The 72089-nt window shown below is 36.9% G+C and overlaps 2 protein-coding genes across 11 annotated transcripts; both read right to left on the bottom strand.

Moving 5' to 3' along the window:
* Positions 1 to 4977: 4977 nt before the first annotated feature.
* Positions 4978 to 7480, bottom strand: LOC149833928 (protein CASPARIAN STRIP INTEGRITY FACTOR 1-like). The gene is made up of 3 exons (XM_090009901.1): positions 7313 to 7480; positions 6257 to 6312; positions 4978 to 5444 (listed from the first exon to the last, which is right to left on the bottom strand). Exons 1-3 carry the CDS (start codon positions 7392 to 7394, stop codon positions 5316 to 5318), a joined length of 267 nt encoding a protein of 88 aa, XP_089866027.1. The 5' UTR covers positions 7395 to 7480; the 3' UTR covers positions 4978 to 5315.
* A 15123-nt stretch (positions 7481 to 22603) lies between these two features.
* On the bottom strand, positions 22604 to 58408 carry LOC149833927 (chaperone protein dnaJ 10-like). Of its 10 annotated transcripts, none has more exons than XM_090011108.1 (11): positions 58295 to 58408; positions 58012 to 58135; positions 56402 to 56461; positions 54961 to 55059; positions 54628 to 54793; positions 52565 to 52694; positions 48501 to 48659; positions 48233 to 48405; positions 42500 to 42580; positions 24996 to 25131; positions 22604 to 22832 (listed from the first exon to the last, which is right to left on the bottom strand). In XM_090011108.1, the coding sequence occupies exons 2-10, from the start codon at positions 58050 to 58052 to the stop codon at positions 25045 to 25047; spliced, it is 996 nt and encodes a 331-aa protein (XP_089867234.1). In that variant the 5' UTR covers positions 58053 to 58135; positions 58295 to 58408; the 3' UTR covers positions 22604 to 22832; positions 24996 to 25044. The 10 variants fall into 10 exon arrangements, with proteins under 10 accessions (XP_089867234.1, XP_089867232.1, XP_089867231.1 ...); XM_090011106.1 differs by having other exon boundaries at positions 58012 to 58156; positions 58295 to 58396; XM_090011105.1 differs by having other exon boundaries at positions 54961 to 55043; positions 58012 to 58156; positions 58295 to 58396.
* Between the last annotated feature and the right edge of the window lie 13681 nt (positions 58409 to 72089).

Here is a 72089-nt window from a genome sequence, read left to right as displayed (position 1 = left end):
TTGAGAACTTTATTTAAATTCAATAAGCTTGATGATTATCATTTCATTGATCATTGCTCTATTTGTCATATTGCCAAACAAACTAAATTATCATTTTTCACAAGTTTCATATCTTTTAATGTCATATTTCAATTAATTCATATTGACATATGGGGAGGATACCAAACTCCGTCATTATTTGGTGCTCATTGTTTTTTAACCATCATAAAAATTTTTAGTAGTACATGAGTTTATTTGAAGCGATACAAATTGAAAATTATAGTCTTTTTTGAAACTTTGTATCCATGGTTGAAAATCAATTCAATAAAAGAATTAAAGGCATACATACCGATAATGAGACTGAATTCTTTTTCAATGATATGCAAGCATATTTAAAAGAAAAAGGAATTGATCACCAACATAGTTATGTCTCGATACCCCAACAAAATGAAGTGGTTGAGCGCAAACATCGAGATCTTCTTAACATAGCATGAGCACTTTGATTTCAAGCCCACTTACCTTTGAAATTTTAAGGAGAATGTATCTCGATTGTCACCTACTTGATCAACAGGCTTCCCTCACATCCATTACTTTATATCTTGGAGATGCATAGTGGTGATCTTGCTTTGAGTGCTTTTTTATATTCTTCTAAACTTTGGCTTAATTGTTTTGGACATTTGTCTAATGACAGATTGAGAACTTTATTTAAATTCAATAAGCTTGATGATTATCATTCCATTGATCATTGCTCTATTTGTCATATTGCCAAACAAACTAAATTATCATTTTTCACAAGTTTCATATCTTTTAATGTCATATTTCAATTAATTCATATTGATATATGGGGAGGATACCAAACTCCGTAATTATTTGGTGCTCATTATTTTTTAACCATCGCCAATAATTTTAGTAATACATGGGTTTATTTGATGTGATACAAATCGAAAACTTATAGTCTTTTTTGAAACTTTGTATCTATGGATGAAAATCAATTCAATAGAAGAATCAAAGGCATACATACTGATAATGGGACCAAATTCTTTTCCAATGATATGTAAGCATATTTAAAAGAAAAAGGAATTGATCACCAACATCGTTATGTCTCGACACCCCCCAACAAAATGGAGTGGTTGAGCACAAACATCGAGATCTTCTTAACATAGCATAAGCACTTTGATTTCAAGCCCACTTACCTTTGAAATTTTAAGGAGAATGTATCCCGACTGTCACCTACTTGATCAACAGGCTTCCCTCACATCCATTACTTGATAAAACCCATATGAAATTCTCTTTTAATAAAAAACCTCACTATGATCATTTGGGAATTTTTGGTTGTTTATGCTATGCCTACACTATACATCATAGTGATAAATTTGACTCCAGAGCTAAAGGGCATGTGTTTATTAGGTATCCTCATGAACAAATTTGATACAAAGTTTATGACCTTGAGAGTCAAAATGTTTTCACCACTCAAGATGTAAAATTTTATGAAAACGAGTTTTCATTTCAAAACTTTTGCAAGTCAGACAAAGACTCTAATATGGTATTGCCTTTGCTTATTCCTGATGTTGGTGAGCCCCATTATCATGACCAAACTACAAACCCAAACCCACATTCTCAGCCAAAATAACGAACAACATCCAGCTCCAACTAATACCCAAAACTTCAATCCCATGACCCACGGCCAAACCAATGTTCCAATCACATGCTCTACAAGGCATCGATCTCCACCTAGACATCTTAAAGATTATAAATGTTATATTGTTGCTCTCGTTCTTCAATCAGTCTCTACATGTGAGATTCACGCATGTACCAAATATTCTCTTTCTTAATATCTTAATTTTAACCATTTTTCTACTTCTCACAAGGTCTTCCTTGCAGCAATATAACACAACACCAAGACCCCATAACCTTTGCCCAAGCTATAAACCACCAGCGTTGGCCCACCAGCGTTGGCAGGATTCTATGGTTGTCGAAGTGATGACCCTTGAAGCAAACAACACCTAGATGTTGACTAGCCTACCTCCAGGAAAGCACCCTATCGATTGCAAGTAGATCTACAAAACAAAATTTAGATATGAGGAAACCATCAAAAGAAATAAGGCATGTTTGGTCGCCCATGGATTTACCCAAGGCATGGACTATAATGAAACAATTGTCTCATTCCCAAGCTAGTTATCGTTCGTTGCTTGCTTACCATTACAGCTATCAATAATTGGCATTTGCTTCAAATCGATGTCAATAATGCATTCCCACATGGGGATATGAAAGAAGAGGTTTATATGTGACTGCCTACTGAATTCACTCGATAAGAGGGAAATTGTGTATGTTGAAAGTTTATCTATGGACTTGAACAATCATCACGAAATTGGTTTGTGACTAAGTTTGTGACTACCTCACTGCAACAGGCAAACATCTTGACAAAGGCGTTGGAACATGAGCAATTTACCAGATTGAAAAGCAAGTTGGGTGTGATAGATGTCCATGCTCCAACTTGAGGGGGAGTGTTGGAGTTATTGCGGTAACAATTGGGTAAATTGGTTTTAAAGTCATGTAAGTGGTAAAATGGTTGTGGTAATGTAGTTTAACCTCACCCAAATGAAAAAGTTGGTATGCCAACTCAAGGTTGTTCCACAATAGGTGGATAGACAAGGTTGCTATATGTATCATCATTATAAGGTTCTATAGTTTTCAAGGTGAATGGATCAACTAATCATGCACTTTTCAGTGTCATCTTTCGCATTTGACATTAACAAGGTGGAAGCAATAAGTAATGTTCCACTCTCGATCAGTTTGTGAGACTATCCTTGGAACTATGGGCGATAGACTTCTTCATGAGAGTATAGCATCATTCTTGAAAGATAAACTCATTGCTGCAGATCCTTATACACTCGTACATGTGGAAGTACTAACCTCTTTTTGTTCTAGTGAAAGAGATAGAGATTGAAATTGAACAAGAAGAATCCTTTATCTGAGCCATTGAACACGAGTCACTGACTGTTTTGTTCTCATCGTGGTTCCCCACTTATCACCATGATGGTAAATTTCTAAGGTACTGTAATGAAACCCCACAAGGAGCTAGAGTCAAAAGATCAAAATGGGTTTCGATCAAATCTAAGAAGTGTGAAAAAAAAGTCTTGGAATGGAATTAACAACTACAGCGTAATGGACAAGATTGTGTAAAGTTAGAATCCAGTCCCCCTGAGAGTTGTAGATTGGAAGTCTCTATTATGACAAATTGGTGCATGGGGTTCACGATCAGTTAATGATCAAGGAATGTCTGTTTATATGGCGTTGTTTATCAGAACATTTAGACAACTAGAAGAGAATGGCGCGGTTGGAAGTCTTACTAAAAATCCCAACACACCATCAGCTAATTGTAAAATGTTCTCATAGAGGTGAACACAATTCTCAGCCAAGCTTTAGAAAGGAAGAGGATTACTTGCAGATGAGGAGCTCCTCGATATGATTTTCAGGTTAGAAGACGCACGCGTTGTTAGATAAATAAAGAATGTAACTAAGTACCTCATAATTTGTCAAGGCTTAGTATGATCAGTGTGGATAGGATATGCAAGGATAAACCATTTGAATGGCTTCTAAATTTATACCCGTATATAATGATCAATCATACTACTTTGTATTTTTGGTAGGTGTCTGCCTAAACCCAGCTTAATTATCAATTAAAAATAAATAAAATTAAGTGGGCACTTTGTGGTTGAAGTCACATCCATGGATGAATTTTCAAGAAAAAAATGTGCCTTTATCCACAAAAGATAAATGCCCTGAATGTGAGATCATTGCCTATGAAACGACTCACAGTATTCGCAAAGATAAGTTGATTCAAAGTGGACCTCAAGCGAGAGCATTTGGCATCGTTGGGCAAAATTTATTCTCGGCATACTTGGAGAATATGGGTTTTGCAGTAAAATTGAAAGGAACGATTAGAAAGCGTATCTTTATGGCCTCTGTTGCAGTGTGTGTTGACAATAAGTAGGCAAATCTCTTTCATCTTCATAGGGGTCTAAGACAAGCATATCCTTTTTCTTCGTATGGACATGCATTGGTTGTGTTGATGGCACTCCATTCTAGGTTTTACTTAGCTTAACCAGTTTCTGTTTGCAAATGATGTGTTGGTCTTTTGTGTGGCATCCATCAAGAATATATAAGGGCTTTGCCTGGTATCATGAACGTTAATTATTGCGTTATCAGGACTTGAATTAATGAGAAAAAACGTAGTCAACTGGGTACACTCCATTATGATCTATTTGGGCATTTCCCCTTAGGAATCCCTTTCAAGCCTATTGGGAAAGAATTATCAATATGTAGCTTAAGATCGGGTTCCTAGATTGTTGATCGATCAAAAACCAAAGAAGAAAAGCCTTCCACTGGTCCGATGCTCAAGTCTTTGTGAGGAATGCATTTGCAAGCCTAATTCCTAACGATCTTTTAACTAATTTTCTTATAACAATATAGATAAGAAATGCCATATCAAATTATTTCACAATTTACTATGAAGCAAAGGGAGGGATGGCAACACATACAAATAAATGACGTGTGTGTGTGCATGCGTGCGTGCACCATTCTGAACATACGTTGCACTATGGTTCATGTGCCTCAATGTCCTCGATCCAAACTCGCCAGCTGTCTAATGAAGTGAGTTCCATCCGATCATTTTTGTGCGCTCTAACCATCAGGCCGAGGCCCCATTTATCTCAACAGGAAGAGGCATCGGATTGGTGTTGGTTGGTTTGGTGCATGCTTGCTCGAACTGTTGTAGATGACACCTTTATGCACCTATTGCTTGCCATTGCACACAGCTTGCTTGCAAACATGCACCCACATCCACACGCATATATATATATATATATATATATATATATATATATATATATATATATAGAGAGAGAGAGAGAGAGAGAGAGAGAGAGAGAGAGAGAGAGCAAGAGAGAGAGAGAGAGAGAGAGAGATCTAACATGTGGGACATTACATAAATTCTTCGCATGCCTGCCTTTTGCTTTCTTTTGTGCATTAACACAGGTGTAAGTATATCAAAGCACATGCACATGTCATGCTCTCTCTCTCTCTCTCTGCAATACATGCGTGCACCCATGTATGAGGCATGTCTTTTACCTGTTTCACATGTGCCATGAAACCACACATGTGAATCTGGTCATGGGAAGGAAAATTTATTTATTCAACACGAGCCTATTTTACATCTACTGAGAACTCCACAAAACCTAATCTGTATATATCAACATATGTGTATACGTGCTTAAGCACCGAGTTGACCTTTTTTATAACAGTATTGTGGACTGCCAAAGTTAAGTGCTTGGTCACTAGTTGGGAATAAGCTTGAAGGGAGGCTTCACCATGGCTGGTGCAGGATCATAAGTGGCATAGTCCTGCGTATTTACTATCATCATTCTTGGGTGGACGCCATTGCCTCTTTCATGGTGGTATACCTCCTAGCATGTCAAAAACTGGTTGTTAGTTTAACCTTAAGGAAAATTAATAACGTGATGAGATGAGAAAAGAACTGGAAATTAATCAAAAGAAAATGTAGCAGTTAATGTAAATTGATTTGTCATTGTATCCATATATTTTTTTCTTTAAGAAAAAAAATTATTAATTTGTATATCCATAAAGTCAAAGGATATATTTGCTACAATCTATTGTACCTGCAATCGAGCTGGAATCTCATGATATGAATTTCTTTTACTCAATCGATTAGTAAGAATCTACTCTTGGATAATGTTTTTTCAAATAAACACACATTTTTATGAGTAAAAAAAAATTGATACATTCATAGCCATTGATTTTTAGATCGCAAGAAAACCTGTATACAGGTCGGATTCTGGTGATCCAAAAGCCTGTTCCTACTAAATAAAACATGTAGATTACATCTATGATGTTAGACAGGACAAAAAAAGCAGCATTTTTGTTAAGTCGATTGTAGCAAACATTAATCCAAAGTCAAAATAGTCAAGTAACCACATACCATTATTTCAATTCGTTCCTGTATAATACATACTTGTTTCTGTTAAGTTGTTATCATGTATGTGCAATATTCTCACATGAACTCTCTGTCTCTCATATTTACAGCTTACATCATATTTAATATTAATATCGACCAATAATGATTCTCAATAATCAAGTAGTGAGGAGAGAGACTCAATTTTCATTAAATAAGGTAAATTTCTGAAAAGAAAACGGATTTTTTTGTTTAGGTTATAGGTGAAAGCACATATGCCTAATAGTTATGCTTCATCGTGTGTACCTCTGCCACTTCTCTATGCGCTGTGGCCAACTCATTCATGAACCTCACTCGTCCACCTACAAAAGTAGATCTGGATTAAGATAATCATGTAAAATGAAATTCGCAACCAAGAATCTTAATTATATCAGATGAAAATATAAATATAAATATTCAATCATGAGATCTATTCAATCAGATCAAAAGATTCAGGATTGTTTTTGTCCTAATGATGGGATAACACCAGAAGGAATTGCTAAGAAAACCAATTCGTCTTCTTCAACCAATTCAGAAGCAACTATGTAGAACACTTTCAAGATCATAAATTAGCAAACTCAGATGATAAGAACAACAATCAGCATTATTTTCAAAATCAAATAAAGAACTTCAACAGCAAACAATAGCATTAAGTTTTGCTGAGAATTCTCTGTCTCATCCTTTCAAAAGTAAAACACAAAAACAAAATTCAAGAGAATCTAAGAAAATATTCACAAGCATGTATTGGTAAAAGTAGAAAACAGAACTGGCCATGCTAGTTTCCACGACGAATGCTGACTATATCATCACACTAGTTTTTCTTGGAAAACAAAGAAACGCAGTGCAATTCTCTTTTTCACTTGCAAGAAAAATGAAACAATACCGTCACTAATAAGAAACTTCAATTGGAATAATCACCTAAAACTTGACCAGTTCACCAATTTAGAATTGATTCTACTAAGAGAAATGATGGAATTTATATGAATTAACCCAAAAATGTTAAAAAGCGTCATGAACTCTTCAGTCACGTCTTGCATGATGTTTGTCACCTGAATTTGTGAATTGCATGCAGTAGCCGAATATGTGGGATGCATGTTACCTACAGAGATAGAGAGAAGATCCAATGATCGGGCCGAGTACTTAACAAAGTACTCAACATGAAAAAACGCTGCGCGTAACGCGCATTGTTAGCACAGCGATTTTCTCTGTTTCATGCAGCGATTTTCTGTGTTTTTTGTGACCCGAGTACTTTGTTAAGTACCCGGTCCGATCATTGGACTTACTGTAACAAAGCTATGAAATGACAGGACTCAGACAGCGCACCTGCATAGGAAGAAGCAAAGAGGGATGCTGAGATGAGAATGAAGAGAGCTACGGTGGCTCTTTTGAGAACCATGCTGCCCATTAATTCTCACAACTCGACTTGAAAGAAGAAATCTTAAAGAGTCTTCCTGTGGAATTCATGGACAAGAAAGCTCCTGCTTTCTTCTACCAAACTCTCCAATATTTGATATGATTTCCAAAGTTTGAAATCTCTCTGCAAATTAGTGTTACCACCTTTTGTTTTTAACTATTATTTATGATAACGACCTCATTTAAGTTGAAAAATTCAAAGGTGGCCTTCTCATTTCTATGTGCCTTAGTTTTATATTAAAAGGTAAGACTGAGCGTGCTTGCTTTTGATGACTAGACCTACACGTTATCTGTATTCAAACTGCACTGCAACTATATATATAAGGTAAGGACGGCATCATTTCAAGTGCTTAAGTGTTTTCCATGTATGCCCTTAAGTTTGTTTGGTAGCTAGCATACTAGATACCCTTGACTTTGAATGGATGTGTTAATCATTCGCTGTGGCCTGTGGCTTTTCTTTTGCTTCAGTCCCATGGATCTACCAACCATCATAAGGCAATGGTTTTCTTGCACTCCACTTCCTTGAGATTTCGTCATGACAAGAATTAATGAGCCAAACGTCACTAAGATAGATGGCAAATGACAATAAAAAATATTTAACAATGATAAATAATATACCACAAGAAGTGTGTTGGTGGGAAATATATTTGCCGATTATATGTGCAATCGATCTGGCAAACTTTAATTTTGTTATTATTATTATTTTTTTGCAGACCTCATAGATATGATCTATATGCTCCTTTAGTGGCGATAATCAGCATTTTAAAACTCTGGAATATGATGAGTGCATAGGTTTTAAAAATTGGTGATTGTAAATGCACAAAACTCAGTTGTGAAATGATATATTTTTTCGTCAAGTATGATCCGAGGGTCAATCTTCAACAAATTACCCCTTTTGAGCACATCTATGACTCAAATTGAGTTAAAACAACTTGCAACTATGAGATCTTAGGTCGATTATATGTGTGTGTAGGGATAACGTTTGGTAATAGTGTTGTGCACCATGTGACCTCTGTAAATCATAGTTGCAGGTTGTTTTGCCTCAATAGAACCCATTATAGATATGTTCAGCATGTTCCAAATGCTAGAGACCTGCTCTTGAATTGCCTCAATAGAACCTTTTGCAAATCCAACCATGTGGATGTGCTTAGCATGGTGAATTTGATAGGAATCAACCATTGGATCGTATATTTTCATAAAAAAAAATGTGATTTTTGAATACTTGAATATTTATAAAGACTGTGAGTCATTGATTTTAAAGCCTTAAAAAAATCCTGCTTATGCAATAAAATCAGATGGTTTAAAAGCGTGTTCTTATAAAACCAACCGTATGGTTAGATTCAAGAGAAAATAACAAAAAAAAAAAACCATGAAAATCGCGGTTCACACATTAGTTCTCGTGTTTCCAGTTCTCATAATGTAGTGACTATATATATATAATGCTAACTTTATCTGTCAAACAGATTCGAGTGTGCTAGTTAAGAAAATTGAACATGACTTAGACAAGATATTTTTCTAATTATCTTTCTAAAAGAACTCTTTCCAGACTCCACTCTTCGTCCAGTTCGTTCAAATTGAAACTCACCAATTGACCGTTTACTTTCTTTATTTGGGCTAAATAGATCCATGCGTCATCTTACCTAAAAATTGGTTTCGTGCACTCTTTTGTTTTCCCAGCATTGCAACCATAGCTTTCAATTTTAGGCATTTCAGTCCTTTTTGGAGGTTGGGGAGTCCTTTTCATCACAAGTTGTTAAAGGCAAGAGCACATAACATGGCTTTTGATGAAAAGAATACTGCTATTCCTTGAAATATGCATTGCTAGAGTGTACTAGACAATAGGGAGACAAGAAATATAAGAATGAGTCAGAGCATTTTGGGCCCCAAGACTGTATTGGTTAATTGAAGCAAAATTGATTTATGAATTGCTAGTGCTTAGAATTATCATTGAGGACAAGGAAATGTCAACACATACCCATTATAGGACAAAAGTGGGGAATAAAGGGATCCACTTTGGTTTTTGAATAATGATGATTGCTAGTGACTTTGCCAGGTGGGGTGCTTTATGGTTAATACTACCAATTAGTAGACGATGAATGATATACCCTGAAAAAACATCCCCATAAACCCAAAGTTGGAATTGCTTCTTGGGCCTACAATCTTGAAAATCAACGGCCCTGATTGATGTTTGGACATGAGCTCATCATGAAAAAGAGCTAAAATCACAGGCTCATGCACAAGCGAGTTGCGCAATGCTCATGCTATAACAGATCGATCATTAAGAACAGATTTCTATTTATTTTCCCCACTGTTAGGCACTATCACTACCAATACAGCTAATGCCCCAGATTCTGAGTTATGTGGCCCTCATTATAACAGGCTTTGCTAGCATTTTGACGAATTTATTACTTTAGCATTATAATATTATGCTGTTACCTAAGGTTGGTCTGTCATGAATCATGATGAACCCTAGTGCGCTAGATCAAGCAAGGACTAGAAAGTCAACAAAACGCATTAGTGACTTTGAACACTCTTTTTTTCTTCTTATTAATAACGAGAAGAAACCATCTTTATAGTTCAGACGTTCTTTTCCAGGGCAACAGGTTCTAGGGGTGGCAATCGGGTCGGGTTGGCGGGTTGGCGTGTCAGCATACCTCAACCCGAACCCGACCCGTTTATTAAACGGGTCAGCTGTGGCAAACACGAACCCGACCCGTTTAATAAACGGGTAACCAGACACGACCCGCCAACCCATTTAATAAATGGGTTGGGTCGGGTAAACGGGTTTTCAGGTTCGCGGGTCAGGTTGGCGGGTTGACGGATCGGGTTGGCAGGTAGGCAGGTTGGCGGGTCGGGTTGACGGGTCGGGTTGGCGGGTTGGTGGGTTGACCCACCCGCCTAACCCGTTTATTAAACGGGTCAGCCGGGTTGGCATACCCCCAACCCGAACCCGACCTGTTTAATAAACGGGTTACGCGGGTCAACCCGTTTATTAAACGGGTTGGCTTAAGCCCAACCCGAACCCGCCTAAGAGGCGGGTTGGCGGGTCGTGTCAGAAATTGCCACCCCTAACATGTTCTACGTTAACCATGACCTTGTTTAAATTTTTGCAGTGTAAAACTCTAATCCCACCTGTCCACTTATGATAGTTTCCTATCTTCCCCTGATCTTTTTTTTTTTACCTTCCCCACGCGATGAACTCGTTGGGTGGTTTTACAATTCTACCCCCCTTAAAAAGATTCATCTCGAATCTTACCTAAAAATAATTATAAAAATTGCATACAGATGCCTATGCCTAATTCACGCTCTCATGTTGCCTCTTTTTGTTGTGATGACACCATATGACCAATAATACGTCTTTGTTTCGCAATTTCTTCATTTTCGCATCTAAGATTTCTATGAGTTTTTCACTCATTCTCAAGTCATTTTTGATTTTCAATACTAACTCGACTGCATTCATTATGTGGTAGGCATCAGGCACATACTTTCGCAACATAGAGACATAAAATACGTTATGAATTCTAGACAAGGAAGGTAGCAAAACCAATCAGTACGTTGTCTGACCAACTCTCATGAATATCTTAAAAGGTCCAATATATCTTAGATTCATTTTTTCTCGCTTACTAAAGTGCATTACTCTCTTAAAGGGCGATATCTTTAAAAACACATGGTCACCTTGCTCAAATTTTAATTACTCGTGACGTCTTTGGTTTGCATAACTTTTATGTAGACTTTGTTGCCAGAAGACACTTTCGAATGAATTTGACTTGGTCTGTCATACACTGCACCAATTTAGGCCCTAAGAATCTTCTTTCTTCAACCTCATCCCAATACAAGGGTGTTCGATACCGTCGACTATACAGTGCCTGAAATAAAGTCATGCCTATGCTTGCCTGAAAACTATTATTGTAGACAAGTTATTGTTGTAGGCAAACTCTATCATAGAGAGGATGTCATTTTATGAGTTACTATATTCTAAATTACATACTCGCAACATGTCTTCGAGGGTCTGAATGGTTTACTCTGATTATTCATCTATTTGAGGGTAAAATATTGTGCTCATTTTTAACTATGTCCCCATTGCCTCTTACAAACTCCGCCAGAATCGTAAAGTAAACTTGGAGTTTCGATTTAAAAAAATTGAATCAGATATTCCATGAAGTCTAACTATCTCTCTGATAAAGAGTTGGGCCAACTGGTCATAAATGTGAGTTATCTTCTAAGTTAAGAAATGAGTTGACTTAGTTAGTCTATTTACAATTACCCATAATGAATTCATCGTATTCTTGATCTTTAAAAGTCCTGAGACAAAGTCTATAGTAACATTTGCACGTTTTTACTCAAGTATGAAAAGTAGTTATAGTAGTCCTTCGGGTCGTTAGTGCTCTATCTTTACTTGCTGGCATGTGAGACACTTGCTTATAAACATATTAATGTCTCTCTTAATTCTGCTTTACCAAAACGTATCCTTCAGATCTCAATACATTTTGGTATTGCTAAGGTGGATGACATATCTAGAGTGGTGTACCTCATCAAATAACTGACTTTTGAGTTGATCATCTTTAGGAATGCATACTCTATGATGAAATTTGAGAAGACTCTGATCATCAACCTTGAAATCTAATTCTCTATCTTCAAAATTTCTCTTTTTAACTTTAGCCAACTCCTGATCTAACAATTGCTTTTCCTTAATCTGCTCCCATAATTATGACTTCAATGTGGTTTGTACAAACAATAATCGACTTGGTAAGCATCAAACTTCTGCTTTCTGATACGCGACTAAAGAAAACAAATCTCAATCTGCGAGTCTAGCCAATGCTCCTAACTTTTTGCTAAGAGTGTCAACAATTACATTCACTTTTTTTTTTAATGATATTTTAACTCAAAGTCATAATCTTTTAAAAATTCAAGTCATCTTCTCTGTCGCAAGTTCAAGTCTCTCTGTGAAAACAGGTACTTGAGGCTTTGATGGTCAGTAAAAACTTTAAATTGTTTGGTGTATAAGTAGTGTCTCCATATCTTAAGAGCAAATACAATCACTACTTGCTCCAAGTCATGTATTAGATAATTAACCTCATGCATTTTTAGTTGACGAGATGAATAGTTTATCATCTTACCATACTGCATCATAACACAACTCAATCCTTTATGAGAAGTATCACTGTAAATAGTGAAGCCCCCAGATCTAGAAGGTAAAACCAAAACTAAAGCAGTGGTCAAACAATTCTTTCTCCTGAAAACTCTGATCAACTTGTCATTTTACTTGAACTTTATGTCTTTCTTAGTGAGTTTGGTCAGTAGAGTTGTCAGCATAGAAAATTCTTCTACGAATCATCGGTAGTATCGAGCTAATCTCAAGAAACTATGAATCTTTATAGGATTCTTGGGTCTAACCCATTTGGTAACTGCTTTAATCTTTGCAGAGTCTACTATAATTTCCTCTTTGGATATGATATAACAAAGGAAGGGCACCTGCTCTAACCAATATACATATTTTAAAAATTTGGCGTATAACCCATGTTCTCTGAGTGTTTGCAGAACTATCCTCGGATATTCTTTGTTTTGCTCCCTCATGGTTAAATAAATAAGAATGTCATCGACAAATATCATCACGAACTTATCCAACTATGGTTACTTATTCAATTTTTGATAATCTATACACATTCGCAGTGATTCATCTTTCTTTTTTATGAACAAAATTGAAACACCCCAAGGAGATACCGATGGTAGTATAAAACATTTCTCCAATAATTCTTACAGTTGCTCTTTAAGTTCCTTAAGTTCTACAAGTCTTATCCGATAAGGGAGCCTTTAAAATAGTTGTTGTTCCCAAGATTAGATCGATGTGAAACTCAATCTTTCGATCATGAGGGAGACCTGATAGTTCCTCCAAAAAATATCTGCATATTCTCGTATTATGTCCACATCTGATATAGTGAGGTCATCTCTCTCGTCAGTCTTTATGTAAGCCAAAAATCAAATGCATTCATCTTGAATGTATTTATTGGCTTTCATACATGATATGATCGTCGACCTAGGTAGTTTTCTAATACTTTGATATGTGAAAGTTAGTATATGGGGGTTCTAAAAACTAACACTTTCTTCTGTAATCAATAGTGGCATGGTGGTCCAGAGTTTTGAAAACTAACACACTTTTTTCTGCAATCAATAGTAGCATAGTGGTCTGACAACCAGACTATACCTAGGACTCCTTGAAATCGAGTTGCAACAAATTCATAAGTAACTCATGGTTCTTTATTTTTACTACACAGTTATTGCACATAGTGTCCACTATGGTAAACTTTTCTATGACTATTTCTATTAAGTAAGAAACAATTAACCGTGAAGGTGCAACTGATAATCATTTTTCAAAGATTGAGGTGGTAAAACTATGTGTAACTTCAGAATCAAATAATACATATGCTAAAATACCAAAAATAGAGTGTACCTTTAACTACCTCAGGGCTTGCAAGAGCCGCTTGAAGAGTGACCACATATGCGCGACTTGGTAATGCAAACTTCTACTTCAGGGTTACATTGTTTCTCCAGTCAACCTATGAGCAGTCATTGGCATAGTGACCCATTTGCTCTCACTCTCAATCTCAGAATGACATTAGGGTTAATACTTTGTATCATAAATGAGGTAAAATCTCTACGTCGTTAAATCACCGATGGCTCATTCTCCATGATAGCTGCACTTTGACCGCGAACCAGGTAGCATTTTTCACAGGTTGTCACTTTTAGAATTTAAGGGATTAAGCATGCTAATCTTAATATAAAATTCACATGACATGATTAGATTCAAGAGACTCAAAGCTAATCACAATCTCATCACACTATATGTTATTTGCAAATTATAACATACATATTTTATCATAAAATCAATCTCATTTTAATATGCATGACATATCATGATTAACATGTGCATATAATCATCTTATTACAATAATCTCATTCATGATCATTTTATGCATATCACGTTCACACTCAAAAGCTATATTTCTAAATATGCTAATATACAACATAATATAGTTTGTTCACAACTAAGATTACTTATAATATCTCTTACCTAAAATACGAATGTTGTACTCTAGTCGCAATCGAGTATCAAGTGGCTCTAACAATAGGATTTGATAATCATACAAGCATGTTCATATTAATACACAAACTTTTTTTATATTTTGATAAAATTATCAAAATATTCATAGAAAGTTCTCCTCTACAATACAAGTCGAACACACCAAACTTCACTTAATTATAAGTTCAGAGTGCAAAGTTGTGCTTATTTTACATAATCGGATATTGGGTACACAAAGGGATAATTTTGTCATTTTAACTCTTATGATTCGCCTGAGTTTAGAGTACTAGTTTACTGAACCTAGTCTTGACTCATCTGACTTTGGTTTAAAAAAACTCAATTGGATTATTAAAATTCATAATTAATCATAAACTGGATCCAGATCCAATTCTAATTTGAATCCAAAACTGTCAGACTGGATCAAGACACAGTTCTAATCTGGATCAAAAAATGATTCATTCAGTTATGAGTTGGATCTAGATTCAGCTCTGATCTAGATCCATAACTGTTAGACTGGATCAAGACCCAGTTCTAATCTGGATCTAGAACTGATCCATCTAGTTGGATCCAGATTCAACACTGATCTAAACCAGATCCAATTTTGATCTGAATCCAGATTTGTTAGACAAGATCTAGACCCAATTTTTGTTTGGATCCAGTTCAATATGGATCGATGCAGACCGACTGGATCAAACTGGACCCAGATTTGGTTTGGTCCAGATCAAACCAGATCCAAGCAGGGAACCGAGACACTGTCAGACCCGACTCAGTCCAATTCGGTTAGAACTGGTTCAGTCAATCGAGTCGAGTACAAAATAGTTGATCAGACTCAGTCTAGACTGAACCAGATTGAGTTGGTCGTGGTCAAAACCTGACCTAGTCTGGTTCACACTCAGATCGGTTCGGTCCAACTGAGTTGGTCCGAGTCAGACAGATACAATCAATTTTTTTTCACTTGGTTCAGTTTGGGCCGCACCCAAACCAACCCAAGTCGGTATCTGATATAAGGCGGAAGGGGTTGTGCCCCTTCTGACTCTTCTCCCTCTGCTGCAAAAGGGCCTTTAACCAAAGTTGACCCTCTCTCTCTCTCTCTCTCTCTCTCTATATATATATATATATATATATATATATATATATATATATATATATTTCGGCAATAAGGCCAGTAGCCATGACTCTCGACTTTGTTGTCTGATTTTTTTTCCTTCTGCAACTCGTCAGTAGCCATGGTTGTTGTTCCTCTAAACAAATGAAAAGAAAGAAAAGAAGGGAGATGATGTCGTACATGTTGCCAACAGTGGGTTTCGGTAAGCTTCTCTTTGAAACTCTCTTTCTCATTGTTTTTTTTTCACACACTTTCTTGCTCTTTGTGTATCAAGGTGTGGAAGGCTCACCTAAGGGCTCTCACGTTGGGTGAGGATAAACCTCACCTTACCCATCGATCATGATAGACGAGGTTTATCCTCAGCCCCCTGCGATGATAATGAGGAAGGCAATTCCGCAAATGGAAAAATCGTCTTACCTTGATCTCTTTTTTTTTACCTTCTCCACTCGACGAACTCTTCAGGTGGTTTTACATAATCATAATCCTAAATATTATAAAAGCAGAAGCAAAGGTATCACCCCTTGCCCCAAAGAGGTTTGGCATAGTGGGATGAAACCTGCGCCGCTAGGCAAATGGTCACATGGGTGTCACCCTTTGTGCAAGCCGAAGCTTGGAGACTCCCACGGTACAAGATAGAGAGTGATGCTTTACAAATGGTCTAGGTTCAAACACTACAAGAAAAATGTTAATTAGCGACGGAAATTTGCGACGGATTTTTGCCGTCGCAAATTAGCGACGGATTAGCTAGAGAAAACTTTCTTCATGAATCCGTCGCTAAGTAGCGACGGATTAGCGATGAAAGTTTTCTCTAGCTAATCCGTCGCTAATTAGCGACGGATTAACGACAACAATTGTTTCGTCGCTAATTCTCAATACCAAAAAAACAATTTAGCGAGGGATTTAGCGACAGAATTTTTCCGTCGCTAATCCGTCGCTAATTAGCGACGGATTAGCGACGGAAAAATTCCGTCGCTAAAGCCCTCGCTAATTTTCGATTTAAACCGAGCGCGAAATTTTCCCTCTCTCCCTTTCGAAATTTAAATCGGGCCCACTCTCCCCCTCTCCTCTTGCTTTTTTATCCTACCGGGTTGCTTCATTCCATCCCGTTCCATTCCCTTCTTATTCCCACGGAGGCCGGGCTGAACCTTTCAACTGGTCCCAATACTCTCAGCGCCTGGGCAGCGTACTTGACGCCCACGAGCTTCTCCATGAGCTCAACACCACGCAAAATCGCCTCGTCACGACCGAGGCCCATCTCTCCGAGGTGCAGAACCAGCTTCACTCCTCCAACACCCTCCTCGAGAACCTGCTCACGGAGCTGGCTCGGCTGAAGGAGTCGCTGCCGGAACGGGGGAGCAATAGCGGCCAGAACGACCCCGTGGTCCTTGAACAATATGATGGTGCCAAGACAGATCACCTGGCTGGTTGGGGCCCCGATGTCCCCGACGAGGTGAGGAACGTGGTGGGTCCGCACAAGCTGCCGCTGGGTTTCTCGCCCACCTTCGGCTCCGAGGAGATCTACCCGCCGGTGGGTCACGCCTGCCGACGGTTCCAGGAGGAGCTGAAGCAGTACATGTCGTACGACATCGGGGGGACGTGCCCGGCGGACGACATCTTTGTGCAGCGGCTGATGATCAAGGGGTGCGAGCCCTTGCCCCCGAAGGTGGTGCCACGCAAGGTCTGCCTTTGGCGTCGTCGTCCTCCGGTTCACGGAGGACGACGACGCCGGTTCACGGAGGACGACGATGCCTGTCGGGTGCGGTATAAGTCCGGCTTATTGCTGCCGGAATACCGCCCGACAGGGATCATTTTTTTTTATTTTTTTTTTTAAATTTAGCGACGGATTAGCGACGGATAATGTTCGTCGCTAATCTGTCGCAAATTAGCGACGGAATTAACGACAAATAAGTTTTTTCGCTAATTAGCGAGCAAAAATTCGCGATGGCCTCTATCCATCGCTAATCCGTCGCTAATCCGTCGCTAAACTGTTTAGCGACGGCTTAGCGACGGATTAACGATGGATATAAGCCGTCGCTAATCCATGATTTTCTTGTAGTGAAATTACCTAAAAGTTTAAAACAACAATTTCTTGGGAGATTTTCAAGTTGTGACAAATATCATGATATTTATATTTTTAAAAGATATTTATCATGAAAACCCCCAAGTTTTTTAATTTTAAATGTATTTTATTTATATTTTCTTATAAAAATTATTGTTTATATTTTAAAAAAAAATTTATTCCCAAGATTTTGCCAAAAGGCAAGATTTATGAAAATTTTCAAAATCTCTCGAGCTTTTTTTATGTCTAGATTTTGCAGTTTTTAACTTTTGTCACTATGCATGCCCTATGGATTTTCCATTCCAATGGCATCCCCGCCTTCTCTTGTGGATCATATAATTCTCAATTCTTATATGCAGTACCCTGGGCGGTACGCATTTTTTTAACACTTTTTGCCAAATATTTTTAAATTAATTACTCCTGTTCCTTTTCAGCTTTTTTTATTTAATTATAAATGGTGAAACAAAGAGGTTGTTTGCTTTAATATTTTTTATGCACATGTTTTTAAGAAAAATCAATTTATTTTACATGTAGACTTCTTTTTATACATTTGTTAATTTAATTTATTCTCGTAATAAAATTTTGACATACGCTTTACTTATAGACCCCCAACATATGGGCCCGCTTATCATTCTAGATGTATAGTAATGATAATATTTGTTATGATTTTTAGAGAAGAAATTTCATGGCTCAACTTGATTTTAAAGTAGGCGTATCACCAAAGCTCTCTTATCTATTAGCTCTCTAACTGGCTCGCCTACTTAGTGTTGTAGGCGACCAAATTGGATCCAACGCGTTGGGCATTGCCGCAACACTCAATAGAATGGGGTTGGATCTAGCGGTTTCAATGAAAAAAAATAAAACTGGTTATTTTTTTTTTTCTTAAAGAAAGAGGAGGCCAAGATAAAGGTGCTATAACTCCATTAATACCATGACATGGAGTGATAAAATAAGTTGGGAAAGGAAAGATGGGCTGGTAAAAGTTGCGGGGCTCGCTTGTCTGGTAGAAGCAGCTAGTGTATGTCACCTTGTATTGGGACGTTGCAGGTTCAAAATCCAATGGTATAATTGTATAACTGATAAGGGTCTGCCTAACTCCAGCTTGGCCGTTCAACCCCCCCAAAAAAAAAGTTTGCACGATTTTAGCTTCATACCTCTAGAACTTTTTTCTTTTCTGGGACAGTCAAGGATGGCCAGGCTGCAAGGGATGCTTCCTGTAATAATCTTATGTTAAATTACTGTCAGGAGCTCCTGGGCTTGCCTGTCAGACTAAATCCATAGGGCAAGGCAGCGGCAGAGCCAAAAATCTAAAATAGGGTGAGCACAAATTCACAGTAAAAAAAAATCAAAACCTTAAATCCTAATAAATATCATTTATAGATATGTTAATTGAAAACGTCCTTTAAAATTCTAACCAAAATCAAGCATGCATTGATAGAATCATGTTTAATGTTTATTAAAAAATTACATAAATACCTAATTAAATATTCATATCATGTTTTATGTTATTTGAAAAAAAAAACACAAAAAACCTAAAACCATAATTAAACATTTATGCCATTAAAAAAACAAATCAAAACCCTAACTCTTAAAAAACACAAAAAGAAACCTAAATCCTAATTAAACATTTATGCCGTTAAAAAGACAAGTAAATGTGGTATCAACAAACATCACACATTATATTAGTTAAAAAAACAAAACCCTTAAAATCCAAACCCTATCAAGTGATTAATGAAATAATTTGAAAAAAACTAAATTCAGTCACTATTCAAAGAATAATTAAACAACAAAAAAAAAAACAAGAAGAAGATGGAGAGGAGGAAGAAGATCCAGCCAAAAAGCGGTGTGCACTGGAGAGCTGTCAAACGGCATACGGTTGGACACGATGCAGAGAGAGAGAGAGAGAGAGAGAGAGAGAGAGAGAGAGAGAGGGTTGGGTCCGGTCAAGGTGGGCACCAAGCTGGGTGGTGCCCACCTTGACTTGGGGTCAGGGTGGGCACTGCCAACCCTCACCTGAATCCCGGGCCTGGGTAGGCACGTGTCCACCCGGGCCCCAATGCGGCTCCGCCACTGGGGCAGGTTACCATTATTATTTTTGTTTTTTTTCAAAAAAAGAACGAAAAACAATAAATGCATATATTTGTATACGTAAGTTCGGCAGACCAATGTGAGAAGATTGGCCTTTGCAAGTGGTCTTTATTGCAAAGATTAGGCGTATGATGAGTCATGTTTTGCATCTAATTTTTCATTGACAGTGAACTGGAACGGATCTGCCTAACCCCAAGTTTTCCAATTCCAAATACAATGAGGGAAACAAAGCTTACAAGTTTCAAGATTGCAGCAACCTTTCCTCTTATAAGACTAAAAAATGTTTGACAAGATTTTATTGCAGAATAGAGGTGACAATGAGTATTTTCTTTTTTTTATTGATTGCCAAGCAGGTGGATAACACGAGAACCCTAGATTATGATAGTGCAACCTAATCATGATTAGATATCTCTCTCTCAGGCAAGCTGGGGGATAACCAGCCCCATAGGATTCGAACCTGAGATGCACGAGTGAACCATCCAATTGACTCATTCGATCCCAAACCAATTAAAGCCAAGTTGACAAGCCCCCTGCCAAAAGCTGTCACAAAGACATGGATGGATATGGATACGTGATACGGATTTGAAAAAAAAAAACAAAGATATATATATATATATATATATATATATATATATATAATTCATAGCTTAATTTTATGAAAATACTTAATTTTGATAGAGTTAGATAATCTTGATTAATTTTGGGCCCTAACCCAAACACATGTAAAACACTACTTTTAAGCTTACGACCTCCCACTGATTCTGCATTAATTTGACTTTAAACAGCCATTTGTTTCCAAGCTATTCCCTGAGCAAAGCTCTCTTTTTTAGGTAATTGAAAAATCGACGAGAATGAGAGGTGGGTGGCCTCTCTTCTATATAATGACAAGCTGGGGATGGTGATTTTTGGGCGTTTAGGGTGTGTTTGGTAGCCCGTATTGCCGGACACCACGATGATCAAATATTGGATATGGAGAGCGTGTGTTCGTGGAATGGTTATTCAGCGTCCTGCCACCCCACCCTTGTTACGTCTAGGACAGGACGGGGGATGCTCTAAAAAAAAGTCGGGAGGTCTCTCTCTCTCTCTCTCATGTGCAGTGTCCGGGCGGTGAGGCCACCGATTGCACCTTACTCTCTCTTCTTCTTTTTCTCTCTCATTAGGGCTTTGAAATAAATTTATTAATTAAGATTTTTTATATTTAGTTTGATTATAGTTTTTTTTTTTACTTTTTGTTATTAGGAATTTGAATCAAATTTTTTAAATTAGGAAGTTTTTATAGTTAATTTGATTAGGGTTTTTATTTGATTTGATTAAGGCTTTGAATCAATTTTATGGTTAATTTGATTAAGCATTTTTTATTTGATTAGGGTTGTTTTTCTTTGATTTTTTTATTAGGGTTTGAATTAGGGCTTTTTATATTTAATTTTATTGTGTATTTATGGGTTTTTACTTTTTGTAGTTTAGGATTTTTTAGTTTATTTATTATTTATTTTCTTGCTTTTTATGGTTTTATGATTTATTTATTATTTTTGTATTTATATATATATATAAAATATAAATTCTTATTTTTTTTCTCAAATTATCCAAAATTTAAATATTTTTAGTATTTAGATCCAATATGAGATCCATATCCGAGAATAAAATCCCTAATAAACGTGTTTAAACACTCATATGGTGGGGCGGATCAAGTCATGCAATTCAAACTGAAGTTATTCGATCGATTATTCATATGTGCCCAAGTTGTCCAAACAAACATAAAAATCAAACGCAGAACACAACTTCTTGTTCTGTCAAAACAAATGCTGGATGTAGTATAGTTGTTATATAACAAAAAGAACATGTGTTTTATTTGTTATGTTTTATTGTTCCGTCCAATCTTGGATAAGCAATCAAACACACACCTAAGGCATCATACGAGAGCGTGAACATGTCACGCATATTATACCATTTAAAAAAAATTGGTCTCTTACTAAAATGTTTTAAATGACGATAGATGCCATTTTGACCGTGTTCCTTTTACTGAGTCTGACAGTTAAAATCATATCATGTCATGCCATGCCATGCATATAACCACGTCTTTACAGTCGTATCATAGGTGACACTAAGCCCAAATGGCATGTCCCTGTGACATAGGCCCAAAGGGTCCCTCTCATTATTGTTCTATTGGAAAGTGAACGTACCTGAAGAATGATAGCCAAATAAGCAAGCCTACATGCAACCCCTTCTAGTATTAACAACCTAAAAGCAAAAAGAATCACTCAAAAAGCAGAAATTGAATAGCAAGTACAACAGCTAGGCATTATGTTGCTCAGAGCATACTCTATGCCTCAATTAAAGTTCTTATCAACGGCTGCCATAATAAGTAAAGACTATAATTCTTTATAATCTGAATTCCACCTACCAATCATCATGCTCGATGCAATCTTGGACACATTCAACTGGGATGTGTTTGATAGCGCACCAATGTACTACTCAAGGCAGAGCTCTAGTGTTGGCTCAAAGGATCAAACACAAAGATATTAGTTGAATGCAAAACTAAAATGAAATTGGATATATTAGTGTTTTTTTTAGAGAGTCCAGGGAAACCCCCTTCCCCACCCCCCCTACCCTTACCCAATCATCAACAGCACATTGGTTAGCCTCCAATTGGTAAAACCTTAGAGGTCCCTTTTACCTACCAGGGAATAAACTCAACTTCGACCTTGCAGCAGCAAGGGATGCCACCCATGAGTTTGGAACTTGTGACGTCCCGTCAACTTGGTGAAATTTACAAGTTGTCCCTACCAAATGAGGAGATCTTGTGGGCTAAAAGTAGATATATTAATTGTTATTGCTTGACCCGTGCCTCACATTTCCTGATATGAGCCTCTGTTTTCCTGAAAACTCCCAAACAAAGGCCTACCTTTATTTTACCCAATTTACAGAAGTAAATTATGATGAGACAAGGTTCATTTGAAAAACAATGCTAGATTGAGGTTTAGATTCAGAAAAATAAACTAGTGGCAGGTTTATTTGCAAAAAATGAAACAGATTTGAATGAGACTTTTGATTTCAAATTCTTTTCATTGAAAATGAGTCAATCCTGCATCCGCTCCTTTATCTGCAATTAAACAATATAGTAGATCATCAGCAAACATCATATTATTTAATTCAGTTTCGTGAAAGAGATAATATGCACGGACACATTTGGAAAACTAGCGTTAGATTGAGAGGATGAATGAGCATTTCAATTTCAAAGGACAATTCAGGAAACTAAAAAAAACATGTTTTCTGAGATGTGGATGTCAAACTTGAGGTTAACGTTTGATAGTTTCCAGAAAATCTATAGCCCATATGAATTTCAGACAATTGAGTCCCAGTTTTGAGATCAGGGCTAAAAGAGTTGCCCCCTAAACAGAAGTTTCCCTATTCTTGAGTAGTGATAGGGCCTGTCAACCGACAAGAAAGCCTGCATAGTTGTGCTACCACTTGTACCAAAACTACTCATTTTACTTTTTTAGTAAACAAGTTGAAGAGATTTAGTTTGAAAACAAAATACTACAATATTATAAGTAGCAAGGGAGAGTCAAGTTAGCACCCAAGCTTGCAGCATAATTCAAGAATATACATAATACCAACCATTTGAAAATGTTCAAAATTGCACCCAACTGTTGTCATAGTTAATCAAACCATTCCTTGATGCAATAAAGAAAGCAAAAGGCATGGGTGTCCACAAGGACTGTGCTTATCTGGTAGGGAAAACTTGTGAATGACAATAGTTGACAGGATGTAGTGAGTTCAAAACCGACAAGAGGACGTCCTTTGTCACAAAGTTGAAGCTGTGTAATCCCCGATGAGCCCCTCAAGGGTTTTAGTCATCATAGGCCAGTCAATGTGCAGTTGATGATAGAGGATTTTTCATTGTAGTAGCAAAAGAAAAAGGTTTATGGGTGGTTTTCACTTTAAATCCGCAGCAAAATTTAAAATGACATCTAAAGTTTTAGTTCAGTTTTCCTCTCTTCGCCTCCAAAGTTTGATCTTATAAGGCTATATGTTTGGGGTCTTGCAATGAGATGAAAACACAGTTATAGTGTGTAGCCAAAATATTGTTTGGCCAATGTATGATGTTGAAAGATGGAGTTACCAAAAACATCCTCTCAGGAAAGGTGTTAAAATGTGGTGTTGGGCCAGACAACACCAGTCCCAATGCATTGTTTCAGCAACGCTACTGCTCCCAAACAGCAAGAGAGTATGGGGGCATGGCGGAAACACAAACAACCACCGATTCAAGGCTCCCAAAGATAGCCTAAAAGTTTAACCAACTCATCGTTTTCATGGAGATGATGACAATCTAAAGATCAATTTTAAAGATGACTTAAAGAAAAGGAGTCAAAATCAAGGGGAGGATATCAAATCAAATTCTACCTAATTGATGATTCTCCCAATTGTTTTAAAGATGACTTAAAGAAAAGGAGAGTCACAATCAAGGGGAGGACGATATCAAATCAAATTCTACCTAATTCATGATTCTCCAAATTGAAGTTAGAGAACAAGGCCTTTTTTTCTGATTGTTAAGGTTTTTCTATAAAAAAAATGACCAAGTGGTACGTAATATCTTTCTACTAACCCAATATAGGTCAGTAATTTCAAAAAGTTTATTTAAAAAAAATATAAACAAAATTTGGTATTTTTTGAAAATTTTCAGATGTTAGGTGCATTTGTGAATTATGCCACGCAACATTTTGTAAACATTTTTTTTTCCTTTTGAAGGGTTGTACTTTATCTTCCCAGCTGTTCGACACGGTCAATTGCTTGGTGAGAATGGGTTTACTCATGAAAATAGGGATGAGAAGGGAAAAGCTGTGAACCGCCATTGCCAACGTGGACTTTTCCCAACCCATTGCTGTGCTATTTGTTTCAGCTGGGGTGGGAAAAGTCAGAACTTTCCCACCAGCTCAGCAATTTCCTGGAAAAGTGCCGTGAAAAAAATGGGCTCTTAGAAAATTAAAGTTATCAGCTGCTTGAAACAAACGCAATGATTTTCAGGATTTCTTAAGCAGGGAAAAGAAGTTATCATTATCATTCAAAACCATTCATCAGGCAAAAATAAAGCTATTGCAATTTTTTCTCAATAATAATACAAGCAACAGGTTCTCTATAAGCAAGGGCCAAGTATGCTTTTCTTTAAGAATTGAAGTCCCCTTGGATCCATAATTTACTGACAGAATAGCTTCAAGCCTTAAAATTCTTGCAGTTGATCTATCTCAAGAAAGAAGTAAAGCACCGATACACTGCCATGTAACTCACAAGGATGCTGCTATCTCTGACTGTCATCACTGAGTTGCTGATGATGCAGTGGAGTCCTTTGTGGCAGACTCGTGTCGCAAACTATTTTCTCTCCTATATAGAACCTTTGCACCCTATAGGAAAAATTCCATGTGAAATTGTGAACAATTACTCCATTAGGTGCACATATTCAAAGAAAGATGTGTAAGCGTGTGTGAGCCAAAAAGTATAACATCCAAAACAACAGCAGTACAATCCAATTCATTCTAATTGGGAAGGAGCTATTGAAAGATCACAACATTTGTTTACTTTTATATAATAAAAATTATGAATCATTTCTTCTGTCCACAACTGGATATCCATCAATCTTCAATCAGGTGATGAAAATGGCTTCACTTCATAACTAGAGTTGGTTGCTTCATATTATTTTATCCTAATATTCTTGATAAATGAAGCACTAGTACTCTATTACTCTATGAAGAGTAGGTGTAGTTTGCATCTCACTGTGGAGCATGTGAGCAATCTGGGATCTTGAGTAAAATGCATAAGAATACATCTCAAAATAATTACTTGTGTTTAGGAGATTGAATTGACAGTTCCATCCTTTTTTGTGGCTTCTTTTGTGTGTTAAATAATACGTTCACCTTATAAAGGTAATCATATTTTAAAAACTGTTTCGCTATCACAAAGGGAGCTTGAGCAAAGCAAAGTAGAAAAATGAAGTATCAATGTGAAGTTTGTTAAGAGAAAAAGGCCCTTAACATATACATTTCAATACAAACTGGTAATCGTATGAATTTTTTTTTCATCATGCGGGTTAAAAACAATTTCAGCAACTTATTTTCATCCTATGTAAGTGGATACTGAACATACTATTGTTCCAGTAAAGGTTTACCGTTGGATTTATTTCCTTGTGAAAGCATAAGCATAAGAAAGAGGTGGGTTTCAAGCTTGTTTATCTATATGACTATTCATTCTATAATGACAATTGTATGTGTGATGCCTAATTGGTGATCAATTTTTGTTTACTCATGCCTACACTGTAATATGAAAAGGGTTCATGACTAGCAGCAGTGTATATCCATTGTCATCACAAACATCTAACATGGTCACATTTTCCTTCCGAAAGGGTGTAAATCAGAGTTACCGGAAGCTTCTTAGATAGGTGGGAAGCTCGCTTCCCGGAAACTCACTTCGAAAGCGCAATACTCCTCGCTTCCGAAACTTGATGAGAACCTCGATTCCCCCACGCTTCTCCTATGCTTTCCATACGCTTCATTTATTCTTATTATATGTTCTCTTACTCAACTTTTCATGCTTTTTATGTGTTTTCTCTGGCTCCTCACTCACTTCCATGTGCTTTCGCTAAATTGGTAGTCATCATTTTTAGATTTTGTTAAAAATGTAATTCTTACACTCAAAAGTCATGAAATTTAATATTAGTCACTTTTATTTTAGTTTTTATTTGTGTTTTATTTTGATTCTCATTCAATTCTTATATTTTTTTTATTCATCGCTTCCCGCTTTCTATATATTTTAAAATGCATCGCTTCTCGCTTCCGCTTTCCGTATCGTTTCCCGCTTTCGCTTCCTAGACTGGCAACCTTGGTCTAAATGGGCCTATGTGAGGCGCTGTTGGCTGTTAACAGCATGGCGTTCAGTATGGTTGGAAAGGAATGAAAGGACCTTTACTGGTAGATTCAAACAGATGTCAGCCATACTAGATATGATTCAATGGGAAGTGAGACAACGCTGCAAGCATAAATGGCCTAAAATTCAGATCTGATTTGGCTAAATTTACCAGGTTTTGGGTGTCCATGACGATGCTATGAACTTCTGTCTGGTTCACTTTTATTTTAACGATCTGTAATTTTCAGATTCTTTGTTGGTACAAGAGTGACACCTCGTCCCCTACGTATGTAACTCACTGCTTTAACATGCCAATATATTGAATGTTTTCTCTCAAAAAAAAAGAGACAAAAGGCTGGGGAATTAACTTGTTTGCATAGGTAGGTAGACACATGCATTTGACACCCACTCTTCAGGGCATTAGAATGAAAAATATACATCCATGCAAGAATTGACCAGGAAATGGATATGACTTTTACATGAAAATTGGCCAAAATGGATGATATCGTATCACACGAACACTGAAAAGTTGCTCACTATGAGTTGGGGGAGGTAGCAGAACAATTGCTGCTATTGTTTAGGATATCTAATGAAATGGTTCCTCTTGAAACCATTTTTGACATGGTGTGTAATATTGTGTACTTTTCATTTGTTAAAATTTTGAGGTTTCTGAAAAATTGACTAAGTACTTTGGAAAGTCTATAATTTTTTTTTATTTTAAGTGGCATCAATTGATTTTGGGTTTGGCTCAAGTCTTACTGACAAGACCTAAACAAGCCAATTAAGATGTGGTAAAACTTTTTATTTTTTACCTTTAAAATCCAGCGAAATTAGAGTTAAATGTAGAAGAAATTCGGAAGCAAAATTCAAGTAATATATCATTAGATGCGTTTCGAAATTCTGAAAACATTGATATTTTGTTTTTCTAAATTCTAGCTACGATTAATCCGAAAATCGCATTTTTTCAAAAATGACCTATCTCGACGTGATCAGTTCTGGATTAGATTAGATCAGATCGGATCCGTATGATCCAAGTTAATATGAATCTGGACCCGGTCCAAGACCCATATTAATCAAGATTTAGTTCAGTTCGAGATTCATGTGGATATTGGATATGGATTTGGATATTAGATCTGGATCCAGTTCCAAAAACTAATTCTAACGAATTTAAAGTTTTAAATTCAATATAAAAGTTTAATTGAGTGAATTTTCAAGTTAAAAAGACTCCCAAATGGGTGACATACCCTCTGAAACTTTATGAAAATTTATTATTTAATAAATAATAATAAATAAATAAATAAATAAATAAATATTAAAATTTAATTAATTCCAAAATTTTATTTTTGGTATGGCAGAGTTCTACATATGTGAAACTCTACCTAATATATAGGGATTCTAGAAGAGCCCCCATATAGTAAAAAGTAAAAACAATAAAGTAATAAATTTGTTAAAAAGTGAAAAAGAGGTTAGAGATAGAGTTCAACACTGATAGAACTCTATCTCCAAGCCAAATGGGTGAGAAACTCAAGAAGAGACGTCACCCTCTCTCTAGAAGACAAAAAAAAAATTATAAAAGGGTCTAACTCGCCCCTCTCTATAGATTTCGTTTTCTAGAGAGAGAGAGAGGGAGAGAGAGAAAAGGATGAAGGGAAAAGAAACAACAACAACAACTACGCCTTCATCCCAAAACAATTGGGGTCAGCGATATGAACCAAAAAAGAAATTCATTTTGGGTCTTCCACATGAATCCTTTTCCTCCAATCATTTCTATCCAACGCCATGTCCTCGGTGAGGTTCAAAGCATTCATATCATTTCCTATCATCTCCATCCAAGTCTTCCTAGGCCTACCCCGACCTCTTTTAACAAATATATTTTCCCATTTCTCCAACCTTCTAACTGGAGCATCATTAGGCCTTCGCCGAATATGTCCAAACCACCGTAAACGATTCTCTCGCATCTTATTTTCAATGGGTGCAACACCTACCTTCTTACGTATCTCTTCGTTCCGAATCTTATCTTTTATTGTATTTCCACACATCCATCTAAGCATTTGCATCTCAGCTACACTCATTTTTTGAATATGATGTCTCTTGGCAGCCCAACATTCCGTACCATATAGTAAAGCGGGTCTAATAGTCGTCCTATAAAACTTTCCCTTCAACCGCAATGGCATTCTACGATCGCACAACACTCCAGTAGCACTTTTCCATTTCATCCACCCAACCTTTATCCTATGATTTACATCTCCATCAAGGGAAAAGAAAGAAAGAGAAAAAAAAGCGAAGAGAGGAAAAGGAAAAGAAAGAAGAAGGAGAGGATATCCTTCCGTTCAGATCGTCCGACGTATACTTACGATTCTTTTTTGTTTCTCAACGAAGGTACGGGTTCTTTTATCGATTCGAATGGGGAGAAATAGCTTAGATTAAGTTTATGTGATGTTTTTGGTAGAAAAAAAAGAAAGGAAAAAAATCTGATTTAAATTACAAGAATATATATATAACGTTGCATTGATTATGTATATATACCTATATACATATACATGATATGATTTCCTTTTTTTCTCAGCCGATATATATATATATATATATATATATATATATATATATATATATATATATATATATATATATATATAATGCTAAATCAGCTATTTATTTTCATCATGACATGTATTCGATTTTCTGATTTCATGCCAAATCTGTTCAAATGTCCATGTGGACAAATCTGTCACACTTTGAGTGTAAACAGATCTGGACAGACCTGCCTCTTGTCCATCTGGACAGATCTGTCCCACCGTACAAGTGGACAGATCTACAGATTTTCTTTTGGTATGCAGATTTGGTCCAAATTTGCCGATTTCTTTTCGTATGCACGCAAGCAAGCCAGGTTTGCCGCAAGGTCTGATATATATATATATATATATATATATATATATATATATATATATATATATAGGCATTGTGCAATCCCAACTACTTTGTAGGTACAATCCACTGCAACAAACATATACTCTATTAAACACTTATCCACTATGACATCGAAATCAAATGATTAAAGCGAGTAAGGGCAATAAAATTTAAGCAAAGCAACAGGGCACGAGCTTTGCGCAATCACCACAAGAAGTCTATCTAAAAGAAGTATAAGAGCATCATCATTGGATATGCAGCTGGACTAGGAGATATGTACAGCATTACTTTCACTTCTTGAACTTGCCATGCTTTATATGCTTTAACTTCCCATGGCCATACCCAGCTGCATGGCCAAAAAATCCACCATGCCCAGAATGAGAACCATGACTCAGATGGTGAGCTCCATAAGTTGCAGCACCTCCTGCTAGTATTGATTTGTTTCGGGTGACTGGTCAGACCCGAATACACGTTGTATCGGGTGATGACTAGACCCAGAAATATAGCTATTTCGGGTGACTAATTAGACCCGAATACCTGTTGTATCGGGTACTGACCAAACTCAAAAATAGATTGATTTCGGGTGGCTGGTCAGACCCAGATACGAGTTGTATCGGGTGCTGACTAGACCCGATAAAATAGTGATTTTGGGTGGCTGGTCAGACCCAGATACAAGCTATATTGGGTGCTAACCAGACCTGATAAATTGATGTTTTCGAGTGGATGGTCAGACTTGAATACATGTTGTATTGAGTGCAGACCAGACCCAAATATATGTTGATCGGATTGCTCACACAATGATGTTGATTTTAGTAACTGTGTTTGAATAGTTGTATGCGTACACGATATTTCCTTGTACAAAAATGCATTAATAGAGTATTTCTTGCATGTTACATTCCTGTATATGTAGATGCATTAAACACGTAATCAGTTCGGCTTTTGGTGAGTTGTTGTAGGGCAGACCAATGTTGTACATTTAGGTGCAGCATTGTCCATTGTCTACTACCATTGGCTGCATATTTATGCATAAGAAACATGTTGTCAATAGCATGCTAGTGTTGTCCCGTATACGGGGGGCAGCATAACTTTGACTCGATAGTTATGATCTGTATCCCGAGCATGCCCGAATTGGCAAAAATGTTTGTTGTTTACATATGCTCATGAAATTGAATATTATGTTGGCATAAACATACATATCATGAACATGTAATTTCTGAAGTTATATTAATGTTGCATTAACATGATCATGTGCATGTTTGGATGTTATGCATGAGATGAATCATGAAAGAAAAATACATGTTGCAAACAAGTGTTCATGTGCATATGCAATGTGTTTTATATGTAAATTCTTGTTGTGTATGAATGAATGTGCATTGTGGACATGTTTTAATATTTGTGGTAACATGTTCACTGAGGATTTTTGCATAAGATGCATCGGTGGTCAGATGTGAACCACTCTAGGCCATGCGGGCTACAAGCATGTATTGCTCTAAAATTTGTGTGTATGCATTGCAAAATTCATTTTAAAATTATTGGCTTTCTAAATTAATTGCACTGTTAAATATTGTAACGGGCCAGGGTCCCGTGTTGTGTTTTGCATGTTGATTTGCAAAATGATTCTTTTGTAAAGAATTTGGCTCTTGTTAAAAAGAAAAAAAAAAACAGTTTAATTAATGTTTTTGTTCCTGGATGTCCCTTCTACAGTGTGGAAATCCTTGATGGCGGTTTTGAGAAAATCGTGATGATACTAAAAGTCCGTGTGCAATTATGCCCCTGAACCCGATATGGTGGTTCGTCTCCCGACCACGGTTTTAGGGAATTTTCAACCACTCTACCTGGGGGTAGTGCTGTGATACAACTATTGTTATTAGTGGAATCAGTGGATATCGATTTTTCTAGTGTCTCGGCATTAGATGTTGATTTCTAATGTTCTGATGGATGGTGTTGATTCTTGATATCGGTCAAGGAACGAGTATGAAACCCAGTAATAAAATACAAATTGTGTGTTAAGCTACAACTGAGAACCTATCTTGAACTTCAAGAATTTGTGGTGCTCGTTTTGAGTATATGCGGGTCTTAATGGAAAGTGAAACTAAACTTATGTGCATTTAATATGGACATGCATGCAAAAGAGAACTCTGATAATAACTTAATAAATTGTTCATGCATGTGCATTAAAATCATGCATATTTACTGTTCTGCATTAGTTCATTCATTCATACTTGTTCTGTTTCATTGAGATATTGTTATTGCATGATAATTTCTTTTAAATGCTTGAATGATAATTGAATTATGAGATTGTTGTAGTTATATTTTCTTCTAAATACTTGCATGAATTTGATTTATTTTTTTCTTGCTTATTATTTTGATTTTTAGAGGAATTTATATAAAGAATCTTTGATTCTTACCTAGTACTCCCTATGTTTTTCACAGGATCTAAAGCTCAGTGATGAGGACGACTGCCACAGGGAGCCTACAAGATTGTGTGACTTATGTTAGTTTTAGACAGTGTGGCTTACTGATTTTACATTTTATTTTAATTCTGTACTCAGATTTTGATTTTTGATTAATAAAACTAGTTATTTTGTTTGGATGGTTTAATGTATAGATCCCTTGTGGTTTGGAAGTTGTTAAGTCTGTGAGGCCCCAGATCCTTGGGTTTTGGTTTCCACAATTATTTAAAAGAAAAATTCTACTTTTCAACAGGGATGAGTTGGAGTCGTTATATAGTGATACATAGAATTAGGGAATGAGGACTTGATGATTTATGATATGTGTGACAGAGAGTGTGTACCTAGTTCATTATAACATTCAATTTAGAATAAAGTAATGCATTATATTTATTGAGAGTTGTCATGCTTTTGCATTTATTATAGTTGTCAATTAGATACAAAGTGATGAGTTTCAAAGCATCATGTTAATAAATGAAATTCATGTTCAGAGAGAGAGAGAGAGAGAGGATGCGTAGGGATGGCAGTGGAGCAAGGGGAAACAGGGCCCCGATGCCTCATACCGTTTGGACCGAGGATGGAGGTTAAAACCAAAACCCGTGTGGGGATGGACTTACTCTTTCCCTCACCCCACCCTGTCCCCGATTTTCGTTAAGAAAATTACTATTATACCCTTATACATATTATAAAATCTTATATATATTCTTAACCCTAATATAAAATCCTTTCTCGAATCTCTCCTTCCTTCTGACGAGCCGCGCGAGCTCCCATTTCTCTCCTATCCTTCCTCTCCTTTCTCTAGCGGCGGAAGGACCGGGGAAACGAGGCCCCGCCACGCTCCGTTTGGACCGGGGATGGAGGACACGAAACGAGAAATTGACCGGGGATTAAGGTTAAAATCAAAACCCGTGTGGGGATGGAGGGTAAAATTTTGAGACAGGGCGGGGGTGGAGACCTTGTCCCCCGCCCCCGCCTAGGTCCACTGCCATCCCTAAGGATGCCCTGGTTAGCCTATGATTAGCACAAGTTAATGAAAAGACAAAGGACATCTTAGTTCACATGAGAGATTGGAACCAACGTGGAAGAGAGAACCTTCAGCTCTAAGAGGATAGTTTCTAATGAGGTGTTGACAAACTAAAAACAGCAGGCTCGAGAGATAAAAGAGGATATTTCCAAGTGCCTAGGGTTACAAATCACAACAGGATGAAGCTTTCAAAGTTCTAGGGTTCCCCGTGATGAGGATACAGTTTGGGAGCAAAATAGGATTTGTGTGCAAGGGCGAAAGCACTAGGAGGGAACTAAATGCCCTTTTAACATACGGGAGTACGAGGGGCAATGTGATGTTTTCAAATTGATGTGTCAACTGGAGCATGTCAAGAACTAGATATTGTTTTGGAGACACTAGATTGGGAAAGAACATTTCAAGAATATTAGAGAATGGGAAGGGAGACTTCAAGAGCTGCAAAGGTCGATATTAAATATAGAGGAAGCCAGTAGGGATGAAATAGTAATTCAGGAGATGCACCCTTAGAGATCAAAATCAGAGAGTAGAGGTTGCGGGGGAAGGTTCACCAGAAACAATGTTCAAAAGTCACTTGGATGCTGGAGGATACACAAATTTCCTTCATATGGTATTTGATAAACAAAGTAGAAACCATGTGGAATCCTTAGTGATTGGTGATTAGAGATTTGATGGTTCCAAGGCAATACTAGCTAAAATGGATTATGTCGGAAAAATTCAAATCCCTTTATGCGACAAATCACCTGCCTTTATTCACCTTTAGGAAATAGACAGGGACGAAGCTCATAAAACCATTTTTTAAGGATGAAATCAAGTTAGTAGTCAAGTATATGCCTGGAGGCAAGGTGTCAGCCTTTTTGTTGGAGATGCAAAAAGCAATAAAAGGTTTTTCTATCATCTATAGAGACAAAATATAGGGCCATGACTACCACCACTACCGAGATTATACAACTGAGCAGAATTCATGAAGACATGAGCATCGACATGGTTGAGCCATTCAAGCTGTTATGTAACAACAAAAATTTCCATCTAAATTGCAAGCAACCATGATTTCATGAGTGCACCAAACATATAAACATATAGAAACAAATCATCACTATGTCCAAGAGGAGCGTCTAAAGAACACTATTTCCTTACCCTATGTATCTTTTGAACACTAGCTTGCAAACTTTTTCACTAAAGCTTTTCCCTCACCCTAGTTTTGGCAAACTTTCATTCTTTCAATGGCAAGTTTGAGGGGGAGTGTTAGAATGTACACACTGTTAGAGTATGTACTAGGTTCTTATATACTAGGTTTTTGTATAGGTTTTCTTGTACATATATTTGTCCTCCTTTGGAATTTTATTTGTATTGAGGGTGCTTTTGTATAATGGCTAGTATAATTAGCCATTTGAGGTAGCTAGAGGACATCTAATGGCTAGTTCAACTCAAGGTTGCTAGTCGAAGAAGCGATTCAGGAAGTGGAAGCGAGAAGCGAAGCACTTCTAAAATTTTAGGAAGCAGGAAGCACAAAACGACTTAGAAGTGAACCAAAAATCATCATGAAAGCGAGTAGAGAAGCGAACCAAGATTCGAAAGGAAAAGGAAGAGGTGTTAACATTGTATATATATATGTATATATATAAATGTTCATATATATGTAAACCAAAATACTCATCAGGGGTATTTCGGTCATTCTACTTTGTAATAGTAGTCAGCCCATTAAGAGCTGGCTGTGTAATTTTTATATTTTATTTTTGTTATTTTTCAGCTCTTTATGAGTTGTACTTGAAAGTGATAGCTCCAACTAGCTGTTGGAGCTGCTCCCAAGGGTGGGAGCTAGCCCAAAAGCTAGTTGGGTAGGGCTGCCCCATGCTCCTTCTCTCTTGTTATAAATAGGGGTTCTCCCCTTGTAACTCTTCAATGCTTTCTCAAGCATTTTGTAATACATAAGCATTTATATTTTTTTCTCTTGGCCCTTATATGAATGGTGTGGATTGATCCATAAGTAGTTCTTTGTGGGTTGGAACATGCTCCTTCTCTCTTGTTATAAACAGGGGTTCTCCCCTTGTAACTCTTTAATGCTTTCTCAAGCATTTATATTTTTCTCTTGGCCCTTGTAAGGATGGTGTGGATTGATCCATAAGTAGTTATTTGTAAGTTGAAAAGCGCACCATCAAAGTTCTCTTCAACAAAATTTTTGCTACCTTCTCTCTCTCATTGTTGTAAAAATGGAGGATGAAAGATAAGTGGTCATCTCCATTCCCGTGAGACTCAATGATACTAACTATGTGATGTGAGCATCCATAGTAAAACATAAAATATGGGAAAATGGTCTATGAAGTTTGGTTGATAGCACAGAAAGAGAGCCTAAACTTATACTTACAAAGACAGAAGAAGGAAAGGAAGTGGCTCTTCAAGGAGACGAAATGTCTAAGGTTGTTACTGAATATGAGAAAAAATGAAAAGAATGGAGGATGGGTGATTCCAGATGGCTCATCAATAGTTTTGACATCAAAAAAGGGTTGAGCTTAACAAAATTTGATTTTGCTAGTGATGCATGGAAGTATCTTAAAGATATGTATAGTCTCAAGGATATTACTCACATATGCAATGTGCAAAATAAAGTGAGAACTATGACCCAAGAAGAGATGAGCATTAGGGAATATTATAATGTCCTCTCACTTCTTTGGGATGAATTGACTCATCTAGAGCCAAAGTGACATTGCCCCCAAGATATAAAACTCCGTGAAAAACAAATTAGAACAAAGCATTTCTACCAATTTGTTAATGGGCTTAGACCTAAATTTTGAATGAACCAAAACGGCTCTTTTCATAGAGGAGATGTACCTACCATACTTGAAACACTTGAAGAATTAACCATGGAGAAAAATATGTTGAAAAAATCATCCTCTTCAAAAGAGTAAGAATTTGTGCTTGCTATGTCAAGGCCTGAAAATCACACAAGGGCTTATAAGCCCCCTCACTTTAGAAGAAGTTACAATGAGAATGAAAGAAATTCCAATGATTATGGAACGAGCTAAAACGATAAAAGAGGCAATCATGAATACAAGAAGAGTGACAAACTAATATGCTATCTTGCTATAAGACAGGTCATATCAAGCTTTTTTGTCCTAAAAAAAGGAAAGAAGATCAAAGAGATGATAAGAAAGTGGCTTTGGTGGAACCATCTCTTGAAAGAAATGGTGTACATGACTCTAAATGCATTGACTCATTATCCTTGGCATAACTCATAAAGGCACTACAACCAATGTTCAATAATCAAGCTTCTTCCTTCTCGGAAGCGGTCGTATCCGCATGCATTGATCCCAAAAAACTTTTTAAATTCTTGATTCTGGTGCTTATTTCATATGACCCCAAATGAGTTCACATTATCTAAATGTCATACTAACTCAAATGATTTATATGTTTCAACCGCCGATATTTCTTTAAAAATCAATGGTTTTGGGTATTTACAAAAACATCAAACCTTTTTTTTATCAAATATTAGATTAATACCAAAATTAAATTTAAACATTTTATCAGTTTCCCAAATTGTGGAACATGGATGCAAAATCTTGTTTTCACCTAATGATTATTTATACAAGATCTCCAGTTTGGGAAGCCGATTGAGTGAGGCCATAGAAGAAGAGATCTCTATCTTATGGACAATATTGAATTATCAAAACATATTTTTTGTAATTTTGTGGAAAATAAAGATATAAAAAATTGGCACAAGAGACTAGGACATTTTAGTGTCAAAATTATATTTGTTTTCATTTCTTACAAGTTATAAAGAAAAAGATTTTGTTTAGAAAGATTACATTCTTGGTAAAATGAAATTGTTACCTTTTGGGCCTAGTGACTTTATATCAAAAAAACCATTTGAGTTGGTACATTCAGATGTATGGAGACCGGCTCCGATTATATCAAAAGGAGTATCTTATTATGTTGTTTTGTAGATGATTATAATAGATACTCTTGGATATTTTTTCTTAAACACAAATCCAAAATATTTGATCGTTTCCAAAAAATTATTATTATACAAAGACTCAATTTAAAACCAATATTAAAATCTTTAGAATCGATTCCAAAGAAGAATTTATATAAAAGGATTTCAAAAACTACCTTGACTTACATGAGATTATTCACCAAAAATCATGTTTTTATACTCTTCAACAAAATGAACTAGTGGAAAGGAAACATAGACATTGTTGAGACTAGTAGAATACTTCTTATATCAATAAATGTTCCAAAAATGTTTTGGGTTGAAGCCGCTCTTATGACGGTTTATTTGATAAATAGGATGCCTTAAAAAACTATCGAAAACATCTCCCCCATTGAAAAATTATTTAAAACATCTCCCGATTACAAAAGGTTGAGAGTCTTTGGGTGTAAATGTTTTGTCGTTACTGATAAAAATGACAAACTTTCCCCAAAAGCTATTCATTGTGTTTTTCTAGGTTATACCGAAAATCAAAAAGGGTATAGATGTTATAAAATTAAAATGAACAAGCTATATGTCTCAAGAAATGTTACTTTTCTTGAAAACGAAAATGAATTTGGTAAAAAGAAAAACCAACAGTATTGTGACTATTCATTTCTTATTTACCTTGCCAATGAGCGTGTGAGTTATGATGACATCCATGATGTGTATGAGAGTGACAATGACAATGAGGACACTCATGATGCACATGAGAATGTGAATGAGGGTCTTGATAATATAGACCAAGCTCATGGTGAAATTCAAATCTATACTCAACATATCGAAGACCATCCACTGTGTGCTTTAGAAAGATATTCTCAAAATTAAGATATAGATTCCTCTAGTATTAGAAGATCCACCATCGTCTTATCATGATACTAAAAATCATTAAAAATGAATTAGGGCAATGAATAATGAATTGAAAATTTTATAAATGGCAAAAACTTGAAAAATTCAAACATTACCTAAAGGGAAGAAAACTATAGGATGTAAATAGGTTTATAAGATTAAAACTAAAAGTAATGGGACATTAGAAATATATAAATTCAGACTAGTAGCTAAAGGATATAATCAAGAACATGGAATATATTATGATGAGATATTTATTCCAGTCGCTCAAATCACTACTGTTAGAAGTCTTATTTTTATAACATCAATTAAAAAATGACCAATTTTTTAAATGGATGTAAAAAATATTTGTTTGAATGGTAATCTCAATAAGAAAGTTTACATGGATCCCCCACCAGGATTAAGTTTAGCACATAAAAAAATCCTTCAGTTACGAAAAGCGTTGTATGGTCTAAAACAAGTCCCAAAGGCTTTGTATGATCAATTCTGTGATGACACAACTTAGTTTTAAATCTTGTTATACTGACACTGTATTATTTGTAAGTCTTCTAATATAGGAATGATGATATTACTTCTCTACGTTGATGATATAATTATCACAAGAGGCGATAAGCAGGGAGTTAGCCATATCAAAGATGTGCTTAAAGCCAAGTTTGATACGATAGACCTTGGTTTTTTGTGGTACTTTCTTGGAATAGAAGTGGCTTACTCACCTCATGGTTACTTGTTATCGCAAACTAAGTATGCAGCAAAAATCATTGAATAGTCAAGACTTTCAGATGAAAAACGAGTTGATACTCCAGAGGTCATCAATGCAAAGATAAAGAAAGATGATGGAGAACCTCTGAAGGATCCAACTCCGTCTAGACAAATGATTGGAGCTTTATTTTATCTCTCTATTACTCATCCTAATATTTCTCATATTGTTCATTCTGTTAGTCAATTTCAGCATGCTCCCACTAGAGTACATATGAGTGTTGTAATGAGAATTATTAGATATATTAAAAATTCTATTAATTATGGGTTATTTCTTTTATCCTCTTCCACGTTAGAAATTATTGCATACTCTGATTTTGATTGGAGAGGGGTTGTAGGTGATTCTCTAATTTCATGGAAATACAAGAAGCGACAGGTGTCCCTCGCTTCCATTGAAGCAAAGTACCGTGTCATGGCGACAACTACTTCTGAATTAATATGGTTGATACAATTATTAGAAGACTTGGGAGTTCACATTCTAGAACCTTCGAGATTATGTTGTGACAACAAGAGCGCAATATGCATTGCAAGCAATCATACATTCCATGAAAGGATCAAACACATTGAAATGAATTGTCACTACGTTCGTGAGGAATTTTTGAAAAAGATCATCACGTTGCATATGTTTCATCTGAGTATCAACCGGCAAACTTCTTCACTAAAGCACTCTCGTCACCTAAATTTCACTTCCTACTTAGCAAACTCTCGATTGTTACAACGTAAGTTTCAGAGGGGGCGTTAAGATTATATATATATATATATATATATATATATATATATATATATATATATATATATATATATATATATATATATATATATGTGTGTGTGTGTGTGTGTGTGTGTGTGTTCATATGTATGTAAACTGAAATACCCATCAGAGGTATTTCAATCATTTTACTTTGTAATAGTGATCAGCCCATTAGGGGCTGACTGTGTATTTTTTATATGTTTTTGTTATTTTTCAGCTCTTTATGAGCTATTGTACTTGAAAGGGACAGCTCCAGCTAGTTGGTATGGATTGATCCATAAGTGGTTCTTTGTGGGTTAGTTGTGTTCTTGTAAGCCCACAAGAGGCTCTCATTTGCTTTCGTTCTTATTTCATTACAATAGAGAAACGACCTAGGATTCGAGTGGAAAGTGAAAATGTAATTATATTTTTTCTAATTTACCAAAATAGAAGATTTATATTATCATTGACAAAATAAAACATGAGTAGATAACAATAAAGCTTATCTATTAATCTTAAAACTAAATCATATATACAAGTGCAACCATTTAACAATTGCATCTTGTTGCAAGCATTTAAATAATACATCAAGAAAAATTCATATTCTTATTGCAATCATTTAACAAATGCATCATGTTGCAAACATTTAATAAATAAATTCATCAAAAAAAAATCATAACACACCCATGGAGGTCGTCGAAGCTCGCTAGATTTCACCGGAAGTCTGGGACTCTAGAACGAGAGGTTAGCGTTTGGGAATTGAAAATCCCAAACTCTACTCAGTTTTTGTTTTTTATATTTCACAATATTTCAAAATGATTATTTTATCCTTTTAAAAAAATTGAATTTCTTTTATTTTTTGGGTAAAAAAATTATTAAAGGTTATCTTAAAACTCTCCAAGCCCCCCCTAAAAAGGAAAGATATTGGGAAGTGAGCTTCCCATTTAATGGGAAGCGTGCTTCCCTCCATGTTTCAAAAGCGCCGCGATTCGCGCTTCCGAAGTGCTTTCCGGGGAGGCGCACTTCCCAAGCCCTATGGGCATTTCGGGTAACCCTGATTCAACTAGCCTTTAGATGTTCTCTAATTTCTAGTGTTAGATCCCTCTAAATAAGGGGCATATGCCCCATTGTGATTCATTCATCTCAAATGCATATTTGTAGATCATGATAATTCATGAATAAAATTTTTGGTCTTAATTCCGATTCGTTGTCTCATTTTTTGTGCAATTTCATTACACAGTTGCTTTTGCTTGGCTGGCATCCTTGGCTGTATACACACCCAATTATTTTTAAAGAGAAAGGAATTTCAGCTAGTTTCATGATTCCCAAAAGAGTAGTGCTTCAATCTATTATGGGAATGTTCATACATTAAGCAACTCCTTAAATTGGCCTGGCCAGAATGGGATCCAATAGCTGGAAAGTGAACTGTGTCAGGAAGTTCCTATTAGCTCCTTGCTAAGTGTGGGACATGGAGTGAGCTTGAACGTGGTGGGTCTTCTTGGCTTGGTGGTAGGTTTGGTGTAAGAAGAATAGAAGGTTATTCAAGGTGACAGCAAAAATGTCCTCCCCATCCGATTTATTTAATGAATGAATTTTCTTTGTTTTCAAAAAAAAATCCATGAAAGAGGAAAAGCAGATTAGACTTGGACGAAAGTAGAAACAGAACATGTTGACTCTTAAAATATATGTACTCATATATATATATATATATATATGTGTGTGTGTGTGTGTGTGTGTGTGTGTGTGTGTGTGTGAAATACCCGATAGGGGTATTTTCATAATTTCACATAGTTGTTTTAGAAACAACTATTTTTGTTAAATAGGATATTTTTTTTATTTTTTATCTTTTCTTTTTTAAAATGCTTTTTATTAAAAGCATTGGGGGGCCCACATATAATCGTTGGGACCCCCAACAGTCATAAATATGACCATTGGGGGCTCCCAACGACAATATGTGGGAGCCCCCAATGGCTCCCTTCATGCCTCCTTTTTTGTATAAATAGGGGATTCCCCTCTCTTGTATTTTATGGCTCTTTGAGCTCCCATTCAATAAAGTCTATATTTTTTATGTGTAGCCTTTTTCAAGGCCTCTTGTATTGTCCCTTAGTGGACTACTTCTATATTCTCTTTTGTGGGTTAGTGTTTGTCCATTATTGGACCTTGTGAATGCATTAAGCATTCTTGTTATACATTTTCGCATATTTCATTACAGTTGACAAGGTGTTCACCTCCAACATGGTCTTGATATACAGAAAAAGCATTGAGGCTGCAAAAATGATGAACTTTGAAAGAAATAAATATTCTAGTTGTAGAATACCATCATTACCTCTAACACGAATTATTGAACAAAACATTTATAGCATGACATAAAGCCTCCTAATTCCATCCAATCATTCTAGCTGCCTGCGTTCTTCATCAAGCAGTCATCAAATTGAAGAAATTTATAAGCAACAAAACAGGTTGCACCATTCTTCGATATGTCTTTTCTACAGAGAAGTCCATCACAGAGTAGAGATAGTCCAAAATAAATGCCGATGGCTTACGGAATAAAAATAACTAGGAGACCACAATCTGATGCATCTTTCATTAAGTTGGCTCAAGGATAGCCAATGAAGCACACACTGAATGCAATTCAGTTATCTTGACATGTACTTGCAGTGGCCCAACCAAAATAGGCATGGCGATTGTGCATAATGCATGTCAGTTTGATGAATATCTGGGAGGTTTGTTTCTTCATGTTGTTTTCTATGTGATTAGTATGCACATTTAGCAAAGGGAAACAAGCATAGCAGTTCTCCAGTGATCTACGGACACCAACTTAAATGTCACTCACCATGCATGCCCGATGGTGCTACAATGGATGCTACATGATCAAATCATACATATTTTCAAGTGCCCAAGGGTGTTGTGGTAGGCACTTCATAATAAAGCTACAAATTTTCTGTGAGAAAGCATGTCATCCAACAGCATATGATAAGAATTCCATCATATTTAATGAAGCAAATCATTTGTTATATTCCACAGTTGTCATCAAATGGAAGATATTCTTTCATCATTATCTTAATATGCTTTGCAAATGTTTCAATGAGTTAATATGAATCAGTAAAATTTTCATGAGATAAAGATTTGATTTATGTATCATCTTTGTGTGTCAAATTCTTCTGGTCCTAAAAGTGCTTATGAACCAATGTAATACCTGGAAAATTGTTCCTAGCTTCTTCAATGCTTTAGCCCGTTGCTTTAAGATATCCTTTGAAACAGTGTGATCATGAAGAACCTGCAAGATGCAATTCTCCATATAACATACGGAAGTACATAGAAAAAGTTCATTCAGTTGAAGCGGAGATTGAATAGGTAAATCATCCCTGTCATCAATGGTATTAGTTCTCAGGTTCAATCAGATTTAGGATACCAAGCTTGGAACACACATTTGCAAACCAAAAAGTATGTTACAGCTTATTCAACTTGAACTTCTGGAAATATGTCAACTGACTAGGCCATCAAGAATACTTTGTCCCAAATTGTCAGCTGACCAAAGGTCATGAAGTTTGCTCAATATGGATCAACATGGTAGAGACCCATGATCCAAGATGGTGGATTTGGGTTGCTGAATAAAAGTAGAGAAGTCAATAACCATTACTTAAGGTTAACTACTTTTATCTCTCTCCAACATTATATTTTGTTGTTTACTTTTCAAGTTGCGTTCTTATGTTTGACAGCGATAAATTTTTAGCCGGTTCAAGTGGTGCTAATTGTGAAATAAATATTTCCTTTATGCTATGGAAGTTCTTGTAGTTGTCATTTTCTTTAACTAAAAAAAAAATTAATCAGCAATTAAAGGCATTTAGATTTGGAGGGGCTAGACACCACGTGAAACAATATTCATGTACAGTTAGTTCTTCAGTACAAGTCAATTTTTAAATTTCACCATTCAGCCATTAATTTAATACCTATAAATTGCCATTTTCATTTGAAAAAATAAACATGTTTGGCATTCTCGAAACTCAGTCTCGGATTGGCCATATGTGACTCGGTGACTAGGGCGATTCAACTTGATGACTCAAACAAGTCACGGTTTTTTATTTAATGTACTAAAAATGAATATTAAACATATAATTTATAGTTTCATCTATAAAAATTAAATAATCCAAGTTTCTAAACCAGTCATAAAGATACTAAAATTAGATTTAAGTGAAACAAAAATTGTGCATCGTATACTATATTTTTCAACAAGTTTATAATTTAAAGCTCAAGTTCAACCTTAATGACCAAAAGTTACCTAGTTCCCAATTTCTGAGAGGCAATATTGTCAATTGAGTCTGCAGAAAATAAAAAGGGTTTTTATGAGCATTTTCACCATTTTTCATGTCTCTAGCCATGAAGTCCTGTTTTGAATGATTCTAGCAGGTCATTAAAATTCAAGAAGCAAATAGATTGTATTCAATAACCCAAATGATAATGTTGTGATGCAGAGTAGGATCGACCCAGATCCACACAGCCTAACCCAGGCAGGGGACCAGACCTGCACGATGGGATCAAGGATCGGACCCACGTCGTGGATCCGACCTAGATCATGGTACCAAGACGCGGGGATGATATACCCCTGCGTACCTACTCCAGACGAGCACAGGTCCGGACGTCATAGATCCAGCAGCAGCAAGAAGACGACGCGGGTCACGACTCGGGTCCACGACTGGACCTGAGACCCGGGTCCACTAGAAGTCTTTAAAAACCCTCTTCTACGGTTGCGTGGGGCAGAGAATCTTGAACATTGCAGCAGCCTTCTTCTATTTTTTTTCTGTCAGCAGTTTTCATTTTGGCTTTTACTCATTTCTATTGTTTGTCTTTATTTCGTTTATATTCGTCCTATTGTCGATTGAGATTCATATTGAAATAAAAGCAAGTGCCATTGTTTTCGGTGGATATTCTTCTTATTTTATGCACATCGCATGACCGTGAGAGTTGTGCCATCGTCTTCTGCAACCAAGTGCATCAAAGCCGATTCCCTCGCTGCATCAAGTGTCCGTCGGGTAAAACTCCTTGCATTGCTCGAAGATTGGCACATTTCACCTGTCTTCAATGTGTTTGATCTATATGCGCATTGTGGAGACAACAAGTCGTCAGTGCCAACTTCTTCCCAACCAGGGAAGAATGATGCAGAGTAGGATCGACCCAGATCCACACAGCCTGACCCAGGCAGGGGACCGGACCTGCACGATGGGATCGAGGATCAGACCCACGTCGTGGATCCGACCCAGATCACGGTACCAAGATGCGGGGATGATGTACCCCTGCGTACCTACTCCAGACGAGCACAAGGCTGGACGTCACAAATCCAGCAACAGCATGAAGACGACGCGGGTCACGACTCGGGTCCACGACTAGACCCCAAGACCTGGGTCCACTAGCAGTCTTTAAAAATCCTCTTCTAGGGTTGCGTGGGGCAGAGAATCTTGAACATTGCAGCAGCCTTCTTCTATTTTTTTCTGTCAGCAGTTTTCATTTTGGCTTTTACTCCTTTCTATTGTTTGTCTTTATTTCGTTTATGTTCGTCCTATTGTTGATTGAGATTCATATTGGAATAAAAGCAAGTGTCATTGTTGTCGGTGGATATTCTTCTTATTTTCTGCACATCGCATGACCGTGAGAGTTGTGTCATCGTCTTCCGCAACCAAGTGCATCGAAGCCGATTCCCTCGCTGCATCAAGTGTCCGTCGGGTACAATGCCTTGCATTGCTCGAAGATTGGCACATTTCACCTGTCTTCAATGTGTCTGATCTATATGCGTACTGTGGAGACAACAAGTCATCAGTGCCGACTTCTTCCCAACCAGGGAAGAATAATGCAGAGCAGGATCGACCCAGATCCACACAGCCTAACCTAGGCAGGGGATCGGACCTGCACGATGGGATCGAGGATTGGACCCACGTCGTGGATCCGACCCAGATCACAGTACCAAGACGCGGGGATGGTGTACCCCTGCGTACCTACTCCAGACGAGCACAGGTCTGGACGTCACAGATCCAGCAGCAGCATGAAGACGACCCGGGTCACGACTAGACCCAAGACCTGGGTCCACTAGCAGTCTTTAAAAACCCTCTTCTAGGGTTGCGTGGGGCAGAGAATCTTGAACATTGCAGCAGCCTTCTTCTATTTTTTTTCTGTCAGCAGTTTTCCTTTTGGCTTTTACTCCTTTCTATTGTTTGTCTTTATTTCGTTTATGTTCGTCCTATTGTCGATTGAGATTCATATTGGAATAAAAGCAAGTGCCATTGTTTTCGGTGGACATTCTTCTTATTTTCTGCACATCGCACGACCGTGAGAGTCGTGCCATCGTCTTCCGCAACCAAGTGCATCGAAGCTGATTCCCTCGCTGCATCATGTTGTTATATTTTGTTTCACAAGTGGCATTTTCATCATTTTCCAATCATGAGAAACTACCCTTCTCCTTCATTTATGCTTCACCTGTTTATGGATGTTGCATGTGGGTCTCCTTTTATTAGGGATGCAAATGGGTCAGATCCAGGATGGAGGTTTTGCAATTTTTAGCAGTTTTGGTCCTTCTGGATCCGATTTTGATCTGAATCTCCATGTATTTAGTTGTTTCGGATCCAAACCATTTGTATCCATACCTTTTATGGCCATAATTTCTCCCTTTCATTTAATGTAAGACAAAAGTTGAAAAAAAGAATGGTACAAGTTTAGTCCCATATCGAACAAAAGGAAAGGTTGAGGGGCTTCTCACTTCTATATAAGGTGAGAGGAGGTAGAAAGGTTGCCAGACTAGGAAGCGAAAACGAAAAACGACACAGGAAGCGAAAGCGAGAAGCGATGCATTTTAAAATGTATAGAAAGAGGAAAGCGAGGAATTAAAAAAAAAGCAATATAAGAATTGAATGGGAATCGAAATGAAACACAAATAAAAACTAAAATAAAAGTGACTTTTTAAATTTCATGTTTTTTTAGTGTAAGAATTACATTTTTAACAAAATCTAAAAATGATGACTGCTAATTTAGAGAAATCATATGAAAATGAATGAAAAGGTGAGAGGAAACACATAAAAAATATGAAAAGTAGAGTGTGAGAACATATAAGAAGAATAGATGAAATGTGTGGAAAGCATAGGAGAAGCGTGGGAGAATCGAGATTTGGAAGCAAGGAGTATCACGCTTCCAAAATGAGTTTTTGGGAAGTGGGCTTCTCACCTATCTAAGAAGCTTTCGGTAACTCTAGGAGGTAATGCCTTTACAGCCATGTGAAGCATAGTTTGCAAACCTGGTGATCCGACTCGAGAATCGTTCAAGTCAGATTGAATCACCCATTAACTGGGCCACTGATCCAGCCTAAACATGTTTTAGCCAGGTTCGAGCGGAATTGGCTAGTAATCGCCTAACTTAGCATGGACTCAGCAACTCGCCGAGTCAGTCCTGAATCGAACAATTCAAGACTGATACATGAACCAGTTCCGACCTGATTCATTGGATCGAACTGGTATTCATATCGGTTTGTTCCGAGATGAACTTGTCTTAATATATAAAAGGGGGTCGACTGAGTCGACTCTTCCCCATTTTCCAAAGAACCTTTTCCCCCTCCCCTCCATTTTCCGATGACCCTTTGTTGATGTTCACCGACGACTATCGGCGACCACTGATGACTACCAGTGCCGCCGACAACCAAGCTCTCTCTCTCTCTCTCTCTCTCTCTCTCTCTCTCTCCGAGGCGAGCCGATGCTATCTCTTTGTGCGAGCGAGATTCTGAGAGGTGAGTCAATACTCTGTGTGTGTGTATGCAAGGCGAGCCTCTGAGAGGCGATGCACACTTTTTTTCATACTGTTGGGGGTTTCCCTATATCACAGTGTACCATGTGTGTGTGTGTGTGCGCAGTGTGTGAAATTATTAGAACTTAGAAAGGTAGTGATTACTAGTTTACTTGTTCATTTTTTACTTATTTTATTTCTACCAGTGTAGCTTAATTATTAATATTCGTGCCACAATTTTCATTATTGTTCTTATGTATGTGGCTATGTGCAGTTATGAAGCTTATTTATTTATTTATTTTTTATGCAAATATTTTGCAGTTTTTGTTCTTTGATGCTTTGATTTATTGAATTTGATGTTTGGAGTTTGACCATTTGCATTCACATTGTAGAAAACATAGTTATATTCAATATTTAAAGTATTATTTAAAAAACACTAAAAAAAATTAGGTCCTAACCTGTCCGAGTTATCGAGTCGACCTACTGACCCACGAGTCAAGGGTCGGGCGATCCGAGCCCGATTCACGAGTTTGCCAACTATGATGTGAAGTTATCAATGAGGCTTTAATAAAAACATGCCACATTATACCTTGTAGAAAAAAAAATCTATTTACTATCTTTTATTACGACTTAAAAAAAAAGACTCGGCTGGTTTGGCCGAGTCAGTGATGAGTCACGGCTGACTCAGCTGAGTCTTAGTTGACTTGGCTAAGTCATGACATTGACTCGGCCAAGGTTAGTTCTTAAATGAGTCATTGATTTTTGACTCGGTTAGGCACCAAGACGGACAACTCAGCCAAGTCACGAGTTGACTCGTTGAGTTTGTCAACTATGAGAATTGATTGAAGTTGTCAACATAAAACTTCTGACACTTGATCTAGAGAATATGACAAAATTTTAATGGTTTCATTGCATAACTGTGATTAGTCCTAATAATGTCCTAGATAAGAACACTATAATTAGTTTATCCATCAATCAGAAACTGAAATCTTTCAGTCATCTCCAAGGCCGGTTAATCTTTGGAACCCATTTAGACAAAACATTATCTCTATATAAACAGTTCATGAAGGGCTTAACTAAACTAGCCAAGAAATTTCTGAAAACTTCAGCATATAGAACATTGAAAATGAATTAACTGAGGACTCCTGAACAATGACCTTCCATTACTTACTGCATAGCAGACATGTGAAAGAGTTGTCTCAATGTCAACAACATTGATTTTCCAAAGAGAATTGATCATTTCATCTTTCTTCTCTCCAATTTGCTTTAATAGGTTCTCCTCTTGGTTTTCACCTTGCCCCAATTTCTTCATTTCTTCCTGTATCAGAATCAGTGACACTGCACCTACAAAAATTCAAAAAATAAGGTACCTTAGTCACCATTTCACCAGAAACTTTTCTTGCAAAATCACTGTCACAAAAATGGATAAGACAAAGCACCTGATGCAGCAATAACTTGAGATTTTACATGATGACCTTTGTCCCTCACCCATTCTGCCAAATAAGGGACACCCATAAACAGGATATTCTTCCCCAGCTCTTTTGAAGCTCTCCTAGTGTATGTGTAGCCAATAGTGTGCAATATAGCCTCTCCAAAAGCTGAAGGATGTAATTAGGCTGAGAATTGAGAAAAGAAGCTCCAACTTGGAAAAAAAATCACAGAAGAAAGATTATAATATTACAAAGGAGATCAATAATTCCATTAAAAAACTTGTAATCCACATGTTAATGAACTTACCAAGTGTATAGGTCCTACTAAGTTTAAAATGTCATAGTGGTTCAGTATGTCAATTGACACTGCTAAGAGTATTCAGTGAATTTGCAATTTCATGGTCAAAGGTTGTTACATGAATCTGAAAATATTTCACCACCTTTTCAATTGATACCAATGGTTTTGTCCAGAAATCACCAAAGACAAAAGACATTGTCACCGACTCATAACAGCTCTCTTTGCATAACATGGTACCATCCTATTCAGTGTCATTGAGCTTACCATCATCATTCTCACCTATACTTTGCTGGAACCATCCTATTTAATTATATTTTGATTGCTTCCCAGTTAGACTGCTTCATGACATATGACCCCTGAACACCATTTTGTATGACCAAAACCAATATGTAAAGCAAATCATGCTGATGTATTTCAGACTGACACTTCTGTTTCCCATCCAAATCTGCTTTCTAAAATGTTGGTTGAATATATCTATGTCACATAGGTGCCAGTGTGGATACGGGTGTCGCAGGTATGACATAGAAACTTCAAAAAATGGGCAGAATATATATATCAGTGTTGTGAAAAGCGTTAGGCGTAGCGAGGTGCTCCACCAAAAACTGAGGAGAGGCGTAAAGCGTAAGCCTCAAAAAAAAATTGAAAACTTAAAAAAAATTATAAAAAATATCTAAAAATACAAATAAATAAAGAAATGCTTTATTGATGAAGTAACAACTAATAAGAAATAGAAAATCTCAAATCATTACTAAAAAATATAAGATTAACATATAAAAGTAACTAAAAAACTGATTACATAACTGGAAAACGAATTATATAATTGAAAAATATAATGTCCTATAAAGCAACAACCAATAAACAATAGAAAATCTCAAATAAGTACTAAAAAATATGAGATTAACATATAAAAAGAAAAATAAACTAATTAAAAGCTTACTAATTAAAAATAAAACTAAAATAATCTAATCAATTCAAAGTAACTAAGAAACTCATTACATAACTTACAAACTAATTATATAATTGAAAAATATAATGCCCTATAAAGCAAGCAACAACCAATAAGCAATAGAAAATCTCAAATAAGTTAAGTACCACAAAATATGAGATTAACGCCACTTCTAATTCTTCTTCTTCTTCTTCTTCTTCTTCTTCTTCTTCTTCTCTTCACGCCTGAGTCTGGCGCCTTGAGGTGCAGAGGGCCTCACCTCAAGGCGCGTTTTTTATAACACTGATATATATATATATATATATATAGAGAGAGAGAGAGAGAGAGAGTAGGTGCTTACTATACGTGCTTGATGGGTTTTTCTGCTCTTCCGGTTTTTTTTTTTCAATTCCGACCCCATGAATGTGTTAAACATGGTCAATTTACAAGGAATCCACACTTGAATCATGTCTTTTCGATGAAAAAAAAATGATAACTGGAAACTCAAAAATTTACAAAGATTTTGGACTGTTGATTTTTTGAACCTTATAAAAAACCACCCATGTGTCGGAATCGAACACTTCAAGAGCTGATCCCTATAAAATCAAGTATATAGATCACACCTGTACGGTCAGAATTTAAAAATAAAATGAAAAAAACCTGAAAAACCCAGCAAGCACGTATCACAAGCACCTACACTCTACTATATATATATATAGATATATATATTATGAGAAAATATTTGGTACTAATGAAGGTCAGGGACTATGAGCTGGAAATCATAGGTGCAAGATGTATCAACTCAATCTGACCACATAGATGCATTCAACAAGTCTGAACAGACCCAGAACCAGCAGATCACAGTACTGGGTCAATATAACCAAACCAGAACTGGAACTAATTCTAGGACAATCTGATCAGATCTAGAACTAGAACCCCTGCATCAGTATTCATATCTGTCCAAGGAGATCCAGGTTTGAATCAGCCAATTGTTTGTTATGGAGAGAAAGAGAGAGAGAAGAAGAAGAGAGGAGAGGGAGGATGATGAGGTGGCAATGGCAGGAGAGGAGGGGGAGGAGGAGAACACGATGAAAGAGAGAGAGAGAGAGAGAGAGAGAGAGAGAGAGAAGCATTGTTGGAGAGTTGCACAGTTACAAGACCGGGAAAGGGAGAGTTGTAGTTCGTGCAAGTCTTCTGGCACTAACCCCCAACCCATCCCTTTTGCAGGTGTTTTTTTTCTGAATGGACAAAGCTGGACTTGGTCAGAGTTGATCAAGTCAAGTTTTAGATGAAAACCTGACACGTGTGGACCTGTGCAGGTGCTGCACTCATACCCGTGTTGCACCATGTCAACACCTATGTCACGTAGATACAGATGCAAGAATGGGACACTGTGGATACACTTGATACAACACAAGTCTCCAAAATTAGGACATGCGAACATGGCCTCACAAGTGTATATATATAATGCTTAATCTAAACTAAAGTAATAGAACATGAATATCAAGTGCAAACTCTTGGACAACAATCTAAACCCCTATAGTTAAAAACATTAAATAATAAACCTAAGATGAAATTGAAATGTAATGTCATTGATGATAAATTTTAAAAGAAAAACAAGTGAAAACATGGGATAAAGTTAATGGCACAATGTTGGCTGTGTCTAACACTAGTTTGACTATGTCCAAGAGCTGTCCCGGTGTGTCCAAGCACCGTGTGAAGCTGACATGGGATACACATGCAAAGCTATGTCACATGGGTGCGGGTGCGGGGATGCGGCACTTTCAAAAACCTTGGGTGCGGGGGTGCGGGAAAATATATATATATATATATATATATATATAGAAGGGGGGTCCAAAATTGAAACTTCTAAATAAAATCATTTAAAACTTCAAAATATGGGTTTAATTTACACGTTGGACTTTAGGAGACCTTTCCTATTCTCAATGAAAGCTTTTAATTTCCAAGAATCTAAATAAAATCATTTAAAACTTCAAAATATGGGTTTAATTTACACGTTGGACTTTAGGAGACCTTTCCTATTCTCAATGAAAGCTTTTAATTTCCAAGATAGATTTTAGGAAACCGTTTTCTATTATCAACACTTTCCAAAGCTGCCTTGTTGAGAAACTCGTTTTATGTTTTCGGTGGATGAGAGGAAGTTTTATTACTATTAAATGAGAGAGAGAGAGTTTAATGAGAATTTATTCACTTGAAAATAATGTTGTTCAATGCAGTTTAAATGAATTTAAAGCAAGGGTCTCTTTTTTTTATTTTCCAAAGCAGATTTTTTTTTAATCCAAAAAATGGACCAAAATGACCCTGGGTGCGTTGACCGCACCCAGGGTCAGGTTGACCGTACCGGGTGCCGCACCCGCGTCGCGTCGACGTGGGTGCGGCGCCTGTCTAGGTGAATCCCTGTGACATAGATGCAAAGTGATCATGTGATATAGGTCGAGCAGAGTGGTGCTCTCCTAGAAGTGTCTGTCATACATCATTGAATATGAACTGGAAAAAGGAAAAATTACTCTGTATTTATTGCTTGGGACATGGCAAACAAACCCATTAGATGTTTGTGAACACTGTAAAACAAAGCAAATACTAACCACACAGCAAGGATGACATTTGTGGTAGTAGATCCAATCTATGTAGGAAATATGAGATATGGGTCTATCGCGAACTGTGATGGGAATAACATACAGGGTACAGACTAAACATTTTGTGCAAAATTCCTCGATACTAAGTGGAATGCACTAACCCAATAACAAGCTATTAGATAAACGAACCAAGTTTTGAGTATATAGACTTTCAACATGTGTGAGGCCACCTGAAGCATCCTATTGAACTTACCAGCCTCTGAAAGACGGCGAGCTTCTGCATTTACCTGTTGCACAAACTCATCCTTCCTACCTTCAACATATGGTTGAAGCCGATCCTTCAATATTTGGGTAAGTTTTTCTTCTCTTTTTCTTTGTACCTCCTGCACAAGAGAGACTGAAAGTAAGGAAAAAGATATGCAGACCATGACAACATGAGAATTCTATCACGTGAACATGAAATTTTGAAATACATGTTTAATGGGGAAAGGGGATTGTGAGGTACTAGTTAAGAATTTTCTTTTTCCTATAATTTTATGGAAAATGGATTCCATGTGTCAAGACCAATTTTGAATCGCAATAGGACAACTTCCAATTTCTCAAACCAAGCACATGTTTAAGATGCATGTTCAATATGAGTATCCACGTTTTCCATGTAACAGCTAAATTTCTTCAGTAGTAGGTGTAGAAGCTTCCGTTTATTGTGATAAATCAAGTTCTCTAGCCTAAAAAGAAGTTAAGAGGAGCAACCTGGTTAGAAGTTATGGGAGAAGCAATAGGCTCTACAGCAACACACAATAGCTTCCGTATGTGTTGCTATGCTACTAGAGGTGCCTATTAAGACTTTCTGACTGACTAATAAACATGCACCCTGTTATGTTTTGAGTCGTGATTAGATGCGAAAAAGAGAAAAAGGATAGAAAAGCCGTTAGCCAGTGAAGTATAAGACAGAAGGTAGGCCGTTAATAATATCAGCCTAATGATTGGTGATGTTCTTTTCTTGGAGTAACAGAAGTTGTCATTTTGATGGGAATATACAGTGTAAAAGTAGAGCATGTGAAGAACTCCGAATCTCTTGTTTGTGTGTTCAGAATAAAGAATTTGACTTAAAGCTACAATGTAGAATGAAGAATTAGTTCAAAGAAACTGATATTCATCATGCATGTGTCCAGTCATGTCAATCTGGAACACAAGGACAAAAGGAGTATTCGTGTGATTTTTATCATCATGATTATTTTTCCCACATGATGTTTAGAAAAAGTCTGCAGTATGTTCCACAGAACTTGTAGCTGAGTTGACTATAATCTGTCATACAGATGCTTCACTTAGCATGTGGGTCCTATGTCAACATGATATAACACTGATGTAGACACTAAATATGCTATAAACTTCCCGAATACAATCAAACTGTGTTGAACACAGTCAACACCATATCCCTAACATCACCTGTTTTTTTTTTCTATTTTGGTTCCTTTATTTTATAGTTACGTTGCTTCTTTTTTTATTTTCATTGTTCTGTACTTTTCAATTTAGATTTATTGTTTAATGTTTGTTAATCACAATGGCTAGGGATTGTTGTTCATGAATTTGCATTTATAAGATGATATTAATGCTTTATTACTTCGTATAGTGAATTTTAAATATAAATAATGTAAATATGCATGCACATATGTATGTTTGCATGCATATATCCTTGCGTCCTAGTTCTACAAAACTAGCTTGTTGTACCAGTTCCAATTATATCTGCATCATGTCCTGTATACGTGTCTTTGTCTATGTGACATAAATAATGGCATTTGATCTCAATATGGGGGTTAAATTTACACAACTATGTTAAGGTTGTAATGGATATTATGGATTTTTCTCATGATATAAATGGGCTTCAAAATCATCACAGGGCCATCTTTTATCTGCATGACATATATTGACTTCTGATCCAATCATGTATAACATAACATGGATAAGAGGCATTGTGATACCTTGAGTAAGAGGCATTACAGAAAAAAACTCATTATCACAAACAAGAATAGAACATGATGTAAATAAAGTATGATTTCAAATGGTGCCACCATCTAGAGCAGCATAATTTTATGAACTGAAGTGATTCTGGTGAGGGATGAAAATGGGTCAGATCTAGGATGGGGGTTTTGCAATTTTTGGCTGTTCCGGATCCAATTCCGAACCGAATCCCCATGCATTTAGCTGTTCCAGATCTGAACCATTTGCATTTCTGAAACTAATTAAACCAAAAAATTGAACAACATCATAGATCAACCTCATAATGAAAATTCTGTTTATGATTAGAAGAAACATTACCTGCAGTTTCTCATTAATCATTTGTTTCCTTTGCTCAAGAGTTTGTGGTTCATTTTCAACTTCTATAGAAGAGATTGAAGCTAAAGCCAACTGGCCCACATAGTCTTCAAAATAGTCACTTCCAAAAAGCATACCAAACACTGTTGCAGGATCTACTAAAGACTCTCTGAAGCCAAAGAAGAGTGGTGTATGACAATTGCTCAGATGAAATCATGGAATATGGCCATTAGCAAATAACCTTTTTTACATATAAGAAACTTGGTAGAGTATCACATACATGCTAACCAGAAAATCTACAAGCCAGATAGAAAATTTATCAAAATGCGTACTTACTGTGGTACACCTGATTTTCCATGATTATCATAACATTCACGCTTTGTTGGATCACTTAAAACTTGATAAGCCTCCCCAAGTACCTTTTCATGTACCAAACTATCATATAAAAGCATTTGAGAGGCCAATGCATTAAGAATAAAAAGAAACACAATCAAAAGAATGAGGTGAAATGACTTCCAAATACGGAACACTGTTGCAAGTTTTGTGGAGCTTAATTTGTCACCAAGTCTTCATATCATGACAACTAAGAAAGATGAACTTGACCTGAAAATTAATTGGCTTGAGGCATGTCATGCACCAATTACACCAGAACAAACATGTTAGTTGCTTGAGTGAATCTTTTTGGTTGTTAGGTATAACAACAGCATGAAATCGTGCACTACCATTAAATTTTGAGGCCATGAAGGCATGTGTGAAACAGTGAATGTATGTGTTTATATAGCTGTTGCATCAATAGCTTGTAAGCAATCACAATTACAAAGATGGATTAACAAAAAACCCTTTATTGAATGATCTAAGTTTTCTGCTACATCACCAGAATAACTCAACACACACACACACACACACACACACACACACACACACACACACACACACACACACACACAAGTTTCAAGCCACCTTAGTGCCTTTACTTTTCGTTGCCTCTTGCAGTACATAATATCTTTGCCTCTACATCCTTAACTGAAAAATGAAAGCATTTTCTTTATAGGCAAGCCGGGGGATAACCCTCATGGGATTCAAACAGGAGATCCCTCGGTTGTGGTAAGGTGACCCAACCATCCAGCTATCTCATTCAACCCACTGAAGAATATCAACATTTATACAATAAAGGAATGAACACTTAAGGTACTATTTGGATGACACCCAAAACCTGGTTTGGTGGCTGTTTGGATGTCACCATATCAGTTTTGCAAAACAGGGCACCCACCCATCCCCTTCTGTTTTTCCAACTTGGCTTATTGGGGGGCATTCTCCACCACCACCCCTCCCCCCCTCCTCCCCATATCATTGTGTCTGGCCATTTCCAGCCAGCCGAAAAATGGCTGGAAACAGGTTGCTTTTTTGTTTCCATTTTCATGGCTAGCTGGAAAATGGACTGGCCATGGTTTCTTTTTCCTTTTTTTTTTTGGGTTAGACGGTCATTTTCCAGCCAGCCACTGGCCAGAAAATAACCCAGGTGGTGTCACCTAGGTGACACCACCGGTTTTATTTTTTCTTTCTCTTTTTTTTAGGATCAAAAGTTTGAAAACCAGTTTTTTGTCATCCAGTCTTTAGACAGCTCGTTTTTGGCAAACCAGGTTTGCCAAAAATCTGATTTTTCTAATTTTTAGGCAAAACCTGGTTTCCCAAAAAAACAGGTTTTGCCCCTGTCATCAAAATAGGGCCTACGTCTCCTTTGATAGAAGGAACTCATAACTTAAAATGCAGGAAATACCTGAAAATTATGAGCTGCTTTGGGATCACCAGGGTTTTTATCAGGGTGCACCAACCTTGCCTACAAGAGCAGTTCATAAATGTTAGTTCAAACTAAAAGATTCATCCAACCTCTGAAAGATATAATGAACAAAGGGCCTGAATTTTGAATTGTACGACATAGTATATGGGAGCTGGAAGCATATTTAAAACCTAAAGGACCATTAGTCCATCAGGCTCACCATAAGATTCCTAAAGACAAGTTACAGAATTATATCATTAATTTTGATGGATGTAAGATAAAACACAAGCTTTTCTCCTTCATGCACGAACCAGACTGGCATTTTGGGCAAATGATTCATGGCAGGGACAAAAGAAAAAAGAAAAGATGGATAATGACAAACAATAACAAACCACACTCTGTCCACAGGCTTATTGAAATTGAATCATGATCAAAACAAACAGAAAATGATTACTCATCCGGCACCTGAAAATGTTTTTTTTAGAGAGAAATGTTCCAATCACTGTAATCCCAAGGATAGAACAATATGCAGTTCATCATGGCTTACCAACAAAAGGAGTCAGTGTGTACAAACTGTTCCAATCACTGCAATGCCAACGATAGAACAGTATGCAGTTCATCATGGCTTACCAACCAAAGGAACCAGTGTGTACAAACTGTTCCAATCACTGCAATGCCAAGGATAGAACAGTATGTAGTTCATCATGGCATACCAACAAAAGGAACCAGTGTGCCTAACAACTCAAACCAGTCACTGGTACAAGGAACTTGTAACAACAACAGCTTGGCGATGTATGGTATAGGGTTTCCCATTTTGGCAATTAATATACAAGCAATAAAGCTTTAAAGTTTTAAAAACGTGGGCTTTATCAGATACACAAAGAGCAGCTACATGAAAATAACAACATAACCAAATGTTGAAGCTCAATAAGTTGGATTGAAATAAATCATTCTCAACTTCTCAAAATCGATGTAGTGAAATCACAAATCTCTTCCTACCAAAGGTTATAAGAGAACAAATCATGACATCCACGCTTTATAAGATTAGTGCCCCATGAAACCTCTAACCCTTCAGGAACTAGTAGCAGCAGCAATAATAATGCTAATGAGATAGTAACCAGCAATTGGTTGGTCAAAATGTTGATCTATCACACTAATGGCCAGTCACATAAAATACTACCTCTGACATTCAAATCGATCCCAAGGTGTTTAGAAAATAGATCACCATATTTCCCCACGAATAACCAACAGAACAATATCTAAATTCCAGAAAAATGAACTTAAATTATATTAATCCAGTATTGAGCAATCAACCACTATTTTCTGTCAATGAAAGAATCCAACCAAACCTTAAAGAACCATAATCGCTTGAGGCAAAGGTTGCTGCATGACTATAACAGTATCATATCATAACCAATATAACCAACAAGGATAAAATTAGCTCCCGTGGTTATTAAACAGACTAAACCCTTATGATGGATAAAAAGAACCGATAAAGGGCGGGGGGGAAACAGTGTTACGCAAATAAATGAGTCACAAGATGAAGAAGAAGAAAAAACACAACCACCATGATGAAAAAGAGGGCGTTTGATTAAGTGGGGAGCGAAAACCTTAAGGTAGTAAGCCTTCTTGATGTCAGCAGGGGATGCATCAGAAGCCACACCTAGTATGTCATAGTACTCCGTCTCCTTGACCATGGCTCCCCAACAATCACCAGACCACAAATCAAAAACCCTGTTCCCACAAAATAATCACCTGCCCATAAATCAAAACTCACATTCATGAAAGCAAAACATTGCAGGATGCTTCTTCCTGTTTTCCTTTACGCGAAACCAATATGAGAGAGAGAGAGGTATATTCCGGCTTCATTTTAAAGTGAGAAAATGATGGTACCTAAATGGGGTGGCGGGCGAAGATCTAACTGCCAGTTATGGAAGGCTGATGGGGGAGGGAAGTGCGTGCAACGATGGAGCGGTGCATTGGTGACATCTCATTTTGTACAGGGAGAGGGAATTTAGATTCCCTACTCTCTTTTTTGGGCTTGTCCGTACGGTATCGTTGTTGCTGTGGTCGCGTGTTTGACCGGATGATATAAAACGCGGAGCACTCCTCGTCGAGTTCAGTTCCGCTCATCCCCCATGTCGTTCCACGTCTTCGTAACACTCTTAAATCTTATGACACAAGTTGTTTGATCAAAACTGATCTTATAAATTGATTCAACATGATCGATTTAGTAAGAATCGGATCACAAAACGTATTTTTAACAAAAAAAATATGATTTAAAATTATAAAAAATTGTATTTTATCAACCGTTGATTGCAAACAAGTCAGATTTCCACTATTTAAATGTAGATCTTCAAACATGTTGAATGATTCGGATCGTATCTGCCAAACAGCTTGCACCAATGAAATCCCAACGATGGGTACGTGTATGAAGATAGGGATGACACAGGGGATGAGTAGAACCGATTTCGATGTAAAACATTACAAGTATTCTTCCCGGTTAAGGATGCAAACGGTTCCGAATCAGAACAATTAAATTCAAGGCACATCTCAACAGTATCCCTACCCCTGCTTGTCAGGGATAGTTTTCCCTTTGGCTTAAGTCTTGTGGTAAAGGACTCAAACCCCAAGTATCAAACTCTCGACCTCAAAGCCTTGAGTCGACCCACCTTGTGGGCAGTTTGTCTATCCTTAACGAATACACAGTCTTGATGGATCCTTGTGAAAAAAAATACATGATGTTCATAGAGATTTTACAATCATGTGTTTGAGCAAGGTACTGTGGATCTTTCTCAAGCAGGCATCGATAGGTGTGTAAGCCGCATGAAGGGACGTTTTGAATCAAACCCCGTTTAAATCTTCTTTCTTTTATTGATTGGCACTTTCTAAGTTGGGTGGCAATGTCAGGTGCTTGAGCTTGACACAAATCTGTTTTAGAGCCTCGTTCCAATGTCCCGGGTGAGTGTTAGCCCTTTTTTAATATGGGGGGCAGGCGTTTTATATTTTTCTCAATAAAATGAGCTATCTTGGGTTTGACTTGAGCCTGTGACTATCTAACTCAGGCTCAGCACGAGTTCGTGACAAGGTGAGCTCTGTCCGATGAGCTCAATCATGAGAGCTTGTAACGAAGCAAAAGGAACCCAGGCTGATATATATATATATATATATATATATATATATATATATATATATAGAGAGAGAGAGAGAGAGAGAGAGAGAGAGAAAATTGATTCTATATACTTGAGCATATAACTTTCGTAAAGCACTCAAGGTGTTGCACTAATTGCAATATAAAGTAGTAAACAAAATAATAAATTTGCTTTCATACAAGAACAAGTTGCACATGAGGAGACCCAGGATGAAGAAAATTTCATAGCATACAAAGTTTCTTCCTTTAAGGTATGCCTCCTGAAGGCCTTCCTAATCCAATAATATTGAAGACTTCTCTACGAAGGCTATATCATGATGCTTCCATCTTCCTCAAAAACTTGGTGATTTGCAGACAAAATTAAAATTCAAAGAGACACACTAACAAATAAAAATAGAAACATGTCGGCTATGGCACTATCAGTTTGTCATATATTTCAATTAAATTGCATTTTTATATATATTAAAATATCAAAAATTAATCTTTATCAATTAAAAAATCTGTGTTCACATGTCCTATTTTCCAAAAAAATCAGGACTCACTCATGGAGACAAGAAAAAGAACTGTCGAGAATATGTCAGAGAGAATATATCCCATCTTTCATTGGCTTTTCAAGTTGGGAAATCAATTGGGCAACTGATGGTGAAAATTCTGAAGCAACTGATCTTTGTTCTCTTATTTGTCTGTCTCTCAAAACACAAAAAGGAGATCCTATTATTTTCCTTGAGTTTCAAGCAAAACAAGCGATCAACTTGGCAAAACCATTTTAAAGGAAGAATGTGTTCATGTGGAGATTATTGGTGAAGGTGGCCCCTTTTACAGGAGTTTGATGAGATGTAAGAGGCTAGTATCCACTTTTCAAGAGTCTTATCTAAGGAGATCTTTGATAGAGCCATGTTCAGCAATTTAGCTAGTGGTCCTAGTGTTACTGATGGGAAAATATTTGGTAATGTTTCATGACATCATGTCACCATTGAAAATCACAGGTGCAAGTTGTTTTTTATTCAATAGGACCTCATAGATGTGTTCAAAACATGTTCTCAATAGTAGGAAGCAGCTTTTAAATCCTTTTTCAATAAAAAAACATGTTTTGGTAGCAGGGGCAGAGACCACAATCCAAGTTAGGGTGGACACACACACACATATATATATATATATATATATATATATATATAGTAATGGGTCAGTGTTAAATGAAATATGCTAAATGATAAGTGCTACATGAGTTTTTCAGGCTTTTTTGTTTTATTTTTAAATTCTCCATGTACTTGATTATATAGGGATCAGCTCTTGAAGTATTCTATTCTGACACATGGGTGGGTTTTTATAAGGTTCGAAAAATCAATGATAAAAAATCTTTGTAAAATTATGAGGCTCTAAATATCGTTTTTTTCATTGGAAACAGATGATCCAAGTGTGGATTCCGACCATGCCCAACACATTTATGGTGTCAGAACAGTGAAAAAACACTAAAAGAGCAGAAAAGCTCATTTAGCATGTATCATTTATAATATTTCATTTAGTACCTACTCATTACTCATATAGAGTAATGGGTAACGTGCTAAGAAAAGTGTACTAAATGAGTTTTTCAGGGTTTTTTCATTTATTTTTAAATTCTGACCATACGGATGTGATCTATGTAATTGATTTTATAGGAATCATCTCTTGAAGTGTTCGATTCGAATACATGGGTGAGTTTTTATAACTTTTGAAAAATCAACAGTCCAAAATCTTTGTAAATTTTTCAGGCCCCAAATATCATCTTTTTCATCCAAAACACATGATCCAGGTGTGGATTCCTCGTAAATCGATCATGCCCAACACCTTTATGGGGTTGGAACTGCGAATATATATATATATATATATATATATATATATATATATATATATATATATATATAGAGAGAGAGAGAGAGAGAGAGAGAGAGAGAGAGAGAGAAGGGCACAATGTTTGGGTCTAAACCCCGGTCAGGGTGGGGCACTTGCCCACCCTGGCCAGCATATAACTATGCTCCTGCTTTATGGCCCAAAAGAGTATCACACATGGTAGGCCGTTGGTTTTTTAAGCTTTATAAAACCCCACATGCCTGTTGCAATTAGGTAAATTAAAAGTCGATTCCCACTAAGAAAATCATGCAATTCACTTTTTTTTTTTTTAAATGCAACCTGGGGTTTGAACCTGGTTTTTTTTTTTTTTTTGAAATTGCATTTTTATTATTATTTTCAACATACCACTTGGGGTTTGAACCTGCAACGTCCAACCACAAGGAGACGTGCAAATCACATATGTCAGGCTAGTTTCACGAACAACAACCAAAAAAAGCTGTGTTTGTGCCTCATGTGACTATGACTAAATGTTTCCGTGTAATGAGCAAAATGTTGTTCTACATGACCTTGTAACATTTGTCCAGGTTCAGCTTGCTTGTGCTTGACGTGGTCTTTCTGTCCAATAGAGACAAGGCCCTCGATCTGGGTGCATTCTCAGTTGGCTTCTATCATAATCGGGTGGGTGACATTGTCGGCTGCAGCCCAATGACTTGTTTTCGAGGCTTCTGGACACCTAATCCGGACTCATGGTTCTTCTTTGTCTCTATCTTACTGTTCTTGGCTTTGCTTACTGTTTTTAAGTTTTAAAAGCTCTAATAAAATACTTTTCTTTTCTCTCAAAAAAAAGAATAAAACCGCATGTACTTGTTAATAAAAAAATTGTGACAAAATAAATACACTCACCTTGATTTTGTAGAAGCAGGTTCAGTCTTCGCAACTCAAAGTTCACTATCAAAAAATTCTAGATCCCAAGTTCAAACTCCCACTGAAATGATATATGTAATTTAGATCAAGAGATTGTATAAGAACTTATGCAATAAATAATAAAATAAAATTAAATAAATAAACAATTGAAGAGATATAAAATTTATTTTTTTCAGGCTCTGAATCCGTTAGTCTTTTAAACACCAATGGCGGGTTATTTTTTGTCCAAAGCCCCCCTCCTGATGCGTGTATGACGATTCATGAGCAACTTCTTGGTCCAGCTACACCTTCTCGTAGGTATGATAGTTTAAGGAATGGTTATAGTAGTAACCCCCCGTATAAGGGTCTAGGATCGAGACAAGAGGAACAAAGTGAGGGCAAGGGTCACAACATTCATTCTTAATAGGGCTAACACTCAAACAGAAAACTCTCGGATGCTCAGGTTCCATGGGTCAATACCTATTTATTGAAGTTAAGTATGGGATACAAGTTAAGAGAATTTTGGATTCAGATCTAACCCAAATATATTTGCATTTATTCACAAGAAATGAATGAAAGCTATCTTAGAGATTTGCACTAAAAATGCTCAGGTTCTAGAGGTCAGCACCTATTTATAGAAGTTAAGAGTCCAAGAGATTTTAAATACGGGTCAAGGAGATTTTGGATTCGGATCCAACCTAAATAGATTTATATTTATCCATAAAGAAACGATAAAGCTATCTCATGAAGAGATTTGCACTAGAAATATGTGCAAAGAGGCTGGGATAAGGCCCATGGCTTATCCCTACATTTGGGGTAACAAACGACAATTTTTTTTTCATCCCACAACGAAAGACAAAAGCTTTTATCATCCCTAATAGAGGATGGCAAAATTTTTTGTCATCCCACATGAAACAACAAAAACTTTTGTCATCATACAATATAGGGCAAAAACTTTTACTATCCCCAATAGCAGAGGGAAAAAAATTTTGTCGTCCCACATGGAACGACAAAAACTTTTGTCATCCTACAGTAGATGGCAAAAACTTTTGTTGACTCTAATAGCGGATGGCAACAACTTTTTCCTGACCTTGTTCAGCCTGAGAAATTGGAAAATTGCAAAGCCTGAGAAATTGTTGACTATAATAGGTATGATAGTTTAAGGAATGGTTATTGCAAAGCCTGAGAAATTGGAAAATTTGTTTCATTTTGGCTATTTTTGATATTTTAGTGAGAATTTCCTAAAATTCTATGGATTATGCCTAATTTTTGGGTTTTTTTACAGAAACTAGAGTAGAAAATGACTAGTTTTGTTGGAACTTTTGCCCGAGAAGTAAAAAAATATATTTTTTCAAAATATTAGAGTTTGAGAATTATAAAAAATTGGGTGTCTACAAGTTCTTCTCTTTGTTATTAATCAAACATGGTTTGATTTATAACAAATAAATACATACCCCAAATCATGTTGAATGGGGTTGGACTGACTTGAGAACCAAGTGAATTGTTGAGTCAGATTGAATCACACTGAATGAAGTCCAACCCATTTTGAAAACAAATGGGTTGTCGAGACCATTTGGGTCTTGCAAAATAGGGTTAAGCCAATTTTAAAATAGGATCTGGTTTGTTGAGACAATTTAGGTCTTGTCGAATGAGGTCAAAATAGTTTAAAAATAAAAACTGGGTTATCAAGATTGTTTGGGTGTCGCTAAACAAGGTTGGGCTAGTTTTTAAAACAATTGAATTGTTGAGAGCATTTGGGTCTCATCGAACGAGGTAGGGATAGTTTTGAAAACCAATTAGGTTGTCAAGACCGTTTAAGTCTCGCTGAACAAGGTCAAGCTAGTTTTGAAAACCAACTGGATTGCCGAGACCGTTTGGGTCTCATTGAACAATGCCAGACCTCTTTAAAAATGGAAATTGGGTTGTCGAGATTAGGTTTCGCAGGACATGGTTAGGCCAGTTTTTAAAATAATTGGATGAGTCTCGCTAAATGAGGTCAGGCCAGTTTTGAAAACTAATTAAGTTATTACGACTGTTTGGGTCTCACCGAACGAGGTTGGGCCAGTTTTGAAAACCAACTCGATTGTTGATCATTTGGGTCTCACCAAATGAGGTCAGGCTAGTTTTGAAAACCAACTTGATTGTCGAGATCGTTTGGGTCTCATCGAATGAGGTTAGGCTAGATTTTAAAAACAATTAAGTTGTCGAGACCGTTGGGTTCTCGCCAAATGAGGTTGGCCCAATTTTTAAAAACAACTAGGTTGTCGAGACCATTTAAGTCTTGATGAATGATGTTAGACCAATTTTGAAAATGAACTGAGTTGCTGAGATTTTTTGGATCTCGACAAACGAGGTTAGATCAATTTTTTAAAAAAAAAACTTGGTTGCCGAGACCATTTTTGTCTCATTGAATAAGGTTGAGTTAGTTTTTGAAAAAAAACTGAGTTGCCAAGATCGTTCAGGTGTTACCGAACGACGTTGGACCGATTTTAAAAATATAATGATATTTTTTAGGCTAAAGATGAAAGAGTTGATCAATGCCTCTTTGCAAAATAGTTTTAAAACATGACATTCAAAGTTCTGCAAGATTGTAATCAATGATAATATATGATTAATTAATGAATCACAATAATGTTGCATTTACAAAGTATTGTTTTTGTATCTTTTGATTGGATACATCTATTGGAATTAAACTGGCCCACCTAACCTAACCTCTCATGCTAGATGCACTAGTAAATACACTATGATATTAAAAAATGAAAGAGAAAATCTTCTCTAGATTACACAATAACAAAACAATACATTTTTTTAGTTGTTGAAGCTCATCCTCGTTCACAACCTTTAAGCACATTTCCTTGAAAAACTCACATCACTCAATAATCATTGCACTGACCTTCTTCAATAATGTCTTTCTTAATGCTAAAGGAAGAAATTGATATATTAACACAGTCATGACCCTTTAGGCCTAAAATCTTACGGTCTTTCATGCGTACGCATCGAGACATGTTTGTTGAATAACTATCTAAAACTTTTATATTCTTCAACATTTTGCAGAATGTAATTTTATCTCTCTTGCTCATAGAAAAGCATGCAATAAATATGAAAACTCTAGTAGAATTAACATGCCTTCGTGGATGGAGTGCATGTCTTATATTCATTGCCTACAAATTGAGCCTAGCATTGAGATGATTTTTTAACTTCTTATCCATATTCAATAATGTTTCAATAATGTTATCACATACATTCTTCTCGATGTGCGTGACATCCAAGTTATGACGAAGCAAATTATGCTTTCAATAGGGCAACTAAAAAAATGTTCTTCTTCTATTTACAAAGAATAGTAAGTTCAATAGCAACAAAGATATGTGCATCTGTCAATTCCTACATTATGGATGTGCTTGAATGAGGAGTTGAAGTTGTATTTATTTTAATTATGACATCAAATGTGTGTTTATCCTGCTAATATCTATGATCCATAGGCAAGAACCTACGATGCCCCATATAGAACATTTTCTTGTTCTTTTTTAGCTGCATAGAACATGTGTTCTTATGATATACTGAGCATGCTAACTTTTTTCTTGTACTCCTCTGTATATGCAAGAAAATTGTTGATGGTACACATCAAAGTTGCTTGCATATGAAAGTACCCATTATTTGAAGTATCATAAGTGTGGACACCATCGACCCATAATGTGTTCAAGTTCTTAATAAGAGGTTGCAAAAACAATTCAATGTCATTCCCAAGAGAATTTGGCCCAAGAATAAGAAAAGATAACATCATCTAAGATTGCTTCATACAATCCATGAAGGCAAGTTGTATGCAATGACAATGATTGTCCATATGTTGTGAGTGGTATTCAAAGATCTGTATGGATTGAAACTATTATTGACCAATCCCAATATAACATTATAATTGTCAGTTGCAAATGATAGATGAGCAAGATTAAAAGATTTTCACATATATGAATTTATTGGATGCCTTAAACTGTCATCTTTAACGTGACCTTCATCATGTCACATCATTTGGGAATCAGTCTTCATTGACACAAACAACCTCTGTAGCCTTTGAATCAAAGAAAAATATCACAAAATCTTTGCAGGCACATTTGTAAGTTTCTTGCAACTTGTCTAATCACCTTTACTCTCTTTTCATCTCAAAGTTCCACATTATACACATTTATCTTTTTCTTTGTTCTCTTTCTAATATAACATGCAATGTCTGGTACATGCATTTATTTTTTTGTAACTTAATCCTAGTTTTTCAATATTTTTCTTCATCCCGTAATAATTCTTAGGTAATTGTACACCAAAAGGAAAAACTCCATGTAGCTCCAATGACATATCAAAGGACTTATTACTCCATTCATTTATACATTTCAGATAAAACAAATGCACAATAAAGGATAATTTTGTAAACTTCGAGCACCCAAGGTATAATTCTTGTGTTATCATCTAGCAACCTAAATTATGCATCACCCTTTAAACTTTCATCAACAACTACATCATCTACATGATCATCGACTGCCAAATTTGGATATACTCTAAATGCATCCGCTATCAACTCATCCATATCATCTAGCATTTCAATCGGCAAATCACTTGCTTGTGGCCTCATAGGTTCACCATAAAAATGTTAGTCCACATAACTTTCTAAAATTTTGTTGCACATTATATGATCAAATACATCTTGCACTGGCTGCCATAAGAAGTTGATACACATTCGACATGGACACTTGATCTTTCATTCCCATACTACATTATTGTGTTAGGCAACTTTTAAGAAATTCTTAATTTCTTTCAAATAGCAATTAAGGTCGCTCCTATGAAATGAAGGTTAATAAGGACATGTCGTCATCAACCATTGTATCAAAATTCAATCTTAACTTGCATATAAGGCAACTCAAAAAAATACTTAAAATTACTTTCCAATTTGGATCCAACTTCTGGCATCCATAGTGTCTAACACTTCATCAAATATGCACAAGTTCAAAGATTATTGCCTAACTGGATATTGTATATAAAATATTAAACTACTATACATATGTATTTACTAAATTTAAATCCAACTTTCGGCATCCATAACATGTATTTACTAAATTAATTATAATATTAACAAATAAATTTCAAAGCACCTAAAATCTTATTTAATTATAAAAAAAATCTAAATCATATATGAGAAAAGAATACATTAAACATGTATTCAATAAATAAATAAATAAAATAGACAATTAAAATGTAAACCCCTTAAAATCTAAATCACATATGAGAAAAAAATACATTTAACATGTATTTAATAAATAAATCATAAAATAGATAATTAAAATATAAAACCCTTAAAATCTAAATTATATATGAGAAAAAAATATATTTAACATGCATTCAATAAATATATTACATTAAAATGGAAACCTCTAAAATCTAAATCATATAAAAAAACATTTAGTATGCAATTACTAAATAAATACAAAATTAAGTAATTAAAATACACAAATCTTAAAATTAATAAATAAAAAAAATTACCTTATCAATGAACACAATATGAGGGAGGAAGAGGGGGTTGCCGGTGAACACAATGTGAGAGAAATAGAGAGGGGGCAATAAATAGAGAGAGAGGTCTTTTTTTTTTAACAACACATTATTGGCATGATTTTTTATGCCAGTAAAGAACTTTATTTCACTGGAGCGGTTGAAAATCCTGCCAGTAATAAAGTTATACTGACGTAAACTAATATCACATTGGTATAACGTACATCTTTATTGGCACAAGCATATTTCACGTAAGTAAAGATGTTTACTTCACTTCACTGGCACGAGCGTGTTTCGCGCTAGTAAAAATCTTTACTTTGCTAGCATGAAATATGATCGTACCAGTAAAAATGTTATACTAACACAATATATGTCATGCATGTATAACGTACCACTGTATTGACATGAGTATATCGCACCAGTAAAGATGCTTCGTTACCGGCGCCACATAAGAGGTGCACGAGTAAAAATCTTGTAGTGAACTAATGACAAAATATACCATTCCTCTCCCCCCTGTAAAACCCAGTAAAAAAAAATCTTGAACTCGGGTCGGGTCCAGACCCGACCCGGATCCAACTCGTGCCCAGCCCCTCGAAAAGGGTTTTCGAGGGGGCTGGCAGCCCACGGAAGGGGGGGGGGGGGGGGGGTTCTCCAGCGACACAGGGGGCGGGCCCTGTGTGCGCCCCCTCCCTATAAAAAGGCGAGAGGGGAGAGGGGAAGGCTTACGAGCCTCCCCCGACCCCGACTCTCTCTCTCTCATCTCTCGTCTCTCCCCTCTGTCTCTGCTCTCTCTCTCCCTCCGACTCTATCTCTCATCTCCCTCTCACTGTCGACGCCGGCCAACACCCCTTCATGACAGCCACTCCCCGGCGACCTCCTTTCCCTCGGCAGCCCAGGTAAACACCCCCCCCCTCTTTTCTTCCGTTGGTTCGCCAGAAGGCCGGCAGGTGGCCGGCGGCCCCTGCCGAGCCTTCCTCCTCCTTTTTTTCGACAAGCAAGAGGCTCCGCCCCCTTGCCTTCCTCTTTCTCGACAGGCAAGGGGCTCTGCCCCCCTTGCCTTCCTCTTCTTAGCAGGCAGGGGGGCTCTGCCGCCCCTTGCCCTCATCTTCTTAGCAGGCAGGGGGCTTCGCCCCCTGCCCTTTTTACTATTCTGGCAGGGGCCATGGCCCCTGCCCTTCCCTTTTCATGTAGGGGCCGATGGCCCCTACCCTTCTCCTTAAGAAAGGAGGCAGGAGCCAAAGGCTCCTGCCTCATCTCTCGGAAACCAAGCAGGGGCCAATGGCCCCTGCCCCTCTTTTAATCGACAGAGGCCTCTGGCCCCTGTCTTTTTTTCTGTCGAGCAAAGGCTCGACAGGGGCCTTTGGCCCCTGCGCTCCCCCTCCCTATTCATTTCCTTGGTAGATGCCATCAGCCCCTGCGCTCCCCCTCTCTATTCATTTCCTTGGCAGAGGCCATCAGCCCCTGCCCCTCCTTTCTTTAAAACCAGCAAGGGCCTCCTAAGGCCCTTGCCCCTCCTTTTGAAGACTCAGCAGGGGCCAAAGGCCCCTACCCCTCTTACTGTTATCACGGCAGGGGCCGATGGCCCCTGCCCTCCTTAAGATATCCGCCATGGGTCGATGGCCCCTGCACCTATCTCCTTTAACGGCATGGGTCATTGGACCCTACCTCGTTCTTTTTCATAACTGTAGGGGGCGATGACCCCTGCATTGAGTTGCGGAGAAACCGAGTTTTCTCCCTATCTTTATTCGTTTTATGCATGCTAAACAACGTACTTTTGCAGTGTTATGCAACGGATCCCGTTCACGCCCCATGAACTAAACCGACGATCACCTACACTCGTAGACGACTTCTTTCTCGCAATACCCCAAGGTAGGAGAAGTTGCACAATGACTTAAATAACTAAATCAAGCTTAAATAATTAAAGGTTGAAAGGACTTAATTATATATCTATATACATATACGTATATAAGTACACTTTTAAATTCAAGGACGCGGTTTCACGATCCTTGTCTTTTGCTTCCGCATTTCCTGTTTCTATTTGCCGTCGCGCTTTGCGCCCAGGATTTTGTTTTCGCATTTACTGTCTTTCAATTCAAGGATGCGGTTTCGCGATCCTTGTCCTTTGCTTCACATTTCCTGTTTCTGTTGCCGTCGCGCTTTGCGCCCAGGCTTTTGCTTTCGTATTTACTACTTACTGTCTTTTAATTCAAGGACGCGGTTTCGCGATCCTTGTCCTTTGCTTTCGCATTTCCTGTTTCTGTTTGCCATCGCGCTTCGCGCCCAGACTCTTTCTTATCGCATTATTGTCTTTCGTTTTTGCCTTGCCATCGACTCAGCGTATTCGGGAGGAATACCTATTCCACTATTTTTATCCGATATATTTTAGGAAAATCCTTGATCTGGGGCAAGATCAAGTTGTTGGGTGATGGGTTCATTTGTGAAGCCCATTTACCAAAACCAGTGTCATGACTTGCATAGCACCTAGACACTGCGTCATCAGTTGTCAGATTCGAGAAAATCACATGCCATATGTTGGCAAGTTGTGGGTCATTTCGAAAGATTTAAAATGTTAAAATAGCTTTTTAAAACATTATATCTCTGCGAAACGCACTCTCAAGGCTCCTATTAAGGACCTATATCCCTTTCCTCGTAAGTGTACTATTGAACATGCGAGGCATGTTAGTACTACGACGATTGGATGAAAGGGTCATATGACCTCGATTAGTGCTTTGTGCACGTTGTTGAAAACACATATAAAAATGAGATCACCTTCATAGGCAAGATGCTCGTTTTGGTCTAATGGATCAGAGCATGAAGAATGAGGCAACGGCTAAGAAACCCCGTCACGCTCAATTCAACCTGGCTTTGTCAAGAGAGAGGACGAAGGGTACCAACTCCGATGGACAGACCATTTAAAAGGGCAAAAGACCCATTTTTCCCTAGTCATCAGAGGTTAGGGGGGGGATAAGGGCTACATAAGTTAGCCTAACACTTCTGCAGAAGTTGGATGCATCCCTATCAGGCCTTGGGGACTTACTCTCTCGACCATCGGCCGTCTCCATAGGAATAGGATTCAGTCAGACAACCAAGGTATCTTAAAATACTTAACATAATGAACACTCGGCTTGGACTCGACTGTTTCAACTCACGTGCCATGTATGTACCCGCATGGCCGGTTAACAAGTAATGACTAAATTTGAGCATGCTCACCTTTTCAGTTTGTTGCACTTAATTTGTTTCTTCAGTCTATCTGCTTAGTTTGCTCGTTACTATCTGCTGCATAAATTATTCATGCCTAATTTAGTTTTTTCTGTTTTTGTGCTCTCCTACTAGTTTTTTGCAAAACTAACCCATTTCATGGGTACATGTGACAAATAGGTGCATCAGGCGATGGCGCGACTGTAAGATGATTTAAGGATCCACTGTTTCTGCTCGTAGTTCTTCTCCTGGACATTTTGGTTTTTGATACGGTTTTTCCTAGAGGAAATCCAAATTTTGTACAAACTTGATACTCTCTTTAAATAGAAGAAATGGTTTTCTAAGTATTATTACAGATCGTCCATGGTAAATCTTTGTTTTCTCGCTAACGTGCCCAAGGTTGTCAAACTTATTCCTTTTCTTTTAAAGAAATAGTTTCCACTGATTTTAAAAATAAACTCTGTAAAGAAAAGGAATTTTTCAACTATTTCAAGGAAATTATAAGGTTCGAAATTTTGGGGCGTTACACCCCCCCTCTTATTAGCCCAATATGCTAGAATTAGATCTGTTATAATCTATAATGCCACCTTTACGTCTGCTACGTATTTTGTCTAAACCAGGTGCAACAACCAGCGGAAGTGGTCAATGAGAAAAGAAAACAAAATCGCCACATAAGAAAACTTGTGAGAGAAGAAAAATAAAGATTTCAGGTAGTCAATGAGAAAAAACCTTCTCATCAACTAGCAACGGTTATAAAAAATGGCCATTTCATATGAAAACAAACGATTTCTCGAGAAACAAGTGTGATCTCAAGATCATGTCATGCTTACACATCGCCATTCCCCTCAAAGCAATTAGCTTGCTTGAAGAGTGATAAAAAAACTGATTACCGCTTCTCATGAAGCAACCTTTTATGTAAACAAAAATTTGTAGACAAAACACTAACCATATTAAAATAATTCCAACCTATTCATTTATTGGCTCCAAAGGTCCAAGATTGTTCATTATATTTCAAGACTTCTCGACGAGGGGGTGATTCAACTAAAAAAAACCAACTGAATTTTGGAAATTCATCAAAAATAT

Source organism: Nuphar pumila, chromosome 6 (assembly GCF_984573655.1).
Source record: "Nuphar pumila chromosome 6, dmNupPumi1.hap1.1, whole genome shotgun sequence".
Classification (NCBI taxonomy): Eukaryota; Viridiplantae; Streptophyta; class Magnoliopsida; order Nymphaeales; family Nymphaeaceae; genus Nuphar; species Nuphar pumila.
Note: the sequence above shows the minus strand (reverse complement) of the source record. Positions and strands in the feature narration are given on the sequence as shown.

Bases quoted from the DNA above. Each gene is read 5' to 3' on its own strand.
- LOC149833928 (XM_090009901.1), bottom strand. From the start codon at position 7,394: ATGGGCAGCATGGTTCTCAAAAGAGCCACCGTAGCTCTCTTCATTCTC. The intron at 6,313-7,312 runs GTGCGCTGTCTG...CTACTTTTGTAG, and splicing joins CTTTGCTTCTTCCTATGCAG to GTGGACGAGTGAGGTTCATG. The intron at 5,445-6,256 runs GTACACACGATG...TTGACATGCTAG, and splicing joins CGCATAGAGAAGTGGCAGAG to GAGGTATACCACCATGAAAG.
- LOC149833927 (XM_090011104.1), bottom strand. From the start codon at position 58,098: ATGGTCAAGGAGACGGAGTACTATGACATACTAGGTGTGGCTTCTGAT. The intron at 54,794-54,960 runs GTAAGTACGCAT...CTTTGGCTTCAG, and splicing joins GGAAAATCAGGTGTACCACA to AGAGTCTTTAGTAGATCCTG. The intron at 25,132-42,499 runs GTATTACATTGG...TTTTTCCTATAG, and splicing joins AGCTAGGAACAATTTTCCAG to GGTGCAAAGGTTCTATATAG.